Raw genomic sequence first — 72089 nt, 5'->3', positions numbered from 1 at the left:
ACAATTTGATGAGATGTTCGTCAATTTGCGGACTTGCGGAACTTGAAATTCGTTTAGTTGGCCTGGCACTAATATGTTTTGCAAAAGTTATTTCGGTCACTGCTTCAGACTAGGGCATGTCGAACTAATGTATTTAATGCCTGAAAATATGCAGTAGGATTGGTGGTATGGAGTAAATTAGACACATTAAGCGCATAAAAATAACAAATTACCCATACAACTGATCCTGAAAGACTACCGTTGTTTTGTGATTGGGCCAAAATAAGAAAGTGGTTGTGATTGGTCGGCTTGATTTGTCACAATAGGCATCTAGGTATTAAAGTTGACAAAATGACAGAACTGGGTCTGAAACTAGAACTAGAACTTATTCACAAATAACATTGTTTCATAGCGGTTATTTGTTGGAATATTGTTTTCTTTTTTCTTCCTATTTTATGCTTGTTCTCAACGTTTATTTACATTGTAAAAGAGTTTAACTGTAGAATTTCGCTGTAATAATGACGTCATTTCTTCGAAAAAATGACGTTATTTCGCAGTAAAACAGTGAAAATTATCGATAATTTTCACTGTTATTTCTCACTCTTTGAAACAGTGAAATAATTTTTATTCACTGATATTTCTCTATAAACCACTGGGAAGCGTAAAATAAAGATTAGTAATTATTCATTACGTAAGTAATGTATTTTGAAAGTGTAATAGGTACTCATTACTTCCATAACCAATCGAAATTAAGCTGAACAATAAACATGTGTCAAAATTTGCCCTATAAATCTGCATCCCATGTCCCGACACACCGTGCTGGTCTGTGTATTATTTTAACTGTGGACTTAGTCCCGATCTTTTCCTTACTATAAAGAGGTGAAGGCATCCACCAAATCTCCTACCGTAATACCGGTTCGTTTATTGATTATCAACAATCGGAAAAATAATCAATAATGTAAATAAATGTGTTAATAATGTATTACCAACAAAGCGTTCAACTTACATATTAATCAAAAGTCTTCGTTGGGAAGTGTTAGCGCGCTTGCTTTGTTTATTAGACGACCCATATCGAACCTCAGGTCAAATATGTTATCTGCGTTTTCTTGGTATTATAATTATTCTTAACTATTCCAAATATTACATTTTGTTTATAAATTCATTTTATGAATTTAAAAATCACGAACGAAATTCTGTAAACAATTCCTTTATAATAACCACGTAAGGTTCACAAAAAAGGTTGTTGATTACATAAAATCTTGTTATCATTATCAGTCAGCACAGACAAAGAGGGGTTTATAATTGAATCATGTTAGCCTCTGACCTTTAGCCTACATGTTAAGGACATAACTCGAAATCTATCATAGGAATCAAAATGAAACTTTATAGGTGATACATTTAATAGATCAATAACAAAGATTTTCAGTGTACAAGAGCGATAACTAATGATATCATAATTGCATGGTTATTGCGCTTTTTTTTCAAATTAAACTGCTGAATTCAGCTTAAATAGTCCTTTGGGCTCATATACGATATGATTCACACGTTTCACTGTACATCACAATAAGCAAGCACTACTAGCAGTGATATATTGGGAGGGTTAAAACTATTACACTCGTATCACGGCGGTTAGTGTTAACATGCTCAAGCTTTTTTTAAACTTCAGCAGGTTTACATGTATTACGTGCTAATAGTTACTCTATTAACTGACAAATGCCCTTTTTGAATCAAAGGTTAGGGCAACGTGGCAATACAGAATTTCAAGACTAATTCCCACCATTGCTATTTGGACGTATCACGAATCTTGTCACACTCCTTTGAATTGTAGTCCAGAGATCTTCCAAGGTACATCATTCACGGCGCATTTCTGTCTCAGGTATATCTGCTTAACGAAATACTGGAAAGAAAGTACCCAAAAAATGAAACCAACATTTTAGTTTCAATAAAACTTACCGAGTTATAAGGAAATTAACGTGTTATATTTTTCAGAGTAAAATAATAATAGAGATGAAGTACACCTAAGTGAGATACATCGAAATACCCAACGTACATGTAAGTTACGACGGCTCTTAGTCTATATTGATTTACGTGACAAGGTATTCAACAAAAACAAACAAAACGAAAACAAACGTTATTTATGTACGGTATAACGAAAGATTTCGGACAAAACCTATTAAGTAAGATATTTGATAACATAGCAGTCACAATAAATTTAACGTTTATAACCGTTTGGCACTATTAAACAAGTTATAACAATATCTATTATTATACAGTATTATATTCGTAACAAGCAGTACTTTTTCGAACTTTTCTTCTAAGTAGTCGGTGACAATAAAGCAGTTCTATGCCACCATAAACTTGATATTTATTTTTCTCAACGTTCATGAATCAGTACATATTATAAGCCTATATTTTATTCATTTTTTAATTGAACATATATTAAATTATATTGTATTAACATATTTTATTTTAAAGCCGTATAAAGAATCGCGTGGTTAATTTAACATATTTTAATACGTACTAAACCATGTTGTTAACACCGCATGAACAAATAAATTGGTGCCGCCGAAGTACGGACTACGGGGGATAATCGAAGTGAATCGTTGTGCTTACAGAGTTGTCGCTCGTCTAGAATTTGCGCTGGCCTGGTTCAGGTTTATAACTTCGTGATGCTAAATGTTAATAGGGGTAAATACTTATGGACAAATGCACTTAAAATAATGACTTTTGCATTCGTCAATGTTGAATGAGTGGGTGTAAAAGTAGATTTGAAATGAAAAAAAAAAACATTCTAACTATGAAACGTTGCTGCACGATTTCAATAAATGAAAATTGAAAATTTGATAGGCGGTATTGTGCAAATGAAAAACATAAGGCACACTCACATGACAAAGTAAAATCATCATTGGTCGCTCCAAACAAATGTGATTTTACGTACCGGTCCCAGGATACTCGCTTAGGTTGATTTGATAAGGTTGTAGCTTAAGATTGTTGACGATATGCATCAACTTATTAAAGCTAACGGAATGTCCGAACTGGTTCAAAAACTATATACTCCGTTCTTCGTTTATCCTCCATGAGCGAAACTTTACACTACACATTGACCCAAGTCATGGGCAGTTTCTAATGTTTATTAACACAGTTCAATGACAAACACTTGGTGAGATAATTGTATTGAGAGAATATCATATTCAGTATAAACAGCTATTTTGGTGCGATAATTATTAGAACAAAGGATACATTTGTTGTTTTTTTTTGCATGATCGGTGTTTAGAGATAGGCCCACGGACCTTCAAATAATATCATCATTCATAAGACAAGGCTAACAGAAATAACTATCCCGTAAAGGTCAGATATCGTTTCAGGGGAACATTGGAGTAGAGAAAATGTTGTTGTTTTTTAAACAAATTGATCTTCATTATCAAAGAATGTAATATATAGCATATCATTGGCGGTTTGAGTATTTTTTAATGTTCAGAATCAGTTGATACATAAAATAGATTGCGATTATGGCATACATATTGAATGTTAATTTTATGAGTATGCTGTTAAACGGATATTATAAAACAATCTGCCGTTTTTATCGATATGTATTGCAAATAAATTTCAAAATATATGCACGCTATTATCATGTAAATGTGCGTTCGAATGTCAGTTTGAGTATTTGCATTCATATAAGTAAAAATTGTAATTCATATTTCCATATGTCCCTCTTATAACACAATATAGTCTTGCGATTTTTAAATATCAAACATTATTTTTAAATCTTGTTATTTTGTTGTTTCATACATCAAAATTGTTTTATGTAGAAAAGCGGACATTAAATACAGCTTGATTCGGCTAAATCAAGTTTTTCAAATTCATGAATGATATGCCAGCGGAACGGGTGTAGTTAATAGTCTGTCATTCTAAGACACGTGTTTGGTGAAAGCGTGAAAACTTACCCTATCACCGGGCATGCGACCGTTTTTAACCAGGTTTTCCGAAGGAAAAAACTGGTTATCAGATTGGGGAATGTCGGCGGGCGGGCGGGCGGGTGGGCGGGCGGGTGGGCCGGCGGGCGGTCTGGCGGGCGGGCGGAACAGGCTTGTCCGGGCCATAATTTTGTCGTTCATGGTGAGAGTTTGACACATTTGTTCACCATCATTAAACGGTGTGTCACGCGAAAGAATTACGTCGATATCTGCAAGGTAAAGGTCACACTTTGAGTTCAAAGGTCAAAAATGGCCATAAATGAGCTTGTCCGGGCCATAACTATGTTTTTATAATCATTTGGCACATTTGTTCACCATCATTAGACGGTGTGTCGCGCGAAAGAATTACGTCAATATCTACAAGGGCAAGGTCGCCACGACTAAAAATATATTTATTTTGAAACAAAATGGATTAATTATAAACAATCAGTTCAGTTTGAGTTGTCTCTCTTTATCAGACTTTTTTCAAATTAAAAACCTGGTTTTGTGACAATTTTGTCCCTTGTCTATGATATGATTGGTTGATTTGCAAAGGGGGATTATACGCGGCATTGATCGTCAAGTGATTGATATTCATTTATTCGGTTCAGAAAGTGTAAGTGTCCGAAATTGTGTTCATTTAGACTTCGAATTATAATCTTAATGTTTTTTGTATTGTAATATATCCGATAATAAGCAAGTACCCTTATCTCCTACAATAAAGGTATATCATAAGTTGAAATATTGTCCTATATTATTCTTAACTTCTTCTAAAAATTGAAATCCTCATTGCGTAAGACTTTAAAATGGGATTGTGGAATATAAGAACAGCATATTTAAACATTCAAATGTTGACATTGTACCATCTAATTTTAGCCATTTTATTCCAACCTCATTTACTTTGACATTGACACTTTTTCTTTTAATGAAGTTTAATAATCAAATGAAATACTGGCTCAAGTTTTGTATACTCGAATTTAGTTTTTTTATTGGTTTATGTTTCACGAGACATTGATTAATGTATACCAGACATTCAATTTTTATCTCACGAAAGCTGCCGCTTGTCCTTTCACCAGAAACTCCGTACGAGTTCACGGTCCTTGTTATGGTGGATTTTCGCTACGGTCGGTCTTGTTTTCTCGGGTTTCCCTTTTTTATCCTATGGACTCTATCAAGTGTGATGTTGTTTTCAATGTCTATGACAATTAAATAATAGTTGTAATGTTTTTCTCACATTTGTTTCATTTAGCGATTCTTTGATTCCATTGAATAACATGATTTTTCTTGTGAAATTCTAATGTCATTCGCTTCTTCTTTCTGAACCTGCGTTGTTTGGTAGCCTTGCAAGGTGTTTTCAAACAGGTGATACTGTTCATTGAACATTTTGATTGGATCATCTGGTTATTAAAGTATTTCTTTTGTTTCTTCGAAATGTTCATTTATGAAATTGCAGCAGGTTTCGATTGATGTCACTTGTACTTCACCTGTATTTTTTGTGTGTTATTTAATTGACGTATTTTTAAATTTGATATTTAATGTTGGATACTTGTAGTTTGGTGTTTCTGATTTATTCTATGAGTCCCGAGGCCCAAGGTGGAAGGTGTCATGTTGCTTTGGCTTACTTAATTACGGACTACAAATTGATTAAACGTCGGAGAGGCGAACCCGAGCTAATTGCCAAAATGTGGACTTGAGATTTATAATGGCGTCTGAAACAAAATAATTGTACACAGTGAAAATATTCGGTACGTGGACAAGTTTATATTTTTTACATCGTTAACACCATCTGTACTAAGGACATTATTACAGCATATGACGAAGCTCGAGAAAATCAGGCTATACAATTTAGTTCAAATCCACTTCTTTTATAACATAGCACAAACTTTAAGCATTACATGATCAAACCAGGCATCACCACATTAGAACTTTCAATTCAAATATTTGCGGCTTCCACCGGTTTGAGGACTAGCCGCACCTCAAACTTACTCCAGAATTAATGACCAAACATGCGTCTAAAACTATCTAAGTCATTAACTTGCGCACCAGAAAATGAATTCCTACACGTAAGAATCGGCGATCTATTAAACAGATTTTGGGATACGTTTTAAAGTAATTAGTACATACAATTATATTTTCCGTCAATTGAAGATATTAAACTATCAAGTGTGAAATGTATCTAAACCTCTTTTTTTAACAAACTAGATGTGTTAGATCGTAAATATTATTCATTTACATTACACCATTTAGCTCTTTAATTTAATTTTCAATGACTGCAATTTTATTTATGATTTAGACATAGAATTTGATTTTAATCCGACTGATAATTCAATTCGGTTTATGGATTTTTCGGGAAATGTGCTTAAGTCGTTTACTGGATCTTATCGTCATCTTCCCAGAATAGAAATTTTTAATATGTCCCGATGTTCTATCAGAACAATCGGTGTATATTCTTTTAATTACACAACATTGAAAGTTTTAAGACTCTCCCATAATGAATTAGGTTCCCGATTGGCGGATCCAAATCGATCAAATATCTTTGGTATGCTGCCATCCTTTCAGGACTTGGATCTCTCGACTAATGGGATTACAATATTATTTACTTCGACCTTCGAAGCGTTAGTTAATTTGGTACATTTAGACTTGAGCAACAACGATATTGAACTTTTTGAAATAAGAATTAACATGTTATATAATTTATTGTCATTGAATGTGTCTGTTAACTCGATACATACGCTTTCTACTAACATACAGCACCAGCTTGAATCCAATGAAAAAATGAACACTGCGTTTTTATTGGACTTACAAAATAATTCATTAACATATGACTGCAATAATCAAGAATTCCTAAATTGGTTGTTGAAACGCAAAAATAATATGTTCGGATTCGAAAACTACAAATTCGTTACATCTGACAATAACGTTTTGAATGCCAAAGAGTTTTGCGACGACATTGGAAACCTTGCCTCAAGGTGTAAATCATACACGGCTGTCATTGTTATATGTTGCATAGCCTTGGCGACATTCATTTCACTAGTTACTGGAGGAGTAATACACAAAAATCGATGGAAACTTCGTTACATTTTGTACATGTCAAAGAAGAGATCCTTTGGATATAGAAGGCTACCGGATTATACTGTCATTGAGAACTATAAATATGATGCATTTATTTCCTACTCTGAAGACAATATACGTTTCATTCGAGACGAGTTCCTACCACGAGTGGAGACAGAACACGTGTCACTTTGCATTCACCAGCGGGACTTTCTTGCTGGTAACGCCATCTCAGACAACATCATACAGGCTATCGATAGCAGCAGAAAAACGGTAGTTATATTGTCGAATTCGTTTCTGAAGAGCAAGTGGTGCATGTACGAGTTCAACATGGCGCGAATTGAGAGGATATATTCTAGAGGCAATGACGTTTCTCTTGTTATAGTTATGCTAGAACAAATGTCTCATAGCGCTATGCCGTTGGATATGGTTCGTTGGATACAGGACAATAATTACATAGAATACACAACGAACCAAGAGGGCAACGTACTTTTTTGGGACAAACTTAATAGTTTTATACGATCAATTTAAAAATTACTTTTGGTTTACTTATTAAAAAATTGAAACAAGGTCTTAATCTGGTTAAAGTAATATATCCACATCTAGACATGTTTAATTTGTACGGTGCCGATAGTCACTAGTACGCGTTAATGTTTCTGTAAACATTTTTAGAATCATTTTTAACATTTTAACTGTTTTTATTGATTGAAACTATATAGATAACTGTGTTATTGTTAATGTTATCGCGGCTAAATGGAATATGCAAATGTTGTTATAAACATGTATTAAAGTTATAAACACAATCAAGGAACGATTTATGTTGCAAGTTGTTATGACGGGACCATCACATCATCATTTACCTCACTGTATTGCTATCTGATCATGTCAATTTCGGATGTGAATGGGAATTTGAGTTAATATATTATTAATATAAATGACCATTTTTGCGTATACATGACTAAGTCTTCCGTAAATATTACATAAGTATTCTAAATTTCAGATCCATTACTTGTTGCTAACATATTATTGTGTATATATTTTAATTGTATTATCAATAATGACATGTGTATGTGTACATCAGTTAATGCAAATAAAGATGGTTGCAACTCCATACTTTTAAGTCTACACTTTTAAAAGTAGAGTGTTTATTGTATTTGTGTAAATCACAAATTCCAAACAATATTTCTTATCACTATGGCCAAATAAACAGATAAGATGTTAGTCGGATTTGCCGCTACTTAACATTTTAAAATGACATAAAAATACCTTTTGTTTTATTGCGCCAGCTTGGTCCAATGTGTTCTTTACCCGATTGTATTTATCCACTAGTTTCTTTTAATCAGCCTTAAGCATTTTTTCAGATTTAGTACGCGGTTTTGCTTGAAATATTGCCAAACTAGGAAATATTGCCAAAATAATTTCAATGTATGAACTTACACTTATATGTATCATGAATATTGCTGGGCCAAGTGTGAGGTTGAGCGCTCTTAAGCCGGTTTAAACCCCCCGGTGCTTTGCATTGAACGTGCCAAGGCGTGACCTCAGCTTTATTCTAGTATGTGTGTATGTTGTTCCGTATTGTGCTGTTTCGTACTGTTTTGACAATTGGTTACTTGCCTTAAATAAAGGACCACACAATTGTGTATAATAAGAATGCAATACTGCTCCAGCTGCTGGACTTTCACTTCTTTATAATGATTTTTTTTAAATGTGATTTTACGTAACGGCTCCTGGATACTCGCTTCGGTTGATCTGTTAAGGTTTTTTTCCGAATATTATTGACGACATGCTTCCAGTTATTCAAGCTAAAATAATGTCAAAAACTATAAACCTTTGCCATCTTTTATTTCGCTCGAGCGACTATTGAAACTGCACATTGACACACGTTGTGGGTAGTTTTTAACATTTATAAAAAAAATTCAAGGTCAAACACTGGGTGAGATTATTGTATTGAGAGGATACTATTATTCAGTATAAACAGCTTTTTCGGAGCAATAATAAGTAGAACAAATGATATATTTGTTTTTGCATCGGTCTTCAGAGAAAGGTCTTGAGACCTTAAAATACAATAACCATTTATAAGACGATGCTAACAGGAACAACTATCCCTGAGAGGTCAGATATATTTTCAGTCGTACATTAGAGTAGATATTTAAAAAAACACTATCGGAATTATTAAATAATGTAATAGAAAGCATATAACTGGTGTTTGTTAATGTCCAGAATATGTTTATACCTAAAACAGACTACGATTTCGGCATTCATACTACATGTTCAATTCATGAGTATGCCGTTAAACGTACCGTTAAACGTACCTATTTAAAATATTGAAACCCGACAACAATTTCAGAATATATCTTTACAAAAATGAATCAGTAAAAAACATAGTTTCTTCTTTTGTGTTTTTATTTATTAGGTCGTAAAAGGACAGCGCATGATTCAGTTGTTTTTTTTGTGTGTACAGAAAAATCTGAAAGAATGATGTAACAAATGTAGTTTACTGTGTAAGTTTTCTAGCTTCTGACAATGTCTGTAAAAAACATCTGTTTTTTCTGATTGGTTGTCAATAAGTGGGCGGAAAACCACAAATGTACATTTCAGCAAATTCTCTAGCAGGGGGCATTTAGTTTGATGTGATAACAATGTTTAAACAGCGAATAATTTACCATTCATAATACTTTATGTGTTTCAAATCGATTAAAGTATTCCGCAATGCGATATATAACGCGTCGCTGCATAGACCTTAAACATAAGTTTAATCTGAAAAATCATTTCTTATAAGGTAGTTTTATTGCTTATTTATTAGCAATTGGATTTATTTTTTATATTACTTTAAATGATTAATTGCTTTTAAAATGATTTCGGTATTCAACGGCGTTAAGTTGTATATTTTACAAAAATAAAAAAGATATTTCGTTAAAAAACACACTAAAGGCCATAGCAATTTAATGAGATGGTCGTCGAATTTGAGGCATCTGCAAAAGTGTAAGGTGTAATAAACATATTTTATTTTTAATTTAAACGAAGTGTCGATTTTACCTCGAACCCTTTTTTTAAATTAAGATCTATTGTTCTATTTATTTGGTTTAATCTACATGTTATCGACACATTATGTTTATTTTTGGAAATTAACCAATTTTGTGATGTACTAACCAACAAGGTCACTTTTCCTCTCACGGCTCTGAATTGACATGTTATAATTGTTGTTGTGTTTTTGCAAATCTATTTCGGCAACTTTTTCAAACATTGAATTGTAGAACATTTTTTATGTATGAAAATAAGCAATAGCATTTTTGGCATTGAAATGAAATGATATAACTGGTTCATAAACTCTATACTAAGCTACAACTATGAAGGTTGTTCTCTTGCTCTGGATTCATCATTTGAGTCAATAAATTCCATAACTCAGAGCAATATTTGCTTACTCGAATTCAACGGCGTTAAGATGTATATCCGACGTCACGTGACTCGTTAAACTGACCAGCACATCGCTGATGAAGACTATGTGATATAGTCGAAATATTCGAGTAAGCAAATATTCCTCTGAGTTATGGAATTTATTGACTCAAATCTATACAAAGCTCTTTTTTTCATCCATTGTATTCATGTATTTTTTTAACCTCAAAAGATGACGTCAACTTTATACTAAGCTCTTTCTTTGTCATCCATTGCATTCTTTATTCTTTCAACCTCAAATGATGATGTCAACTTTAGAAGTCAAAAATTTTGGCCATAAAATAGCTTTGTATTTGACATGAAGTACAATTTGATTTTAATTATTATGAATTATAATCAAATTATAATAATTATATAATAAAATTAATGTTTAATGTGTGTTACAATGCTATGAGTTTAGATTTTATTTACACTTATATGTATCATGAATATTTCTAAAGCCAAGTGTGAGGTTGAGCGCTCTAAAATCGGTTTAAACCCCCAATGCTTTGCATTGACCGTTCCAAGGCGGTGACCCCAGCTTTATTCTTGTGTGTTTATGTTGTTTTGTATTGTGCCGTTTTGTACTGTTTTGGCAATTGGTCACTTGCCTTAACTAAAGGACCAACTAATTGTATATAATGAGAATGCAATACTGCTCCAGCAGCTGGAGTTTCACTTCTTTATAATTCGAGGAATTTAGATACAAAAGTGAAATATGGTGGCATAAATGCCTTATTGCCACATGTCTTGTTTTATGCAAAATATTTTGAGTATATTTGTAAATTCAAGTTAGGTGAGTTTTTTTTTTTTTGAAGTTTTTTCTACATTGTTGGGGGGTATCTTACTAGAAACTAGTATTTAAAATACATACAGTCGCTTTCTGTTATAATGTCATTTTCATAATCCGCTTAGAGATTCTAATGACGGAACGCACAATATCGATTAATTCACTGTGTGCCTGTGTGAGTATTATCGCTTAAAGACACCTGTTATTTCGCTATTGCATTAAGCCCGGGAATCGAGCACGCTACCTCTAACTATAAGCGAGTGCTCTGTAAAGTAACTTAAACAGAGCGCGTACATAGCATATCACATATCCCGATTAAGTTGTAACATTACTATTTCCTCTACCAAGTTTGAATTCAAATTTGACCTCAAGTAACATTGAACAGCGTAAACCTGATCCCGATGACCCCATTGGTTGGTTGAATGTTCCACGGTCTCACGTTGGCAGCATTGTCGAATGGTGGAAAAAGATGAAGCCAGTCTGGAACTTCAACATTGGAGTGTTCTTCTTGGCTTAAACTGGATACTGCCAACTCATCTTGAATTTCGATACACCAATGTTGTAGATCAGTGGTCTTAATTGACTGATTGCCTAAATATAATAATTGTTATGAGCACGACGGAAGGACGACGTAGTTTTCTTGAGCTGCCCGAAGCCAATCTCGCATTCGCTCTTAAATGTTCGGATATCTTCGCGGGAAATTTACATGGAATATATTGTCACATCAAAAATAAAAACGAGCATTTTGTATATCGTTAAATATGATTATGTTACCAGACCACATCTAGCGTCGAAATTTCGGCTATTGTCATAGAAACACTGATTTTTTTATGGATTAATTTCATTTAACGAAATATGTTACGAAATTGGTTTTGTGTGTTGATGTGGCTTTTGTTGTAGTCTAGACGTGTTGTAACTACAACGCAAGGCGTATGTCGCTAAATGTTTATTCAACAATGTCCAAGCTACAAGTGTTCAACAAACTATATAGCATATTCATATATACAGACAACTCTTACGGATATAATTAAGTATAATACAGTGATGTCCCTTTAACTATACATTAAATTATGAAACAGCTTTAAATATTCACGATGAATTACATACAGACAGTTAACTAGGAATTAACTTCTTAAGTAATGCATTTACGACATCACATTGCCTTTTGATTCTGGAAGCTGTAATAGGTGTGATTTACTTCCATAACTCAATTGAACTCGAGCCGCATGTGCCCTAAAAGTCTGCAACCAACCATTTGATATAATGTATATAATTCTAATCGTGGACGTACTCTGGTACCCAATCTTTACTTAACTATATAATTGGAAAGACTATAACCGGATCTACAACGGTAACACCGGTTTAACACTGTTTTTTACTTAAATTAACACAACTACATTCCGGACCAGCTTTTTAACGGGTAGATTGAGCTTGGATGTAGGGAGAAAGGTGTTACTTTCGACACGTCGTCTCATGATATTGAACATTTTGAAAAATTTCTACATAGCATGATGACTGACACATTTAGAGTCCAGACAAGCTAGGACGCAAGCATACACATTTCATATACACTCGACTGTTTTCAATCTTTATGAAACTTGGTTTTGATCAAATGGAGTTTGTATTGTGATTTTTATTATTGACAACAATTTCACTAACTTTGTATTTAATATTTACGGATATAATCTAAGTATTGAACTTTATTATGTCTTTGTCATTAAAGTTTTGTCAACTGTCGTCAGTATGAATCTTTGTTGTGAAATGTTAAAAACAATTCGCCAATACCTATTATTTGTCAATGTTTAAAAGGTAGATCATCGTATCAATATACAAGGTAGATCATTGCAAATATGTATTTATAGCATCGAATCGTGCATATTTCCACTTTTCATAACTATATAATATTTTTTGTTGACATTCAAAAGCATTTTACTCGCGAAAGGTATTCCGTTTATCTGTATTTGAAATTGTATAAAAGTCCCGTCGAACACCATTTTAAAGTCTCATTTCCGCTGTTGGGCGATTATTACATGTGATAAGATTGTTCAAAAGATTTCCATAAATATAGTCATTATGAAGATATTAACATAACACGTATCAAACCGAAACCTTAATAAGAGAGTAATTGAATTTAAGCAAAGAATAGCATTAAATAATCCATACCAACTGAATTAAATGCCCTTAAGGTGGTGCTGCTTAGGGTAGGTTGACTTAAACTTTGTATTCAAAACGTCTTTAAGGGATCACAATTTGAATATATGTATTTATCATATTAATTTACATAAATCACTTCCTTTGCAAACAGTGTGAAAGCATTTCTTGTTACAGGATAAACGATAGGATGGACAAGATAGGGTTTTGTTTTGGGTTGAACGGTTATGTTTGTTTTCCATAAATGTTGAAGATTGCCATCGTTCTCACAAATGACACCCAAACATTCATGCACATCAGTGGATGACAGTTTTAAAACATATATTTTTTATTTTGGCATTGCATATATTTGATATATAAAGTTTATCCATCATATGTTTTATTAAAACTTTATTTACGAGTACCATATGATTATACCAAGATAGTAATACAAACGAATTACGAGTAGACGGAATTCCTTTAGATTAATTTAAAAAGTATTTTAAAGTATTATTTTAAACTCAATTATATCTAAACCCTTAATATTTCCGAGACACTCTGAATTCAGTTTCCTGGGTAGAAGCAGTAGTAGTTGTTTAGCGATGGTGGCTTAAGAGAAGACATAAAGAATATACCATGAATTTTACATGTTTTAAAAGTTGTATGCCCTTATAGTCATTCATATTGATAGTTAACTGTTGCAGTGTTTGGTATAATGCATGCAAAGATAAACGCACTTGACACATGATTTCCTTTTTCGGCGTTAGCTGTATACGCCAGCTTTTCACCTTAGCCTGACCTTTGTTAGCGTCCAATAGAATTCAAATAAAACTTCCCGCGGCCAAGTACAGATGAACACACTTCATTAACTGCATTGGCTGATTTTAGAATACGACCAGAACATTGGAAACATGTCCGCGTCTTTGTAACACTGTTTTACTGCGTGTTCACAATGAAACAATTTTATATCTAATGAAAAGGCTTAATAGATAGAACAGTTTTGCACTCAATCTCGACATCAATACAGTTTGTGCGTCCACGTTTTATTTTCAGAAGATTTTCAGCGCGAGAACGTTTGCATTTAAAGGCTATGTTCTCATATTTAGTACTAACTTCCATATTCCTGTCAACATGTTAACATGTTAAAGTATAGAGAGCAGTGGAAGCGAAGACTCACTTTAATGCATTGCATTTCAACTCGCGAGGTATATCGGGTCAATTTGCGGCCACTGTTTGTGAATGTCAGAGTTTACATACAGGTCATCGATGCGTCTACCCTATGTGCTGTTCGGAGTTCGCGGCCAGGAAAATAATCGTTACATAATAAAGACGCTATAGCGTGAACTAGGTGAATTGGAATTTTCTTTAGACCAGACAGATGTTAAATGAAGATATCCAGCGATATCATATGGTATGTAAATAATAATTTCTTAATGTGTTTTACAACAATACCATGATAAATATTATTTTTAATTAATTTAACAAGAAGTATGCCATCATATTGACTAATGAATTAAGCATGAGCGCAATGATTCTCGATACTGTTAATAATCGAATCAAATAGCAACGCCAGACAAACCACTAAAACAGGTTTGTTCGAAGAACGCGCGTATAAATATTCAAAATATGTACGGATACTTCGCGTGTGGCCGGTTGACTCATATGTTTTAATTTCAATTCCATTCTTCTTTTGGTTTTCTGTTTTGTATCTATACGTTTATGACCAGCAATATGTAATAATGTAAAATAAGCCGCGAAAACTCCGCGTATCATCCCGTACTGCGTTTGCTGCAGCTTAGAACTGCACAGAAAAAGATATTCGCTATCTTTGATTTCATTCATTGAAGTCTTTACCTTTCATTAACTGCAACCACAATCAACGCCGTATATCTTTTTTAAAGATATTTCTTGTTTAATTTATACGTGGTATAGAACACCGATAAAATCTTAGTCATTTTATAAAATTCTTATCAACCACCTCCAGTGTTATTCTTATTATGGCTTCTCACGTGAATATTGTGGTTTACACGGCTGTCACTTTCTTAAAAATTTAACGGGATACTTAAAAATGTGTTGTAGAATACTATTAGTAATTCTTTGTGTCATTAAAATAAACAGAATTGACTGTAAAGAAAATATGTACCTATGTGGACCGAGACAATCAACTGTGAGGGCAAGGGTGACATGAGGCTTTCGGAGATATGCTCTGACATTTCCAGCAAGGGATATGCATCCGTGGTTCTAAGGGCTGGCAGAAACAACTTAGGAAACTTGAAATCTTTGGATCTTAAAGGATGTGAAAATCTTACAGAATTATACTTAAATTATAACCAAATATCTATCGTTGAAAGATACACATTTCAGGATTTCTATCAATTATTCAAATTAGATATATCCCGAAATCTGTTACCGGTGTACAGCGGAAACTTGAATGCATCTTTTCTACCGAACACTTTGAAGACGCTCAAACTTCATGGATGTCAAAACATATTTTTACTATATGCTTCATTACCTGACTTTGACGATCTGAAAAACTTAAGCAGTATCACAATTGATGGCTACCCAAATGTTTCGTTTAACTTTTCAAAAATAAAACAACTTTCTTTTTCGGGATTGAACTTCCAATCCTACTGTAACCTCTCCCGAATAGACAACAACACGTTCTCGCATTTGAGATCGCTCCAAGTTCTCAACATATCCGCATGTGGAATCCATAGCATCACAGCAGGGGCATTCGAACATATTCACGGTCTTAAGGTTCTAGACATTTCTTACAACCGGCAGCTGGGGATAAAATCATTCGCGAACATAACGTATGGCTTGCAGTTTTCGAGGATCGGCTTCTTGAACATATCCTTCGTTTATAACACATTTGGAATAGGCATCAAAGTTACTGTGTCGGATCTGTGCTACATCTGGAACACAACAGTTGAAGATTTAGACATATCGGGAAATAGAATTGAGATAATTGAAACAAATGCGCTTATACTTATTCCTACATCATTGAAAACAATACGTATGGATATGAACAAATTCACGTTTGGACCATATTTACTGCAACTCAGTTGCATGAGAAACGTTCAGACAGCGATTGGTTCATATCTAAATTATGCATTCAATCCCATGATATACACCGCTGAGCACGTTAAGGATTTTCATACACCCCCAATTGACATGGGTCAGAACTCGTGTCCTTATTGCAATGACTCGTTTTTGAAAAAAAGGGCAAAGTCTTCAGAAGAATGCCGCTACTTTGAACCTGATTTTAACAACATATATGATGGTGTTCGGTTTCCATTTAGATTGGAAAACAATTTTTAATGACGGCAAATTTGTTCATAATTTAGACAGACAATATAATTTCGAGCCAACTAATAATTCAATCCGGTTCATTGATCTTTCGGGAAATGTGTTTAAGTCGTATACTGGATATTATGGTCATCTTCATAACATGGAAATTTTCAACATATCTCGGTGTTCTATTAAAACAATCGTCCCCAATACTTTAAATTTCACATCATTGAAAGTTTTAAGACTCTTCCATAATGAATTAGGTTCTCAAATGGCGGATCCATATCGATCAAATATCTTTGATAAGCTGCAATTCCTTCAGGATTTAGATCTTTCGTCCAATGGGATAACAGTATTGTTTTCTCCGACCTTTGCAATGTTGTATAATTTGGTACATGTAGACTTGAGTAACAATAATATTGAACGTTTCGAAATAAGAATTAACATGTTATCTAATCTTTTGTCATTGAATTTTTCTGTTAACTCGATACATACGCTTTCTGCTAGCGTGCAGCATTAGCTTGAATCCAATGAAAAACTAAATTCTACGTTTTCTGTGGACTTAAAAAAAATTCATTAACATATGACTGCAATAATCAAGAATTTCTACACTGGTTGTTGAAACATAAAGAGAACATGTTTGGATTCGAAAACTACAAGTTCATTACATCTGCCAATAATGCGTTGAATTCCAAAGAATTTTGCGAAGACATTGGAAACCTTTCCTCCAGGTGTAAATCATACACGGTTGTCATTGTTATATGTTGCATAGCCTTGGCGACATTCATTTCACTAGTTACTGGATGATTTATATACAAATATCGATGGAAACGTCGTAACTTTATGTACATGTCAAGAAGAGATATTTCGGATATAGAAGGCTACCGGATTATATTGTCATTGAGAACTATACATATGATGCATTTATTTCCTACTCTGAAGACAATATACGTTTCATTCGGGACGAGTTAATACCACGAGTGGAGACAGAACACGTGTCGCTTTGCCTTCACCAGAGAGAATTCCTTGCTGGTAGCGCCATCTCAGACAACATCATACAGGCAATCGACAGCAGCAGAAAAACGGTAGTTATATTGTCGAATTCGTGTCTGAATAGCAAGTGGTGCATGTATGAGTTCAACATGGCGCGAATGGAGAGCATTTATTCTCTAGCCGATAAAGTTTCACTTACAGTTATGATAGAACAAGTGGCCCATAGCGCTATGCCGTTGGACTTGGTTCTATGGATACAGGACAATAATTACATCGAATACACAACAGACCACGAGGGCAATGCACTTTTTTGGGACAAACTTAATAATGTTATAAGCTCTGTGTAAAACTTATTTTTGGTTAACATGTTCCTACAATTGGGTCATGGTCTTTAACTGTTTAAGTCATATGTTCATATCTAGACAGGTTTTGTACCGATAGTCACTTGTGTTCGTGCATGTTTCTGTAGGCATTAATTTAAATCCTTTTAAAATGTTTTTATATTGGCTGAAGCATTGAAAATATGTGTATATAACTTTGTTATTGATAGTGTGTATCGCTAATAGATGTAATATGTCATTTGTGCTTTAAATGTGTAATGGAGCATTGCACACGCAAAGGAACGCTGCATTTTTCAAGATATTTTGTCGGTACTATCAAATCACTATATATCTCCCTTTATGTCAATCACATCATTTCAATTATAGAATAATTATTGCGTACATATTACGTTAGTATTCCAAATTACAAAATCATTACACGTAAATAACATATTATCGCGTATATATTTTACTAGTATTTGCAATAACGACATGTGTATGTGTACAAGGTTAAAACTAATATAACTAAAGTGTTAATTATATGTTTGTAAATTACAAATAACGTTCAATATCTGATCGCTAAGGCAAAAAAAACAACTGATTACATGTTAGTCGGATTAACCGTTACTTACCATTTTTATAATGACATAAACTATGTTTTGTTTTATCGTGTCCACTGGATCCATTTTCCCCGCATTCAATGTCATTTTTATTGTAATTATTCTGAATAAGTCTGTTACAAATATTTTTTTGAAATATGTTACACTGAGCGGCCTTTGCCTCTGACTATGGAATGTCGCCCGAATGATTTCAATGTATAAAAATGGGTCATTCTATTGGTGGAATAGTGCAAATAACAAGCATGAACCGCAAAACAAATGACAAAGTAAAAACATTTTGGTCCTTAAATGTGCCTTTTCACGTTGTGGTAAATTGACAGAATTATAAAATAAATTCAGATTCGCACATTTTCGTTGTAGTTATGATATTTGTGAGGAAACAGTAATACTAAACATTAACCATGCTTTAAAATATCATTATATACATCTTTTTTACTATTTACAAATTTGAAAATTATAAAGCGTTGCAACGCAAAACGACTAAATTTGGGGAGTTCTGTTGTTGTCGTTATATTTTGTAATGCCACGAGGATTGCTTATACAATGTATAAAATAATCGCTGATTGTATGAGCACGGATGGCCGAGTGTTCTAAGCGATAGACTTTTACTGCATGGGCCAGTTTAGGGTTACCGTTTTCTTTCTTTAATTTTATTCTTGTTTTTGTACTTGAGCTTTTTAGATTAAATGTTAACATTTATCAATATAAAGCATTTAATGGCAAACTTCAATATATGACAAAATCTGTGGAAAAGCCCCTTTAAAAACTACTGTGATTTTAGATAATATTCCGAGGATACTCGCTATGGTTGATCTGCTAAACTTGTTGCCTAAGGTTGCTGACAAGTAGGCCTCCAGCGATTAAAGCTAAAAGAGTGTCAAAACTGGTTCAAAAGCTATATACTCTGCCATTCGTTTATCATCTATGAGCGACATTTGAAACTACACATTGACACAAGTCGTGGGTTGTTTTTAACATTCATTAACAAAGTTAAAGGATAAACACTTGGTCAGATGATTGTATTGAGAGGATATTATTTTGAGTATATATAGCTATTTTTGGCGGGGATTCGTCCTACAAGTTATCAATGAGTCTTTGCAATTTTGGTGTCCAGAGACAGGTCTAAACACTTTTAATAATACAGTCGAAACTGACCTAATGGCTACCTGAATTTACCGGTCACCTGCAGACAACGGTCAGTCTGGAATCCCCCCGACGAAAAACACTCTAGATTACACCTGAATTTAACGGCCACCTGTTCATAACGGTAAACGGCCACTATATTCAACTCCGAAATTCATGTTTTAACTGAAATCAACGGTCACGCGTCAGTCGTCTCGAGTCGCGAAAATTAAAAACACTGCACATCATTTGTCCGTCTATTTTGCGGTTTAAGCGTTTGATAGCGGTAATTGCCTTTGATATTATAAAAGCGGCTCGCTGCGAGTAAACAAATAATAAGGTGTTGAGAAGGTTTGTTTTCCGGGGAAAATTGTGGGGGTTTCTTCAACAGAAAATATGTCAGAGTTTTTGACACGTTTAAAGTAATAATCGCTAATTAAATGACCGCTAATTAGTACATTGTACTTACAACATTGAGTATCGATTTTAAAATAACATTTTCGGATCATTCTTTAAAAGAGCTTTCTAGCGTTCACAACACTTCTAAAAGCAATCGGAATAATAAATCACGGAATAACAATGAGTGGTAAACGTAAGTTCCTAACATAAGAGGAGCGAGTCAAGTGTTTGAAACTATTTGAATCTGGAAAAAGTTCGCGTGTAATAGCAAGTGAGCTCTGTGTTGGACGTACGCAAATGCAGAGTGTTCTTAAGCGTAAGCGAGACTTGATGGAGGAGTATGATTCGAATGCAAATGTGAGTTTGAAGCGTTGTATTTTTTATGAGGTTGTTGAATTAAAATGCTTTTTGTGTGATGTTTGCGTACGAATAAATTTAAACAAACTTGTTGCGTCTTTTTCTTTGAATCAGAACGGTACAATATCACCGTCACTTTGGTCATTTCCCTTGACTGACCGCTGAATTCAGGTTTGACTGTATACTAATTCACAAGACAATTCTTACAGGCGTAACTGATATAATTACCATCCCGGAAGTATTTGATATCTTTTAAGGGGAGCATTGGTAGTAAAGATTGATCGTTTAAAATCACAATCTTTATTATTTAAGAATGTTTTTTATTTAAAGGTAGCATATAATGGGCGGTTTACCTACATTAAATGGGTCATTTTTTATGAGTATTCCGTGAAACGTATCCATTTTTAATATTGACACATGAAAACAATTTTCGAATTCATCTCGACAAAAGTTAAAAAATAAAATAAACATAACGTCTTTATCTTCGTGTTTATTTATCTGGTCGCAAGTTGTTATGTGTAAACAGAAAAATCAGAATGCAGTTAAGTATTAAAGTTTTCGAGCTTCTGACAAAGTCTGTAAAATCAAACTTCTTTGAAATGTTTTAATGTTGTTTTCTTATCGGCGGCCAATAAGTGGTCGTTATACTTCATATTGCTTTCGTCTATGAATCAAACAATTGTACAACAAAATATCTCGAAACCAAGGGCAAAACGCTTTTTGTGTCAACTCTTTTCAAAACGCGGATGATAATTCTATTCACCATGCTTTATGTGTTTCAATTAAACTTCATAAAAGTCACATGAATCTTTAGAACAGGCAGCTCATGTATTCGCACTAATTTGTTTTTTAGAAACTTCCTTATAAAATCGATATGGGATCATATTATATTAGTATTTAAAAGCGTGATTAGGCATACTTTACAAGATCAAATAGATTTCTTGAAAGAGAAAAGACACATACAGCTACTGCAATTTGATGAGATGTTCGTCAAATTTGCGGATTTGCGGAACTTGAAATTCGTTTAGTTGGTCTGACACTATTTATTTTTTTTTGCAAAAGTAATTTCGGTTACTGCTTCAGAATAGGGCATGTCAAACTAATGTATTTAATGCATGAAAATATGCAAAAGGATTGGTGGTAGTGAGTAAATTAGATAGCATAAAAATGACATAATAACAATACAACTGATGAAAGACTACCGTTGTTTGGTGATTGGGCCAAATTAAGACAGTGGTTGTGATTGGTCGGCTTGATTTGTCACAATTGGCATCCAGTTATTCAAGTTAACAAAATTACAAAACTTGGTCTGAAACTATAACCTTTGCACTTACTTTGTGATCAATGATTGAAAGGCGAAATTACAAATGGATTACATATCATGGTATAATTTAACAATCACAAAATTTCAGGACAGCCACTGGAGCAGACAGTTGTATTGAGAGCAGATTGATGGAAATATTTAAAGCTTGAAATGAGTTTTGCAGTAATCGTCATCAAATTGTTATAGTTCTGTTACATCTTTGTGATTACGATCTTACAAATCAGGGTGCATAATCAAAGGGGTTTTCAGAGGTTTACACACGGGCTGGACAGAATATAAACACACCGTTTAGAACTTTTTTTTCAAATATCTCAAGTTATTGAACTATATTTGCACAAATCTTAAGTGCATAAAAGGCAGTTTTTCTTGAAGTTATTCTTAAGAATAAATCATTGGAAACGTCTGAAATCGGTGACAAAATGTCTACGTTGCGTGCAGTACACACAATTGCGAATTTCAATGTTAAGGGTGTTACCCCTAGATTTGTGATATTTCCTTAAATAAGTTTTTGTCAATACAAATTTCGGAAGTTGCTTGTAACATACCTTTGCTCATTATTGCCAAATATCATACCAATAGAAGATTGTAAACTTTGCCATTTCGTTATTGTTACAACTGGAACGTTTTAAAAGTCTCTCAGTGTATATAGAGTATATGTCACAGACAGGCTGTTGTATGGTATAATATTTGACATTTGACCTCTGAATGTGACCTTGCTGTTTGAGGTAGGGAGAGGGGGGATACAGAAAACTCCCTGTCCACATGGTGGTCATTAGTGGTAAGTTATTTTAATTATTCACAATAAACATGGTTTCAGATAAGTAATTATTCACTACGTAAGTAATGCATTTTGAAAGTGTAATAGGTACTCATTACTTCCATAACCAAATCGAAATTAACAAATTACGAAATTACAAAATAAACATGTGTAAAAATCTGCCCTATAAATCTGCATTCAACTTTCCGAGACACCGTGCCTGTCTGTGTATTATTTAACTGTGATATTAGTCCCGATCTTTTCTTTACTATAAAGAGGTAAAAGCATCCATCGTATCTCTTACCGTAACACCGGTTCGTTAATTGATTATCATCAATCGGAAAAATAATCAATAATGTTAATAAATGTGTTAATACTGTATCATCAACAAAGCGTTCAACTAACATCAATCAAAAGTATTCGTTTGGAAGTGGTAGCGCGCTCTCTTTGTTTTTTATACGTCCCCGTATCGAACCTCAAGTCAGGAAAAATTGTTATCTGCGTTTTCTTGGTATTATAATTATTCAAAACTTCCAAATATCATATTCTTCTTTTAATAAATTATTCAAAACTTCCAAATATCATATTCTTCTTTTAATAAATTCATTTTATGAATTTAAAAATCACACACGAAATTCTGTAAACGATTCCGTAATAATAACCACGTAAGGTTCACAAAATAGGTTGTTGACTGCATAAAATCTTGTTACCATTATTAGCCAGCACAGACAAAGAGGGGTTTATAATGGAATCATGTTATCCATCTGACCTTCGGCCTTCTTGTCAAGGACATAACTCGAAATCTATCAGAGGCATTAACATGAAACTTCACAGGTGATACATTTAATAGATGGAAAATATTTTCAGTGTTCAAGAGCGAAAACTAATGATATCATAATTGCCTGGTTATTGCGCTTTCTTTCAAATTTAACTTCTGTCTTCGGCTTTAGTACTTTGGACACATACACGATATGATTCACACGTTTCACTGTACAATGTGCAGGCACTACTAGCAGTGATGTATTGGGATACTAGCAGTGATGTATTTGGATACTAGCAGTGATGTATTGGGATACTAGCAGTGATGTATTGGGATATAGCAGTGATGTATTTGTATACTAGCAGTGATGTATTCGGATACTAGCAGCGATGTATTGGGATACTAGCAGTGATGCATTGGGATACTAGCAGTGAAGTATTGGATACTACCAGTGATGTTTTGGGATACTAGCAGTGATGTATCGGGATACAAGCAGTGATGTTTTGGGATTCTAGCAGTGATGTATCGGGATACTAGCAGTGATGTATTGGGAGGGTTAAAACTATTACACTCGTATCACGACGGTTAGTGTTAACATGCTCAAGCCTTTTTTAAATTTCAGCAGGTTTTCATGTATTAAGTGCTAATACTTACTCTATTAACTGACAAATGCCCTTTTTGAATCAAAGATAAGGGCAAAGTGGCAGTAAGAATTGCAAGACTAATTCCCACCATTGCTATTTGGACGTATCACGAGTCTTGTCACACTCCTTTGATACAGCATTCACGGCGCTTTTCTGTCTCAGGTTTATCTGCTTAACGAACCACCTGACTAAAAGTATTCCACAATGACACCAAGATTTTAGTTTCACTTAAAACTATCAGAGTTATAAGGAAATTACACGTGTTATATTTTGCATAGTAAATTAATAATAGAGATAATGTACACATCAGTGAGATACATCGAAATACCCACCGTGCATAAGTTGAGAAGGCTCTTAGTATATATTGATTTACTTGAAAAGGTATTCAACACAAAAAAAGATTTGGGATACAAATTATTGAGCAAGATATTTGATAACGTAGCAGTCACAATAAATGTAACGTTCATATTGTTCGGCACTCTTTTGTGATAGATTATTAAACAAGTAATAACAATAACTATTATTATACAGTATTATATTCGTAACAAGTAGTACTTTTTTCGAACTTTTCTTCTCAGTAGTTGGTGACCTTAAGGTAGTTCTATTCCACCGTACACTTGATATTTATTTTTCTCAACGTTGAGGAATCGGTACATATTATAAGCTTTATTTTATTCATTTTCTAATTGAACATATTGTAAATTATATTATATTAAAATATTTTATTTGAAAGCCGTACACAATATCGCGAGGTAAATTGAACATATTTTAATACGTAATAAACCATGTTGTTAACTCCCTAGTGTCATTCACAAATGAATTGGTGCCGTCGGACTAGGGACTACGAGGGATGATCGAAGTGAATCGTTGTGCTTACAGAGTTGTCGCTCGTCTATAATTTGCGCTGGACTGGTTCAGGTTTATAACTTCGTGATGCTAAATGTTAATAGGGGGAAATACTAATGGACAAATGCACTTAAAATAATGACTTTTGCATTCGTCAATGTTGAATGAGTGGGTGTAAAAGTAAATTTGAAATGCAGAAAAAAAAACATTCTAACTATGAAACGTTGCTACACGATTTCAATATATGAAAATTGAAAATTTGATAGGCGGTATTGTGCAAATGAAAAACATAAAACGCACTCATGTGACAAAGTAAAAACAATATTGGTCGTTCCAAATAAATGTGATTTAACGTAACGGTTCCAGGGTACTCGCTTTGGTTGATTTGATAAGGTTGTAGCTTAAGATTGTTGACGATATGCATCAAATTATTAAAGCTAACGGAATGTTCGAACTGGTTCAATCAAAGCGCTGAAGGCACTAAATGTGTTCGCTGTTGTATAATCTAAGACGCAACTCAGTTTTCAAAATTATGTTATAGCTTTTTATATCGCAAGTTTAAAATGACCACAGCCAATTCAAATGTATAAAGAGTGTGTCTAAAAGCACAGGTCGAGATGTGTTGTTTTTTTCAAATCCTTGATACAGCTAATCAGTGTGCACATGCTAATCTTATTTGATATGCATTCAGCCCCGTTTCCCCTGAAAGGAGCCAATATGTACAGATTTCAATGATACACACAAGACTGGCCATTGATGTCTTACAAGCTGTTAAATACTTTTGAATACATACACACTATGTAGTGTACCAGTGGGAACTATAAACAGGCAGATGCGGTGGTTAGGGCAGACGCTTTTAGCATCCGTCGTCTCTTAATTTTACTGCAGTTATCCACACAGGCAGTCACGGGTTAAGGTTCCTAGCGTAGTTAAGCCCATACTGATTTGCAAAATTGCCTCTACATTATTTGTTTGAGCTAACGCTCACAAATAAAAACTATATACTCTTTTCTTCGTTTATCCTCCATGAGCGAAACTTGACACTACACATTGACCCATGGCATGGGTAGTTTCTAATGTTTATTAACACAGTTCAATGACACACACTTGGTGTGATGATTGTATTGAGAGAATATCATATCCAGTATAAACAGCTATTTTGGTGCGATAATTATTAGAACAAAGGATACATTTGTTTTTTTTGCATGGTCGGTGTTTAGAGATAGGCCCACGGACCTTCAAATAATATCAATATTCATAAGACAATGCTTACAGAAATAACTATCCCGTAAAGATCAGATATCTTTTCAGGGGAACATTGGAGTAGAGAAAAGGTTAATTATTTTAAAAACAATGTGATCTTAATTATCAAAGAATGTAATAGATAGCATATCATTGGCGGTTTACGTATTTTTTAATGTTCAGAATCAGTTGATACATAAAATAGATTGCGATTATGGCATACATATTGAATGTTCATTTTATGAGTATGCTGTTAAACGGATATTATAAAAAAATCTGGCATTTTTATCGATATGTATTGCAAATAAATTTCGAAATATCTGCACGCTATTATCATGTAAATGTGCGTTCGAATGTCAGTTTGAATATTTGCATTCAAATAAGTAAAAATTGTAATTCATATTTCTATATGTCCCTCTTATAACACAATATAGTCTTGCGATTTTTAAATATCATATTATTTTTAATTCTTGTTATTTTGTTGTTTCATACATCAAAATTGTTTTATGTAAAAAAGCGGACATTAAATACAGCTTGATTCGGTTAAATCAAGTATTTCAAATTCATGAATGATATGCCAGCGGAACGGGTCGTGGTGTAATTAATAGTCTGTCATGCTAAGACACGTGTTGGGTGAAAGCGTGAAAACCCACCCTATCACCGGGCATGCGACCGTTTTTAACCAGGTTTTCCGATGGAAAAAACTGGTTATTAGATTGGCGGGTGGGCGGGTGGTCGGGCTGGCGGGCGGGCGGAACAAGCTTGTCCGGGCCATAACTTTGTTGTTCATGGTGAGATTTTAAAATCATTTGGCACATTTGTTCACCATCATTAGACGGTGTGTCACGCGAAAGAATTACGTCGATATCTACAAGGTCAAGGTAACACTTTGAGTTCAAAGGTAAAAAATGGCCATAAATGAGCTTGTCCGGGCCATACCTATGTCATTCGTTGTGAGATTTTAAAATCATTTGACACATTTGTTCACCATCATTGGACGGTGAGTCGCACGAAAGAATTACGTCAATATCTCCAAGGTCAAGGTCGCCACGACTAAAAAAAGATTTATTTTGAAACAAAGGGGGGTAATTATAAACAATCAGTTCAGTTTGAGTTCTCTCCCTTTATCAGACTTTTTTTCAAATTGAAAACCTGGTTTGTGACAATTTTGCCCCTTGTCTATGATATGATTGGTTGATTTGCAAAGGGAGATTAATACGCGGCATTGATCGTCAAGTGGTTGATATTCATTTATTCGGTTCAGAAAGTGTTAGTGTCCAAAATTGTGTTCATTTAGACTTGGAATAATAATCTAAATGTTTGTGGTATTATAATATATCCGATAATAAGCAACTACCCTAATCTCCTACAATAAAGGTATATCATAAGTTGATATATTGTCCTATATTATTCTTAACTTCTTCTAAAAAATTGAAATCCTCATCGCGTAAGACTTTTAAATTGGATTGTGGAATATAAGAACAGCGTATTTTAACATCTTTGTCAATCGTTGTTATTGTACCATCTAAGTTTAGCCATTTTATTCCAACCTCATTTACTTTGACATTGACACTTTTTATTTTAATGAAGTTTAATAATCAACTGAAATACTGGCTCAAGTTTTGTACACTCGAATTTAGATTTTTTTATTGGTATATGTTTCACGAGACATTGATTAATGTATACCAGACATTCAATATCATTTAATTTTCGCACAAGTCCATTAATCATTCTATGATGTTATTTTTAACTTCCCACTGTTCTTATTTTTATCTCACGAAAGCTGCCGCTTGTCCTTTCACCAGAAACTCCGTACGAGTTCACGGTCCTTGTTATGGTGGATTTTCGCTACGGTCGGTTTCGTTTTCTCGGGTTTCCCTTCTTTTTATCCTATGGACTCTATCACGTGTGATGTTGTTTTCAATGTCTATGACAACTTAATAATAGTTGTAATGTTTTTCTTACATTTGTTTCATTTAACGATTCTTTGATTTTTGAATAACATGATTTTTCTTGTGAAATTCTAATGTCATTCGCTTCTTATTTCTGAACCTGCGTTGTTTGGTAGCCTTTCAAGGTGTTTTCAAACAGGTGCTATTGTTCATTGAACATTTTGATTGGATCATCTGGTTATTAAAGTATTTTTTTTGTTTCTTCGTAATGTTCATTTATGAAATTGCAGCAGGTTTCGATTGATGTCACTTGTACTTCACCTGTATTGTTTTGTGTGTTATTTAATTGACGTATTTTTAAATTTGATATTTAATGTTGGATACTTGTAGTTTGGTGTTTCTGATTTATTCTATGAGTCCCGAGGCCCAAGGTGAAAGGTGTTATGTTGTTTGGCTTACTTAATTACGGACTACAAATTGATTAAACGTCGGAGAGTCGAACCCGAGCTAATTGCCAAAATGTGGACTTGAGATTTATAATGGCGTCTGAAACAAAATAATTGTACACATTGAAAACATTCGGTACGTGGACAAGTTTATATTTTTTACATCGTTAACACCATCTGCACTAAGGACATTATTACAACATATGACGAAGCTCGAGAAAATCAGGCTATAAAATCTAGTTCAAATCCACTTCTTTTATAACATAGCACAAACTTTAAGCATTACATGATTAAACCAGGCATCACCACATTAGAACTTTCAATTCAAAGATTTGCGGCTTCCACCGGTTTGAGGACCAGCCGAACCTCAAACTTACCCCAGAATTAATGACCAAACATGCGTCTTAAACTATTTAAGTCATTAACTTGCGCGACAGAAAATGAATGCCTACACGTAAGAATCGGCGATCTATTAACAGATTATGTGATACGTTTTAAAGTAATAAGTACATACAATAATATTTTCCGTCAATTGCAGATATTAAACTATCAAGTGTGAAACGTATCTAAACCTCTTTTTTAACAAACTAGATGTGTTAGATCTTAAATATTATTCATTTACATGACATCATTTAGCTCTACTGGTTATAACCTCCGAACCCTTAAATATCGTAATATTTAAGCTATGTACGTGGATATGTTCAACTGCATCCACACAGCACCAAACTGTTGTAGTATTGAACACAGCAAACGATTACAATCGAGAAATACTATCAGAAGATATTTTGTTTTTCTTTTCCACTAGTTGTATAACTGACCATAAACTTCAGACATAAAGTGATGAAAACATTGATCGGTTTTGGAACGGTTAATTCAAAGGATTGGGGATTTAAACCGGTTTTAGTGCAAGCCGAACGTTACACTTACCCAAATAATAAATACAAACCAAGCGCTTTTTTAACCATCTCAATGTATATCGATGCAGACAGAAAATTTAAACATGAATGCTACATACACACTTTAAGTGAACAAGATTCGTAAGTATCGGTAATCTATTAAAACGAGGTATATGTTTAAAAGCATACAAAGATAACATCTATAAAGGATGACATCTATAAAAGATACCATCAATAAAGGATGACAAACTTTCAAGTTTGCGATGTATCTCCATAAAATTGTCAAACAAACAAAATAGGAGTGATAAAGGTCGTAAATATGTTTCATACACACGAAAATGTAGCTATACTGTCTACAGCCTTTAAAGATTGTATTATTTAACCATTCAAAACATTTACTGCTCAAATGATCCGTGTGAAATTTTGCTGATAACATTTATGTCATTTTATATGGTACTGAGTGTAAACTTCAGAGTGTAAACATGAATTAAAGCCATTGGGAAGTTCGGGTAGTTCAGCGGTGACTGTCTTTTAACGTGAACAGTGTGCTTTTAGTGGGGCTTAAAACTTTCTTGAGCATTTAACAGGATATAAAAAAATGAGTTATGATAAACTGATAGTTATAGTTTGTGCAATTACAATAAACATAATTGACTGTAAAAGGAATATTTATCTATGTGGGCCGATGCATAAATGTGCATGTGAAAACAACACTAACACCGGAATGACAATGGACTGTGAGGGAAGGGGTGACCTGAGGCTGTCAGAGATGTGTTTTGACATTTCCAGCAAGGGATATGCATCCGTGGTTCTAAGGGCTGGCAGAAACAATTTAGGAAACTTGAAAGCTTTGGATCTAAAAGGATGTGAAAAACTAACCGAATTATACTTAAATTTTAACCAAATATCTACCATTGAACAAGACACGTTCCATAATTTCTATCAATTATTCACATTAGATATATCCCGAAATCTGTTACCGGTGTACAGCGGAAACTGGAATGCATCTTTTCTACCGAACACTTTGAAGACGCTCAAGCTTCATGGATGTCAAAACATATTTTTACTTAATGTTTCATTGCCTGACTTTGTTGATCAGAAGAACTTAAGCAGTCTCACAATGGATGGGTATTCAAATGTTTCGTTCAACTTTTCAAAAATAACACACGTGTCTTTTTCGGGATTGAACTTCCAATCTTACTGTAATCTCTCACGAATAGACAACAACACATTCTCGCATTTGAGATCGCTCCAAGTTCTCAACATATCCGCGTGTGGAATCATAAGCATCACAGCAAGAGCATTCGAGCATCTTCACAGTCTTGAGGTACTAGACCTTTCTTACACCCGACAGCTGGGGATGAAGGCATTCGCGAACATAACGTATGGCTTGCAGTTTTCGAGTATCAGCTTCTTGAACGAATCCTTTGTTTTAAACACATTTGGAATAGGCATCAAAGTTACTGTGTCCGATCTGTGCTACTTCTGGAACACAACGGTTAAAGATTTAGACATATCGGGAAATAGAATCGAGATAATTGAAACAAATGCTCTTATACTTGTTCCGCAATCGTTGAAAACAATACGTATGGATCTAAATAAATTCACGTTTGGACCATATTTACTGCAACTCGGTTGCATGAAAAACGTTCAGACAATGGTTGGTTCATTTTTAAATAACGCATTCAATCCAATTATATATACCGCTGAGCAGATTAAGGATTTTCATACGCACACAACTGACATAGGAGAAATCTCGTGTCCTTATTGCAATGGCTCGTTTTTAAAGGAAATGGCAAACTCTTCCAAAGAATGTCTCTACTTTGAACCTGATTTTCAGAACGTGTATATTGACCCACAGATTCCCGTTAGTCTTGAAAACTTAATTTTCAATGACTGCAATTTTATTTATGATTTAGACATAGAATTTGATTTTAATCCGACTGATAATTCAATCCGGTTTATGGATTTTTCGGGAAATGTGCTTCAGTCGTTTACTGGATCTTATCGTCATCTTCCCAGAATAGAAATTTTGAATATGTCCCGATGTTCTATCAGAACAATCGGTGTATATTCTTTAAATTACACAACATTGAAAGTTTTAAGACTCTCCCATAATGAATTAGGATCCCAATTGGCGGATCCAAATCGATCAAATATCTTTGGTATGCTGCCATCCCTTCAGGACTTGGATCTCTCGACTAATGGGATTACAATATTATTTACTTCGACCTTCGAAGCATTAGTTAATTTGGTACATTTAGACTTGAGCAACAACGATATTGAACTTTTTGAAATAAAAATTAACATGTTATATAATTTATTGTCATTGAATGTGTCTGTTAACTCGATACATACGCTTTCTACTGACATACAGCACCAGCTTGAATCCAATGAAAAAATGAACACTACGTTTTTATTGGACTTACAAAATAATTCATTAACATATGACTGCAATAATCAAGAATTCCTAAATTGGTTGTTGAAACGCAAACATAATATGTTCGGATTCGAAAACTACAAATTCGTTACATCTGACAATAAAGTTTTGAATGCCAAAGAGTTTTGCGACGACATTGGAAACCTTGCCTCAAGGTGTAAATCATACACGGCTGTCATTGTAATATGTTGCATAGCCTTGGCGACATTCATTTCACTAGTTACTGGAGGAGTAATATACAAAAATCGATGGGAACTTCGTTACATTATGTACATGTCAAAGAAGAGATACTTTGGATATAGAAGGCTACCGGATTATACTGTCATTGAGAACTATAAATATGATGCATGTATTTCCTACTCTGAAGACAATATACGTTTCATTCGAGACGAGTTCCTACCACGAGTGGAGACAGAACACGTGTCACTTTGCATTCACCAGCGGGACTTTCTTGCTGGTAACGCCATCTCAGACAACATCATACAAGCTATCGATAGCAGCAGAAAAACGGTAGTTATATTGTCGAATTCGTTTCTGAAGAGCAAGTGGTGCATGTACGAGTTCAACATGGCGCGAATGGAGAGCATATATTCTAGAGAGGATGACGTTTCTCTTGTTATAGTTATGCTTGAACAAATGTCTCATAGCGCCATGCCGTTGGAAATGGTTCGTTGGATACAGGACAATAATTTCATAGAATACACAGCGGACCAAGAGGGCAACGTACTTTTTTGGGACAAACTTAATAGTGTTATAAGATCAATTTAAAAATTACTTTTGGTTTTCTTATTTAAAAATTGAAACAAGGTCTTAATCTGGTTAAAGTAATATATCCACATCTAAACATGTTTAATTTGTAAGGTGCCGATAGTCGCTTGTACGCGTAAATGTTTCTGTAAACATTTTTAGAATCATTTTAAACATTTTTAACTGTTTTTATTGATTGAACATATATATAAATAACTGTGTTATTGTTAATGTTATCGCTGTTAAATGTAATATGCAAATGCTTTTATAAACATGTATTTAAGTTATAAACACAATCAAGGAACGATTCATGTTGCAAGTTGTTATGACGGGACCATCAAATCATCATTTACCTCACTGTATTGCTATCTGATCATGTCAATTTCGGATATGAACGGGAATTTAAGTTAATATATTATTAATATAAATGACCATTTTTGCGAGTACATGACTAAGTCTTCCGTAAATATTACATAAGTAATTTCAGATCCATTACATGTTGCTAACATATTAGTGTGTATATATTTCAATTGTATTGTCAATAATGACATGTGTATGTGTACAACAGTTAATGCAAATAAAGATGGTTGCAACTCCATACTTTTAAGTCTACACTTTTAAAAGTAGAGTGTTTATTGTATTTGTGTAAATCACAAATTCCAAACAATATTTCTAATCAAATAAACAGATAAGATGTTAGTCGGATTTGCCGCTACTTAACATTTTAAAATGACATAAAAATACATTTTGTTTTATTGCGCCAGCTTGGTCCAATGTGTTCTTCACCCAATTGTATTTATCCACTAGTTTCTTTTAATCAGCCTTTAGCATTTTTTCAGATTTAGTACGCTGTTTTGCTTCTAACTATGAACTATTGCCAAAAAATTAAATGTATGAACTTACACTTATATGTATCATGAATATTGCTGGACCAAGTGTGAGGTTGAGCGCTCTTAAGCCGGTTTAAACCCCCAATGCGTTATTCTACTATGTGTGTATGTTGTTTCGTATTGTGCTGTTTCGTACTATTTTGATAATTGGCTACTTGCCTTAAATAAAGGACCACACAATTGTGTATAATAAGAATGCAATGCTGCTCCAGCAGCTGGACTTTCACTTCTTTTTAATTAAAAAAATGTTTTGAAATGTGATTTTACGTAACGGTGCAAGGATACTCGCTTTGGTTGATCTATTAAGTTTTTCCGAATATTATTGACGATATGCTTCCAGTTATTCAAGCTAAAAGAATGTCAAAAACTATATACCTTTGCCATCGTTTATCTCGCTCGAGCGACTATTGGAACTGCACATTGACACACGTTGTGGGTATTGTTTAACATTTATAAACAAAATTCAAAGTCAACCACTGGGTGAGATTATTGTATTGAGATGATATTATTATTATTCAGTATAAACAGCTTTTTCGGAGCGATACTTAGTACAACACATGATATATTTGTTTTTGCATCGGTCTTCAGAGAAAGGTCTTGAGACCTTAAAATACAATAGCCATTCATAAGACGATGCTAACAGGAACAACTTTCCCTGAGAGGTCAGATATATTTTCAGTCGTACATTGGAGTAGATATTTTAAAAACACTATCGAAAGTATTAAATAATGTAATATAATACATATATCTGGTGTTTTTTATATCCAGAATATGTTTACCTAAAACAGACTACGATTTCGGCATTCATACTACATGTTCAATGCATGAGTATGACATTAAAGTACCGTTAAACGTACCTTTTTAAAATATTGGAACCCGACAACAATTTCAGAATATATCTTTACTAAAATGAATAAGTAAAAAACATAGTTTCTTCTTTTGCGTTTTTATTTATAAGGTCGTAAAAGGACAGCGCATGATTCAGTTGTTGTTGTTTTGTGTATACAGAAAAATCAGAAAGACTGATGTAACAAATGGAGTTAACTGTGTAAGTTTTCTAGCTTCTGACAATGTCTGTAAAAACATCTGTTTTTTCTGATTGGTTGTCAATAAGTGGGCGGAAAACCACAAATGTACATTTCAGCAAATTCTCTAGCAGGGGGCATTTAGTTTGATGTGATAACAATGTTTAAACAACGAATAATTTACCATTCATAATACTTTGTGTGTTTCAAATCGATTTAAGTATTCCGCAATGCGATATATAACGCTTCGCTGCATAGACCTTAAACATAAGTTTAATCTGAATAATCATCTCTTATAAGGTAGTTTTATTGCTTATTTATTAGCAATTGGATTTATTTCTATATTACTTTAAATGATTATTTGCTTTTAAAATGATTTCGGTATTCAACGGCGTTAAGTTGTATATTTTGCAAAGATAAAAAAAGATATTTCGTTAAAAAAACATACTATAGGCCATAGCAATTTGATGAGATGGTCGTCGACTTTGAGGCATCTGCAAAAGTGTAAGGTGTAATAAACATATTTTATTTTTAATTTAAACGAAGTGTCGATTTTACCTTGAACCCCTTTTTTATTAAGATCTATTGTTCTATTTATTTGGTTTAATCTACATGCTATCGACACATTATGTTTAGTTTTGAAGAATTAACCAATTTTGTGATGTACTAAACAACAAGGTCACTTTTCCTCTCACGGCTCTGAATTGACATGTTATAATTGTTGTTGTGTTTTTGCAAATCTATTATGGCAACTTTTTCAAACATTGAATTGTAGAACATTTTTTTATGAATGAAAATAAGCAATAGCATTTTGGCATTGAAATGAAATGATATAACTGGTTCATAAACTCTATACTAAGCTACTGCTATGAAGGTTGTTCTCTTGCTCTGGATTCATCATTTGAGTCAATAAGTTCCATAACTCAGAGCAACATTTGCTTACTTTAATTCAACGGCGTTAAGATGTATATCCTACGTCACGTGACTGACTCGTTCAACTGACCAGCACATCGCTGATGAAGACTATGTGATGTAGTCGAAATATTCGAGTAAGCAAATATTGCTCTGAGTTATGGAGGTTATGGAATTTATTGACTCAAATCTATTCTAAGCTCTTTCTTTGTCATCCATTGTATTCATGTATTTTTTTAACCTCAAAACATGATGTCAACTTTATACTAAGCTCTTTCTTTGTCACCATATGTATTCTTTATTCTTTCAACCTCAAAAGATGATGTCAACTTTAGAAGTAAAACAGTTTGGCCATAAAATAGCTTTGTATTTGACCTAAAGTATAATTTGATTTTAATTTTGATGAATTACATGTTTAATCAAATTATAATAAAATTAATGTTTAATTTGAGTTACCATGCTATAATGAGAGTGCAATACTGATCCAGCAGCTGGAGTTTCACTTTTTTATAATGAGAGGAATTTAGAAACAAGAGTGAAATATGGTGGCATAAATCCTTATTGCCACATATCTTGTGTTATGCAAAATAGTTTGACTATACATGTATTTGTAAATTCAAGGTGATTTTTTTTGTTGAAGCTTTTTTTACATTGTTGAGATGTATCTTACCAGCAACTAGTATTTAAAATACATACAGTCGCTTTCTGTTATAAGGTTATTTTCATAGCAGAAATCTCCGCTTAGAGATTCGGATGACGGAGCGCACAATATCGAATAATTCACTGTGTGCCTGTGTGAGTATTATTGCTTGACATCTGTTATTCGCTATTGCAGCAAGCCCGGGAATCGAGCACGCTACCTCTAACTATAAGCGAGTGCTCTGTAAAGTTACTTAAACAGAGCGCTTACATAGCATATTATATATCCCGATTAAGTTCTGTAACCTTTCTATTTCCGCTTCTAAGTTTGATTTCAAATTTGACCTCAAGTAACATTGAACAGCGTAAACCTGATCCCGATGATCCCACTGTTTGGTTGAATGTGCCACGGTCTCACGTTGGCAGCATTGTCGTATAATGGGTGAAGCCAGTCTGGAACTTCAACATTGGAGTGTTCTTCTTAGCTTAAACTGGATATTGCCAACACATCTTGAATTTCGCTACACCAAAGTTGTATATCAGTGGTCTTAATTGACTCATTGCCTATATATAATAAGTGTTATTAGCACGACGTAGCTCTCATGAGCTGCCCGAAGCCAATTTCTCGTTCGCTCTTAAATGTTCGGATATCGTCACGGGAAATTCACATGGAATATATTGTCACATACAAAATAAAAACGAGCATGTTGTATATCGTAAAATCTATGTTACCAGACAACTTCTAGCGTCGAAATTTCTTCTATTACCATAAGAAACACTTATTTTGTTTTATGGATTTATTTCATTTTACGATATATGTTACGAAATATTCGTTGGTTGTGAGTATTTATGTGGCTTTTGTTGTAGTCTAGCCGGTGTAGTAAATACACAAGGCGTTTGTAGCTACATGTTTATTCAATAATGTCCAAGCTACAAGTGTTCAGCAAACTATATAGCATATATTCATATATAAAGACAACTGTTGCGGATATAATTAAGTACAGTACAGTGATGTCCTTTTAACTATAATTTAGAGTAAGGAACATTTTTAAGTATTCACGATGAATTACATACAGACAGTTAACTAGGAATTAATTTCTTAAGTAATGCATTAATTGCAACCAATCATTTGATATAATGCATATAATTTTAATCGTTGACGAAATCTGTGGGAAAGACTATTACCCGATCTTTGACGGTAACATCGGTTTAACACTGTTTTTGACTTTAATTAACACAATTACATTCCGGACCAGCTTTTTAACGGGTAGATTGAGCTTGGATGTAGGGAGACAGGTTTTTGTTTCGATACGTCGTCTCATGATATTGAACATTTTGAGATTTATACATAGCATGATGACTGACACATTTAGAGCCCAGACAAGCGAGGACGCAAGCACACACATTTCATATACACTCGATTGTTCTCAATCTTTATCAAACTTGGTTTTGTTCAAATGAAGTTTTTATTGTGATTTTTAATATTGACAACAATTTCACTAACTTTGTATTTAATATTTACGGATATAATCTAAGTATTGAACTTAATTACGTCTTTGTCAATAAAGTTTTGTCAACTGTCGTCAGTATGAATGTTTGTTGTGAAATGTAAAAAACAACTCGCCAATACCTATTATTTGTTAATGTTTAAAAGGTAGATCATCGTATCCATATACAAGGTAGAGCATTGCAACATATCTATGTATTAAAGGCATCGACTCCTGCATATTTCCACTTTTCATTACTATATAACATATTTTTTGACATTTAAAAGCATTTTGCTCGCGAAAGGTATTCAGTTTACCTGTATTTGAAATTTTATAAAAGCCCCGTCGAACACCATTTTAAAGTCTCATTTCCGCCGTTTAGCGATTATTACATGTGATAAGACTGTTGCTCTTAGTTTATACAATGGAGGGTTTGGCTTCCTGAATAAGGTTACTACATCACAATTTTAATTGTTTAAAGGATTTCCATAAAAGTAGTAATTATGAAGATAATTAACATGACACATATCAAACCGAAACCTTAATATGAGAGTAATTGAATTTCAGCAACGAATAGAATTAAATAATCCATACCATTTGAACTGAATGCCATTTAGTTGGTGCTGCTTACGGTAGGTTGACTTAAACTTTTTTATTCAAAACGTCTTTAAGGGATCACAATTTGAATATATGTATTTATCATATCAATTTTAATAAATCATTTCCTTTGCAAATAGTGTGAAAGCATTTCATGTAACAGGCACAAAGATAGGATGGAAAATATAGGGTTTTGTTTTGTGTTTAACGTTTATTTTTGTTTTCCATAAATGTTAAGTAGAGGCAGTAGTAGTTGTTTAGCTATGGTGGCTAAAGAGAAGACATAAAGAATATACCATGAATTTTACATGTTTTAAAAGTTGTATGCCCTCGTAGTCATTCATATTGATAGTTAACTGTGGCAGTGTTTGGTATAATGCATGCAAAGATAAACGCACTTGACACAGGATTTCCTTTTTAAATGTATACGTGATATAAAACACAGATAAAGTCTTAGTCATTTTATAACATGCTTATCAACCACCTCCAGTGTTAATCGACTTCCTCGACGGAAATGCAAACAACATAAGATAACGGCAACATATTTTTCCGTTTGCAGGTTATATTGTGTAAAACTGAATTCAGCCCATTTGACTAAACATATTTCAAATGCTGTTCAGAGGCGAATGGCTTCTCACGTGAATATTGTGGTTTACACGGCTATCACTTTCTTAAAAATTTAACGGGATACTTAAAAATGTGTTATAGAATACTATTAGTAAGTCTTTGTGTCATTAAAATAAACATAGTTGACTGTAAACGAAATTTTTACCCATGTGGGCCACGGCATGCATGTTCATGTGAAAACAACACTGACACCGAAATGACAATGGACTGTGAGGGCAGGGGTAACCTGAGGCTTTCGGAGATATGCTCTAAAATTGCCACCAAGGAGTATGCATCCGTGATTCTAAGGGCTGGCAGAAACAACTTAGGAAAGTTGATTGCTTTGGACCTTAAAGGATGTGAAAATCTTACAGAATTATACTTAAATTATAACCAAATATATATCGTTGAAAGAGACACATTTCAGGATTTCCATCAATTATTCAAATTAGATATATCCCGAAATCTGCTACCGGTGTACAGCGGTAACTGGAATGCATCTTTTCTACCGAACACTTTGAAGACGCTCAAGCTTCATGGATGTCAAAACGAAGTTTTACTGAATGCTTCAGTACCTGACTTTGTTGATCAGAAGAACTTAAGCAGTCTCACAATTGATGGCTACCCAAATGTTTCGTTCAACTTTTCAACACTAACACACGTGTCTTTTTCGGGATTGAACCTCCAATCCTACTGTAATCTCTCACGAATAGACAACAACACGTTCTCGCATTTGAGATCGCTCAAAGTTCTTAACATATCCGCATGTGGAATCCATAGCATCACAGCAGGGGCATTCGAACATCTTCACGGTCTTGAGGTTCTAGACATTTCTTACAACCGACAGCTGGGGATGAAATTATTCGCGAATATATCGTATGGCTTGCAGTTTTCGAAGATCGGCTTCTTGAACATATCCTTCGTTTTAAACACATTTGGAATAGGCACCAAAGTTACTGTATCGGATCTGTGCTACTTCTGGAACACAACAGTTGAAGATTTAGACATATCGGGAAATAGAATTGAGATAATTGAAACAAATGCGCTTATACTTATTCCTACATCATTGAAAACAATACGCATGGATATGAACAAATTCACGTTTGGACCATATTTACTGCAACTCAGTTGCATGAGAAACGTTCAGACAGCGAAAGGTTCATATCTTAATTATGCATTCAATCCCATGAAATATACCGCTGAGCACGTTAAGGATTTTCATAGACCCCCAATCGACATAGGTCAGAACTCGTGTCCTTATTGCAATGACTCGTTTTTGAAAAAAAGGGCAAAGTCTTCCGAAGAATGCCGCTACTTTGAACCTGATTTTAACAACATATATGATAATGTTCGGTTTCCATTTCGATTGGAAAACATAATTTTTAATGACGGCAATTTTGTTTATAATTTAGACATACAATATAATTTTGAGCCAACTAATAATTCAATCCGGTTCATTGATCTTTCGGGAAATGTATTTAAGTCGTATATTGGATATTATGGTCATCTTCATAACATGGAAATTTTCAACATATCTCGGTGTTCTATTAAAACAATCGGCCTCAATACTTTAAATTTCACATCATTGAAAGTTTTAAGACTCTCTCATAATGACTTAGGTTCTCAAATGGCGGATCCATATCGATCAAATATCTTTGATAAGCTGCAATCCCTTCAGGATTTAGATCTTTCGTCCAATGGGATAACAGTATTGTTTTCTTCGACCTTTGCAATGTTGTATAATTTGGTGCGTTTAGACTTGAGTAACAACAATATTGAACGTTTCGAAATAAGAATAAACATGTTATCTAATCTTTTGTCATTGAATTTTTCTGTTAACTCGATACATACGCTTTCTGCTAGCGTGCAGCATCAGCTTGAATCCAATGAAAAACTGAATTCTACGTTTTGTGTGGATTTAACAAATAATTCATTAACATATGATTGCAATAATCAAGAATTTCTGCACTGGTTGTTAAAACATAAAAAGAACATGTTTGGATTCGAAAACTACAAGTTCATTACATCTGCCAATAATGCTCTGAATTCCAAAGAATTTTGCGAAGACATTGGAAACCTTACCTACAGGTGTAAATCATACACGGCTGTGATTGTTATATGTTGCATAGTTTTTGTGACATTCAGTTCATTAGTTATTGGAGGAGTTATATACAAAAATCGATGGAAACTTCGTTACTTTTTGTTCATGTCGAAGAAGAGGTATTTTGGATATAGAATGCTTCCGGATTATACTGTCATTGAGAACTATAAATATGATGCATTTATCTCCTACTCTGAAGACAATATACGTTTCATTCGAGACGAGTTCCTACCACGAGTGGAGACAGAACACGTGTCGCTTTGCATTCACCAGAGAGATTTTCTCGCTGGTAACGCCGTCTCAGACAACATCATTCAGGCAATCGACAGCAGCAGAAAAACGGTAGTCATATTGTCAAATTCGTTTCTAAAGAGCAAGTGGTGTATGTACGAGTTCAACATGGCGCGAATGGAGAGCATATATTCTAGAGGTAATAGCGTATCTCTTGTTATAGTTATGATAGAACAAGTGTCCCATAGAGCTATGCCGTTGGAAATGGTCCGGTGGATACAGGACAATAATTACATCGAATACTCAACGGATCAAGAGGGAAACACACTTTTTTGGGAAAAACTTCAGAACGTTATAAGATCATTGTAAAAATTATTTTTTTTTAACTTGTTTTTAAAACAAAAGCATATAGCATGGTCTTATTCTTTATAAAGTTATGTGCACGCATGGATATTGCTTTGAATAATTTTGAAGTGTTTTTATTGATTACAACTTTGAGAAATTATATAGCTAGCGTGATATTTATATTGTGTTTCCCTGTTAAAAGGAATATTCGAAGTATATTTTAAACATGTATTTGCATGATGAACACAGGAAATGAATGCTGCATTTGTATAGGTGTTTTGTTTGGAAATCATCCCAAATACTTTTTATTGTAATATGATTTTGTAAATTATTTACGTTGTTTCATTGTGGAAGTGACTAAAAATTAATATTATATTTATGTAAATGACATATTATTGAGTATAAATGACTAATGTTTGATTAAAGGAACATTACTACTCAAAATCAGCGAAATTTTCGTACAATATTTCGTAAAATAAAGCTAAATAAATAAAACTCATTGTTCCTTATGGCAATTGCCGAAATTTCAACGCCAGATGTGGTCTGGTGAAATAGATGTTTGTGGATACAAAATGCTCGTTTTTATCATGGTTTTAACATGGTACCATTTTAGTGTTCGTGTGTCGTATGAATAGATATATTCGCCGGAAATTAGCATGGAATTTATTGTGTCTAAAATAAATAAATACGAGCATTTTGTATCTACAAAAATCTATGTAATCATACCACACCTAGCGTTGAAATTGTGGCTATTGCTATAAGGAACACTGATTGTTTAGGTTTTATTTTTTTTACGAAATACTTTACGAAATTTTCGTTGATTTTGAGCGTTATAGAGACTTTAAGAGTACACTTTAGTTTTTCAAATTACAAATCCATGACATGTACCTTTAATATTCTTGAGTGTATATTTTAATTGAATTAGTAAACAACGACAAGCATATCTGTAACACTGTAAGTAAAAAATATACAGGTGCAACTCCTTATTTTTAGATACACAATTATAAGCAAAATGTTAATAGTATTTGTGTATTTGTATATTACAATATACTTTAAATATTTCTGATCGCTAAGGCCACACCAAATTAATGACATTTTCGTCGGATTTAACGCTTTTTGTATAATGACATACAAATCGTTTTAAATCGTTAAAATGCATATAATGGATATTTAAGATCAGCGTGAATGTTTAGGTTAAATGTCTCATTGCAAATATCATATCCATAACGAAAATGTGCGAATTTGAAACGTTTTTTTCATATATTGATTTTGTCAAATACGCAAAACGCGAAAACGTCCTTTAATGTCCACAATCAGTCTGTACCTAAAACATACTGCGACAATGGTAGTCATGAATATATTTATAATATGCCGTTGAAAGAACCCATTTTAAGAGTTGCCCCGTAAATCATTTCAGAATTTACTAGAAGACGTAATGTCTTCTGTTGCATGTTGTCTATTGAGAAGTACAAGAACATTGCATGATTCTGTTCTTGTTGTTGTTCTTTTGTGTATTCAGAAAAAAAGTATCATGTTTGAAATGCAGTTAACTGTTTAAGTTCCTAGTCTGAATATGTAAATTAAAACGATTTTCAAAGATAAGCTGTTGCTGTTTTTTTTTATATCTGCTCTTAATAAGATGTCGCGCATATTAATACAACATTTTACAAGTCAGAAAATGTCTCCGCAACCTAAGGGTTTCAACTTTACGTGACACAAATTGTCAAAACACGAATACTTTACTATTCATTTTTCTTTAAAAACCAGTAATTAATTATAGATTCTTCATGAGTTTGAACCCGATTTATCTGCTCATAAAACCGCGATGTGAAAAATCACGCTTTGCCACATAGACTTCGAAATATGTATAATTTTACATTTTTAGAACACTCTCTTTTAAGTCAGCTTTATAACTCAACTATTTGCAATGAAAAGTGTTTTTTTTGTATATAACCTTAAAACCTTAACAAAAGGTCGCCGTGGTGTAATGGAGAGGGTGTCCACCTAGCGACCTGGAGGTCATGAGTTCGATCCCCACCGCGGGAGCGTTCTTAAGATCTCTCCCAAAGACACCAAGTACTGGTTTTAGGCCCAGGAAACGAACTCAATAGCGTTTATATAAGCCTCAGGCTTTCGATGCAATCGAGCTAAAACAAATAGGTTTTAACTAAACTAAAATTAATATTTGCTTTCATAATTGAAATGATATTGCTATTTAATGATTATGCTGTGTTACATGTGTGTTAAATATCTGACAAAGATACTAATGTCTGCTTGCAAATCTTTATCACAAGTCTTATTTGTACAGGTCAATTTATATGAAGCTTTGGTCTAAAAAAAATGTTAGGTATTTCTGTTAAATGTGCGGTATCATTTGAATGTTTAATTGTTTAAACTGCTTGTGTGTGCGTGAATGTACATGTATTGAAGAAAATTTAAGTAACTCTCAACTATAAGTTCAATGTAAACGATTAATTCTTGCGTATTGATTACACTCGTAATACCTCGATATGTGGTTAAAGAAAGCTATATTTTCGGGATCATTTTGTTACAGAAATTCTCAGTTGCATGAAAGGGCCATGATAGCCTCAAAACGTTCAGTTGAGATCAAGGCAAATCCAAGTGTAGAAGTCTTGGCCTGGTAACCGAGTTTTTAAACCACTGTCCTTGCATTCAACATGTCTAGAAACGATCGTAAAGATAAACATTCTTACCAAGTTTCATCAAGATGTTGTCATAAACTCTTATAACCGAGTATGTGGACAACAATTGTGTAAATACTAAGTTAGAAAGATATAATGAGGATTAACATTCTGATGAAGTGTCACTCTGCAAAATGAGTCAAATATGCGGCTCCTAAAGTGGTTACTTTCTCAAATGTGTTCTAATGACCGAGCATTTTGACTAACGTTGATCATATTCAGACTTGGCCTAGATGATATTAAAAAGTAATTTTCACAAAATGTCCTCACGCTCGAGTAATATAAACACTTTTAAAGATGTTTTTCCCCCTAATAGTTCACTTGGTGATCAAGATTTTAGACTTGTGATTCAGATTCGAAATTAGCCTATATATAATCCGTACAAAAGCTTTGTCCGAATGTTATGGTTGAGCCACAAAATAAGGACTCTTGAGTAATTATGAGCTAAAAAACGACAATAACAATTTTGTTAACGATTTTACCTAGTGAAAATCGTGTTAACCCCATAAAGCATACATCCGAACTTGGCCCAAATGTTGTCAATGTAAAAGTTCGGACCAAGTTTCATTAAAATTGAAACGTGTATTGTTTATGTGTTAACATGGTAACCGCCTGAGAAATTAAAACAATATTTAGTTGAAATGAGCTAAACATCGTCCCAGATATTGTCAAGATAAACACTTTGGCCGAATTCCTTGAAGAGTGAGCCAATGTAGCCCATGGTGTTTACGCAAACTACAAGGTATCAATGTGTGCAACGGATGAAACAAGTGGCCTAAAACTTTACCCGTCTTCAGCTTTGAAACATCTTTGACATTACCCAAACTTCAACTGGGACTATGGATTGCCAAAAAAACATTCTGAATCAAGACTGAGCGAAAAATGTGGAAAGGAGTTTCCGATAACAATATTTTTTTTTTTTTTTCAAAAACTTGATCTGGTAACCTTGTTATCATGTCCAAGATTCACACTTATCCTTTAAAGATAAACATTCTGGCTAAGTTTCATTAATGTTATGTTATAATATCATGTGTTGTCTCTAGAGGGGTATAAGAGATTTTAATATAAAAAAGGCCTTGGTTCCTTGTTATGACCCCAATTTACCTACATTCGAATCTTATTAAGATCGTGTTAATGTAAACATTCTAGTTTATAGTTCTTACAAAGACAAGTGGCTTCTAGAATGTTATGGCGCTAAAACTAGACAATGCACACAGCACAAAGACAGACGCTGGTTAAATGTTATTAGATGTTGAGAAACTCATGCAGGCAAATGTGTGCATAAGGACGAACGCCCGTGATGATTCATGCAATTATAAAACTTCTGTGAAAAACATTTGACATATTGACAGATGCCATGTTCAATTTATTTCAATTACAACCGTAATTCATACAAAGGAGTATTATAAGAAAGTTCGTAACGGCGTGCGGTGTTGTTTGATAAAGTATGCCCCCCCCCCAAACGATCAAAGTAAAGTCGATTCATTTGATGTTTCACACTTAACTAGATCAAAATCACCTATTTAAACTACTTTTTTTTTTCATCGCACACATCATTACTCACTAATCACAGATAATCGCTAAATGTTTTAACTTTAGATTCTCTGGCGCTCAGTTTTTCAAGTCGAACTTTGCGATTCTGCTGTATCCCTCTTTTAGCACATTGATTCTCTTTTCGCTGCATTTTATGTCAACAAAGATGGATGCGCCAACGCCAAAACGAGGGAAAATGCGGACGACTTTGACAAGCTTTTATCCCAAAGCTGTGGGAAGACGGTAAAACTTGCCATTTTTAAACTCCCACTTATCTGAAGAAATCACCATTACCCCTTGTTATCATGAATCGCCTGTCAATAGTTTTAACGCACGCTCGATAAGGTCATTCCGCGCGTTCATATATTAGTTAACATCATTATCAGACTACAGCCGGCGTGGCGCCGTGGTATAATCCTGAGAATCGGGTTCGAAATCCGGCCGGGCCCCTTTTTAATATTGTTCCCCCATTTATTTACGGCATTCTTATATTTTCTTTTCTTTATGCTCTCCCCCTCCCTGCTGTATTCGCCACAAGCCTGATGACCGTTAGCGTGTTCTTCTTATTTAGCATTTCTCCCGGCTCTATCCATCCGTATTGCGTATAAACTATGCACTTTTTTGGCATTATAAGAAGGTACTTTGATGAAAGTACATAAGGCGTGACATGGTCGAGAATTGGTTGTCAAAGCATTCTAAATCACTAAAATCGTGGAGCTTCCGGGGGGGGGGGGGCTTCGCCTCCCTGGATCCCCTAGCAGGGCTGTGCCCTACACCCGCAAAGGGCCCTAGCGGCCCTCAGGACACCAGGCAAATCTTTCAATATAACGCCCCCCCCCCTAACTAGAAATCCTGCAACCGCCCCTGCATATACCTCTTGTAAAAACATCTCAATTAATATGTGTGTATGCCCAGCCAATTGCGAACATGTTTGAATCATCCGCCCCTGTATATACCTCTTGTAAAAACATCTCAATTAATATGTGTGTATGCCCAGCCAATTGCGAACATGTTTGAGTCGTCCGTGCTTTAAGAATATAGTTTTCGAACAAGTGTTCATAAGAACTATTAACATGACTTAGGAGCAACTTCGCATAGAATACGAAATAGTCAAATTCCTTTCTGAAATGTTCAGACAAATTTGTTGAATTTGAAAGTTCTTTTTTAATTATTCAGAGCGCTGGAATACATATCTGATTCAAGAAATGTACTAATTAAGTAACGATACATTTACATAACCCGGAAAAGTGTCAGTGGGCTTACGGATCGCAGGTGATACAGTATCGGTTAAGTGGCGTTATATTATGGTGTACGGACCGGTTTAAAGGCCTGAATCGTATCACAGGTTTAACATGATACGCTTTAAAGCGTACGATACGCTTTTAAGACTTTTGGACCGTTTCGTACGTTAAACCGTATGATACGAATCGTATCAGACGGTTTATGACGGGTATTATTTATAGGTTATTCAGTGTAAACCGTATGAAACGAATCGTACACCGTATGATACGAATCGTCTCATACTGTTTCGCGTCAAACAGTTAAACGTACAATCGGTCCAAAAGTCAGAACGATTGTATCAGACGGTTTATGGTCGCAAAGCCGTATGATACGGTTCTTGCTAAACTTAGACTTTTGGACCGGTTCGTACAACATATTGAATACACCGTAAAATCAACCGTGAATCAAAATTATGATGGTTGGATGTACAACAATTAAGTTAAATATTTGTCAAAATACAAATGTATTGTGAACAACTTTAGGGGCATTATCATTGTTGTAATATATTACACGTTCATGCAAATTTGTTATATAAAAATAGGAGTGTGGTCAATAACTGTGTCGAGCCCGCATGTGGACAGCTCGATATAGCAGTTATTATGGTCGAGTGCAGTTGAGCGCGCCCGTCCGACCTTTCTGAAGCTTTGTTATGGAGCATGCAATTTATTAATTAATTTCCGAATATGTTCTCCTCCATGGAGACGACATTTCGCTTGAAGCATCCGTCTCTCCTTAAAGGTCAAGGTTACACATAAAGGTAAACAGTTAAACCAGGACATATAAAGCTTTTCCGTATTATAACTTTGTCATGTATTATGTGGATTAGAAATTAATTAGAACAAATAGCTACCATCATTACTCTTTTACCTTGAATGTTAAGTTCACACATGTGGTCAAAGTCGAATATTGGCAATTAATTAGCTTGCCTTGACTTTTATTGACTTTACACCAAAGCTCAAGGTGACACTTAAAGGTTAAATGCTCAAATATTCAATAACTGTCGTGACAGTTATATGATCATTCATAATGCAATTTTAAAATATTTTTCCACCAATGTTTACCTTGTGCAGACGGCATGTTAAGTTCCCGCTACAGTTATCCTTGATCTAAGAATAATGTCAGCCCTTAAAATTGGCAAAAACAGCGTGTCACCAATATCAACCACAAATGTTCACCATGTAGAAACGGCTTGTCAAAAGTAACAACCGCTTCCCTAGCTTTAAGGTAAAAGTCACAATAAGTGGTCATAAAACAGGTCAAAATTTAAACTCCATAAGAAATGCAATTTTAAAATAACTTACAAAACATGTTAAACATAAGGAGACATCGTTTCTCGCCTGTAATACTAAACTTCCTAGCTCCAAGTCCAAGATCACTCGAGAGCTAAAAGGTTCAACTGAAGCCTACCAGATAAATCAGCATACACTTCTAAAACTCATTAGCACACATCTTCTAAGTATTCCGAAACTTAGGGCAGTAAAGGTTATTTTTTAAAAACTGGCGAATGCGAATATTCGAAAAACCGACTTTTTCGATTAAATCCTTACCATATGTACAGTGAAATAAAATTGCCGAATGTATTAAACAATAAAGAATACACATGGGTACCAAAATGAAAGGTATCAGTCAAGCGAATATGAAACAAGCTTTATTTCTGGCCATTCGGATGTAGGTTCGAATTCGGTGCTTCATTTTTTTACTTCAATTAATATGACTTGATCCAAAATATCGGTTTGGTTGAATATGTCGTGTTTTGTTTAACTTGTAGTGACGTTGATCTTACTAGATCTATTAAACATTTATTTCATAAACATTCAAATATGAAAGCATGTATCATTTAATTAGAATCCATATTTAAAAACAGGCAATAGTTTAGCACTTACTTTAATTGTTTTGGAAGAAAAGTACGCATCATCGCCGCACATGCTGCCGTATTCGTTTGTACCAGGCATTAATAAACATGGATCGAAGTCACGACATTATATTAACTACTGTTTTACCTTTCCCACATTACAGCCTGAATGTTCACAATTGTAACACAAATCGTTAACTTGTGTGAGTCTCACATTTTACAGTATGTACATTCACATACTAAGAAAAAGAAAATATATTTTAATTTTTTAGCGGAATGCCTGTGAAAAGAGTTCGAATTCCTTCCGTTAAATATTATTGCAGACGATTAAAATATTGAAAGTGCATTAACATGCCGAGGTAAGAATATCCTCTATTTTATTTTGATACAACATATACATGCCAACCTGTCGAAACGATAATAGTAACGATTATCCCGCGATTATCAATTGTCATGGTTAATTGGGTTTCGAAGCTTCATCTTGTCATATATACTGTTGAAAGTATGTTGTTTTAGTCTATGGCTTTTATTTATACTAATATGTGTAACTACAAATTTCCAGTTGCTCAGGCATGTTGTTTATATCAGTATGATTTTAGTCAAAGCAACATCTTTATGTAGAAGAGTGCCCGGAGTAAATTGGAGCGAGATTGGGCGATTGAATTTATACATTAACTAAATTGTATTTAAAGATTGCCTGCTTTTCCATAACACGGTGCCTTATTAGTATTAACATATTTTGCAACTGAAGGTCTGCTTTTCAATACAAAAATGTTTTATTTTTATTAACAATGCGAGTGCTCTCCCGACTGAGCTAACCGGGCCGCCAAGAACTATTTCCAGCCCCCAGTGAGGATCGAACTCACGACCCCTAGTTTACAAGACTAGTGCTCTGCCACTGAGCTATGGAGGCGTATTAACTGATCAGATTTAGTTCTTCATTAATCGATTTAACTGATTCGATTCATTACTTCATATAATGATTTGATTGAGAACCTAAATTGAAATGCATCAAACCTTATTCCATACGATTTTTTCACGATTCTTACATACCTTTAAGCCGTATAAATACTCACTGAATTGTAATACGTTAACTTTATTTTACGAAATATTTTAGGAAATATTCGTTGATTTTTGAGTATTTATGTGGCTTTAAACATTTTAGTCCCTAAATACAATGTTCAGTAACTTTCATTATTCTTATATTTCATTAAATTTTGACTTACTCTCGAGTAAAGTATACATAAAATTATGTACCTTATACAGAAGGTTGACAATAACACATTGCACTACTTGTTACAACATCAATATCAGGCCAAATATCGTTGTAATCGATGCACTTTCTAAAGTCAGGTCATTTGGAAGTTAAATCTAATTAAATGTGGAAGACCAGAATTAATTGATTGAATAAGTCATTAACAGGCAGTGGCGTGTTTTCATTCATGACATTAATGACATTCATTCATGACATCAATGTTTATTGGTCTGTGTTCGTCATTTTCTTGAGAAATCCAAATAAAACTTAAAAGTAAATTATTAATGAATTAATGGTTGCTTTAAATCGATGTTTTATTTGCAAAGCCTCGCCAATATAACTTAAGAGGTGTAGATGAGCAACTATAATTTCCTCATATTGGCCATTACGTTCATTGAGTATACACGGTTTGTGGTGTTTTTATTACAAGTTCGTGAACTAACTTTCATTGACTCAAAGATTTTGAAATTATTTCTGTAAAAAAGATCTTATTTGTTAAAGGTTCATAAAAATGTTTTGATTGCAAACGTCTGAATTTATTTTAGTAAAACGAACATTAGCTTGCTATGGCAGATTCCGTCAGTTTGATGATGATACTGATGTAATTCGAAATCTAGTGATTTTGGATATAATTGTTTCTTGAATACTTTTCTGGTTCTGACATGTCTGGTACTCCGCTCTTTGTCATTTATCGCTGAATCTTCTTCCTCAGTTCATGACGGTAGGGCTTTGATACAATGGTCATTTTATCGAGACTTCCAATAGTCGATATACATAACACATTACCTCCGTTTAACACCCTAATGTTTGTAATCGTGGCTTTTCATTATTCCATAAAAGGCCTTTTAGGATACATGTATATCGCTGTCTTCAATTATGGCTGGATCTATTTTGGTAACTGTTTTTAATAAGTTCTTTATAAACATATCGAATCGCTGATAAATCACTTACTCTTACATTACAAAATTGTTTAAAACCGTCTATACTGTTTAAAAATGCTGCAACCAAAAACCATCTCTGGCCACATGCCAAGCGCGCGAAATAAATCATCATTCCTTGTTAAGTTTCTCAATACCTTTCATTACACTAACTAGCAACACGTCTCGAAAGAATCTTAACTATAGAATTGTGGCTTTTATTGACTATTGGCACAATAGGCGTAAACTGAGTACCTGTAAGTACGCTTATCCGCAATGCCTTGACAACTTTTCGAATACTTAAAAAAAGTATTTGACTTTATAAAAATGAATCAAACACTTAAAAGCCCATACCCTCTCAAAATCAACGAATATATCGTACACTATTTCGAAAAATAAAGTTAACAGATAAACAATCAATTTTCCTTGTAGCATTAGCCACAACGTCAACGCTAGATGTGGCCTTTTAACAAGATACTTAATGCTTTTTTTTTAATTATGCGGGAATATATATTGATCACGTGTTCATGTACCAAGTTAATGTTCGAGATTCGTATGAATAGATGCGGGAAATAAAAATGGAATATATTGTGCAAAAAAAAACACAAAAAAACATAATAGTATGCTGAATCTCTTAATATCGATGTTACCATAACACATCGTGCGTTGAAATTTTGGCTATTGCTATAAGGGACACTGACTTTTTATGTGGTAACTTTATTTTACGAAATATTTTGCAAAATATTCGTTGATTTTGAGTATTTATGTTACTTTATGGTTGAATATTGGCAAATAATTCGTGCTTATCCAGTATGCTTAATATAAAGAATGTTTATAACATAGCACTTGTTCGTGTCTAACCCAAGAATATATTAATCGAAATAAATGTCCAATTGCACTTGGTTTATAGTGCTATCGGAATAGTTTACTGTCTGTGCCTGAATATGAACAACCCGCCAATATTATCCAATAGAAAAAAATGAGCCGCACCAGTTTTAAATATGCATTAACCACATTATTCGTGTTTTCTAAATGACAGGTTTATAGTCATCAGGATTTATCCATAAATGGAACTCGGGGAATGCCAAAACTTGGGTTTTAGTCAGCAGGCAATGGCTTCAGTGTTCCCTTATTTAGAACTCCATAATCGGTAATAAAGCGTCTTCGTATCCGCACGTATTCTTACAAAACCTCTTAATGCCTGTTAGATTTCAAATTACTATTCAATACGATTCTTGCAAATAGAATTAATTTGCAAAGTGATACAGGATAAAAAGATCTTGTGAGTAAAAAAATATCCAAAAGAAGGGGAAAACATTAAATGTAAATGCCTTATATAAGAAACAATTGCTTACGATTTGTGACGAGTACATATTTTTGTTCCAATAAAGGATCTTTGCAAATAAATTGAAGGTTTAATAAACTTGGGATTTCTTGACGCGACCAAGAACCGTATCACTAGATCCAATTGAATATCAAAAACAGTAAATCAATCAAACATATGTTTTCTTAATAATTGCGCAAATACAAATAAATTGGCTGAGACGATGAGGATTGCAAGACGGACGAAGAAATATACGCCGTTATGCCGAATGCTCGTTGTCACAAATATGAGCTTTAGTTGATTATTGTTAAACTGCAATAGAATGTGAATTAATATTATAATATTGTACAAACTGTACGAATGGGATACTTTCGCTTTCCTGAGCAAAAATATTAAGTTTATTAGAAATTCAAATGATTTAATATAAATGTACACACAAATCAATAAATAAACATGTATTTATATTAATTAATCTAATGTTTGGATGTATTTCAAGCATTTATTTTCCAGTGATACTATAATGTTTATGCCATACAAACGTTTCGCTTAGGAAGAACGCAATATGCTCTTACTTAGTATTTTGTTAGGACTACATGTAAAATAATATAGTAATACTTTGTACTAAACTCGACTTTCGTTCCATGAGTCAAATGCATATAATATTTAGTTCTGAGTTAAATAGTGGACTTTTATTTTATAGCTGTAAAACAATGGAATACAATTCCTATAATATATCTGTAATGTCGTAGAAGTATTTAGGAATTTATGTATAAGTTGGTTCCTACTGTTTTTACAGGGGTTTTACAGTAATTTGTCGCGTCTTATGTCATATCTAATACCCCAGTGTAAATATAATTAAATACCAAACTATATTGCTTAGAAAAACAATTGGATATTACAAATGCCCGAATTTTGTTTTTGTTAGTACAGTTATGACCAAATACAGACGTCTTGAGTTGAGAACCTAATTGTTAAAACAAGGGTCTTTTGCGCTAATAATGTGTTTAACTTTATAGTTTAAATATGTATATGCATACACCGTTTTATTTAAACAAATATTGTAAACACTATTCCTATAAGATCTCATAAGTAATCAAAAATTAATTGTGATATTAAATTTTGAATGTGACGGGTTTTTTCTTTTCTAATTGCAATGTGCCTTTAAATGCTGACAGGTGAGTGAACAAAAATAAGCCGTCTAAAATATTCATGGAAAACGATTAAGCGGCATCAGATGTAATTGTCACATTAAGCAGCCTGTGGAAGCTTTTAAATGGCACTGTGTAGGAAACCAGATTGCTTACCGTCAACTGCTCCATAAAGGCGGATCATCAAATGTCAGCATGGAATTGATTTCCAGCAGACCAACGCTGAGACTGTTACTGAATTACTTCTGAATAATCTTCTGTTAATCGTCTTCCTATACCATGTATTCGTTTTGAACCACTAAAAGAAGTCGATAACTCAAGCAAAAGGACAAATAAGGGCGTTTAACACAACATTGAAGAGCCTGACGGTGGTACCTGATGCAAGGTACGCTACTTGTGGAAGAATAAGTTCTGTTACTTTACAAAAATAGACACTGGAGACAATGAGACTGCGAACTTTGAATTTAAGTGATGTATTGTGCGTTGCATTGAAAATTTTCAAACTTGGCTATTTCGACACAATACAGCTTATGCTCATAAAATTATGTCAATGACCAAGAACTCGTTATTTTATACACACTTTCAAGGTCAGTGGTTTTAAAATGAAGGATAACACATATGCATGGCATTCTCAACTTTTTACTCTGATAACGTTACATGCATTCTATGCTTTTTTTGTTTTACAAAATAACCGTTTTGTTATGTAATAAACTTGTTAATTAAAAACATATTAAGCTTTTAAAACAATTTTTAGGACTTACAAGTTCATATGGCTTAAAATAACATGCGCAATCAAGCTATGTAGTTGGCCATTTTACAACCACAATTATGTCTTTTTGCTGAAAATTCATGACGATGATATCAATATGTAACTATAACAATACATGTGTCCAATGCATATTAACACATGGCCAAATGCAGTTGATATTTATGTTCGTTTCATTTCAACATGCATCATGGCATAAGAACGACTTTATTAGCATAATAATGTGCAAAACATTTTACGTTAGCACCTACTTTTTGACGATGCTGGAACATCATCGTCCAAGGTATGATAACAATCAAAAAATTCTTCACAATGGCGACCTATGTAAAAGACCTAGCCAGTCCGATTGAGATAACTCGATTTTTCAGTTACTTCCCTTTTGCATTCGCCACTGCGTAGGAGATTGCCCGTCATTGATAACATTCTCCTAGCAGTGTTGTCGTTCGTGTTTCAACATTCAACAATGGCCGCCCCCATGAGAGTCTCGATTCAAAACGTTCTTACTGCATAAATTGGCTTGTTTCGCTATTTAGAAGCTGTCATTTATGATATATGAATTATTTATTCACTAAATCTCCGCTAATGACAACAATGGATGGAATTCGAAGGATATGTTCGATGTGAATGGATCACTTTCTACAACAATGGCTTCGCCCATGAGAGACTTGATAACACTCGTGTCAAAACATTCTTACAGCTTAAATTGGCTTGTTTCGCTATTTAGTAATGCAACAATAAATGGAATTCGAAGGATATATTCAATGTGAAATAAAGCACTTTCTGGATCTTGACAGATTGACGAGGCAAAACTGGCATACTGATGATACTGGTATTTTTAGTTATCAATCTAAGTCACATTTTGCTTTATAAATTTTGTTCGAGCATTTTGCGACTTATTGAATGGCTATGATACCCGATATCAACAGCTCATATGGGATTCGCATATCACCAAGCTGTCCTGAAATACAACATTGATTACAAACTCTTTACTCAAATTACTGGTTTGTATGAATTCTTTCTTCTTTCTATTTAAGTAGTTGATATCATAGTCCAAATAATAAGACGTAATTTACCGTTTAGTCCATGTATATATCGACCTCATATTTATAGGAGTAGATATTATGTTAAAGGGGCCTTTTCACAGATTTTAACATGTTTTGAAGTTAGTCATTAAATGCTTAATATTGATAAATGTAAACATTGGATCTTAAAAGCTCCAGTTAAAAATCCAGAATAAAATTCTTTAAAAAAAAAGTAGTCCGCCGCAGGGCTTGAACCAGTCACCCCCTTAGTCCTGGAGTAAAAACGCATTAGCCTGCTCAACTTTTCTGCCAAGTATAAATGGTTGACGTATTTTATACCTAATATAAGCAATCTTCGTAGTTTCACACAATTAAACAACAACAACATAACTCTCCAAATTATTCAATCGTTTCGCGTTGCAACGCTTTATAATTTTAAATCGTTAAAAGATGCATATAATGGCTATATTAGACCATGGTAAATGTCCAGTAATACTGTTTCCTAAAAATAACATCACTTAAAAAAAAAATTGCGAATCCGATACAATTTTTTTCAATTTTTGTCAATTTACCAAAACGTGAAAAGTTATTTTTAAAGTTAAATGAACTGTATCTTAGTAAAAGAGACATTAAGGCGATTGTGGCCAGTTTAGATCCAGTTCAGCCTGCAGTTGCTTGAAAGCTGTTTGCTTAAGAGCGGTTTTCTGACAATGACAAATAGTTTAATTGGATACTGATTAGACTGCCCTTTTCATGTGACCTGGCTAATTAAATTCAGAAGCCTGGTAACAGTTTAACGTTAATGTTACCAATGTGTCAGACCAGGGCCTGGATTTTGAAATCTAGGACATGCATGGTCAGAAGATGTCATTTTAGATTATACATTTTTTCAAACATATACAAATGCATACACATATAAATGGTAAAATGCACTAAGTCAGAAGGCATTTGACTTCGGCTGGTGCCTCGGCACACCAGGTGTTTCGGTTGCAATAGTTTGATGGACTCACTACTTGGATGTGTAGTTATATTATTTTCAGTATATCAAACAGTATTTAGCATGAACCAATGATTATTTCAAACATAAATAATTATTGATGTCAAATGCTTGAAGAAATAATATTTAAGGTTTAAGAAGGCATTTTTTTTGTTTTAAATGATATCTTTGAAAATTATATTTTTTATGAATTTTTTGGCAACAAGGGGTAACGCATTTTTAAAAAATGTAATTACTTTTCGACAAAAAACTGGTACCATGAGTAGCATGAAACAATGTTTTTTAAACATTTGTAATTGATGAAAAATGATTGCAAAAAATGATATCTAGGGTCTAATAAAGCATTTTTGATTTTATTTTAATAGGTTACTCTGAAAATTCTATTTTTCATGATTTTTTTTTGCAACAAGGGGTTATGAAATTTAAAAAATGTTACTAGATTTTTAGACCAAAACTGGTACTATGATAATACTAAAATGCACTTCGCCAAAACATTTATAATTATATTGGTTATTCTTGAAAATGTATTTCCCCTATTCACTATAAATAACTGATCAGAAAATTCATATATAATGATGTTTACTTTTATTTTCAAGAAGCATAATGCCTCTTTTTAGTTGTATTCAGCCACAAGTTCTTGTCAGCCACTTAAGGGTTATATGTTGCCTTTCTTTTACTAAATGCAAAATAATTCTACGCTTTGAGACATTCATTAAATATTTTATTTCTTTACAACACCGACAGGCTAATAAATTTATATATCAAGTACTTCGATACTAACAGGACCATTCTAGGCGGGCAACCTAGCAACCTTGATGTGTTCATATCTTCCTATCAATCTGTTATATGTGTTATGAATCATTTGTTCGGAGAACATTTAATGTTTGTTATAACTTTTAAATAATTCAATGTTCAAAGTGATATTGTTATTGACCGATAAACCAACATACTGATTAAACGGGAATATTTTATTAATTGTTTGCATTTTATCTTACATGAGAAATATTTGCCTAAATGTTTTTCAAACTATAGAGAAATCTATATACAATTAATAATTGACGACGTTTATCAAAAAAACATTTATGAAATGGAAGTTTAAAGATAAAAATAAATAATGCAAGTTTTTGTCAGATATTCGTAATAATTTCCATTATAATTGAGTGTCTGAGCAATGTGGATGAATGAATATATCGGATAAAACGAACACTTGTCTACACTTGAATTATGCTTTATTTTTCAATATTGTATGCACTTAAGTTTAGCCTTTATGCTTTTTTTAGCATTTATAGACAGTTTATATATTTATATACATATATATCCCCAAAATCAAGGAATTACTACTTGTCATTCATTTGTGTAATGGTATACAATAATGTTGTGGTAGAATATTTGAGAAAAACATTAGAAACGAAACTTGTCAGTGATGAAATTTTCCATTTGGTTATGGCAATTACCGATCGTCGGTTTCTGAAAAACAATACGTAACGGTTTCCAAAAATATGATGGTTGTGCCCAAAGATTTTGGTGTTATTGAACATTACTGGTTTATATTTTAATAATTTCGATTCTCATTTGATTAATAGGTAATTTCAAGGCTGATAAACTTGAAATATGCAAGCTATTCTTTCGTTTTGCATATGTCTGTCGATACATCTGTACAATCGGTAATTTCCGAAACCATTCGTTAAATTGTAGCAGACACAAGTTTAAAAGAAAAAAATATGTTTTACACTAATATTCTACCTCTTTCTTGCTAAAAACTAATGCATGAATGATTTAAAAGTAATATTGCATCATTTTCAGCCAGGAACACTGTCTATGACCGCGAAAAAAAACATAACAAACTTTTTGATTTACGATATTTACTTTATAAATAGCTTGCATGCGGCATGGCATTGCATGTTCCGCAAGATAAATATCTCGACTTTATTCATTGGATGATTTCGGACTGTTTCATCCAATCAGAAAATAGCTTTTAAACGTAATTTAGACCCATGTTTAGCGAGATAATTAAGTACCACTTTTTATACACTGCCAAATAGTGACATAACAAGTTGCCTCCCTTGTTGGTTCATTCTACTGTATTATTATGCCCCCCTTCGAAGAAGAGAGGGTATATTGTTTTGCACATGTCGGTCCGTATGTCCGTCAACCAGATGGTTTCCGGATGATAACTCAAGAATGCTGGATGCCACGTTTATATTCCAATCTTCATAAAATTTGGCCAGAATATAAGTCTCAATGATATATTGGATCAGTTCGAAAATGGTTACAATTGGTTGAAAAACATGGCTGCCAGGGGGTGGGGCATTTTTCCTTATATTGCTATAGTAAAACATTGTTAACACCAAAGAGGTCACATTTATTTTCCGATCTTCAAGAATTTTGGTCACAATATTTGTCCCAATAATATGTTGTTATCTCAGGTGAACGACTTTGGGCCTTTCAGGCCCTCTTGTTTGTTCATCTTACCATTTGAAGAAAAGATATCATTGCACAGATGTCTTTTACTTTTAGAATGTGTTATGCTGCATTTCTTATGTGTTCGGGGTATATTGTTTAGCACATGTCGCTAAGTCCGTCAGTTGGTCCGTCCACCAGATGGTTTCCGGATGATAGCTCAAGAACGCTTAGGCCTAGGATCATGAAACTTCATAGGTACATTGATCATGACTGGCAGATGAACCCTATTGATTTTCAGGCCATAAGATAAAAGGGTAAGGTCACAGTGACTATAATGCTAAGGCCTAGGATCATGAAACTACATAGGTACATTGATCATGACTGGCATATGACCCCTATTGATGTTCAGGTCACTAGGTCAAAGGTCAAGGTCACAGTGAGTCAAAACAGTTTAATGATTTCCGGATGATAACTCAAGAATGCTTACGTCGAGGATCATGAAACTTCATAGGTACATTGATCATGACTGGCAGATAAACCCTGTTGATTTTCAGGTCACTAGATAAAAGGGTAAGGTCACAGTGACTAGAATGCTTAGACCTAGGATCATGAAACTACATAGGTACATTGATCATGACTGGCATATGACCCCTATTGATGTTCAGGTCATTAGGTCAAAGGTCAAGGTCAAAGTGACTCAAAACAGTAAAATAGTATCCGGATGATAACTCAAAAATGCTTACGCCTAGGACCATTAAACTTCATAGGTACATTAATAATGACTGGTATATAACCCTTATGGATTTTCAGGTCACTTGGTCAAAGGTCAAGGTCACAGTGATTCATAACAGTAAAAAAGTTTCCTGATGATAACTCAAGAATAGTAATGCCTAGGATCATGAAACTTCATAGGTAAATTGATCATGACTGGCAGATGATCCCTATTGATTTTCAGGTCACTAGGTGAAAGGTCAAGGTCACAGTTACAACAAATATATTCACACAATGGCTACCACTACAACTGACAGCCCATATGGGGGGCGTGCATGTTTTACAAACAGCCCTTGTTTGTCTTATGTTGGTTAATATTCATCTCGGTCAATTCTAGGTTAAGTTTGAAAGTAGGTCATATGTGGTTCAAACTAGGTCAACAAACCAAATCACAGAAAAGGTTAGTAGTACAGTCCCTGGGCACTTCCAGTGTGCAAAAAAGAGTGGAAGCTGATTTATATATCATTTTTTAGGTAAATGTCTGAAGTGTCAGAAAATTTTGGGTGGACATACCGCGTGATGATAGGTTTTTTGTAATCCAAGATGGCGTCCAAGATGGCCGCGTCAAATGATAAAAAAACCAGTTATCTGTTTTTCAGTCTGAACTTTCTGAATTTGAATAAGATTCTTATTTTTTCTTGAATAATCATTGGAAAACATGTTTTTGTCGCAAAATATGTCCTTTTCGGCCATATCTTTCGACAAATATTTAAAAAAAAATGACAAAAAAGTATTTAAAAAATGCGAAAAAAGGCATAAAAATTGAAAGTGAGTGCAAACTTTCAATTCTGTTGCTTGTAATTTTATAAATTATTTCAATTTTATAGCTGTGTAGTGTACGGGCATCAATACTCTTTACATTGATGCTTTTTTTATCTAAAACGGACACGGTATTGTTGACTTATTTTAATTTAAAAGTGGGTGGGGTAAATCAGAATTCAACACAAAATTACATAACTGCCCTATACGAAATACTTAAAAGTGACTTTGCGTTGTATTTAATAAAAACATCTGTACTATGTGATAAATTCATTGGTTTTGGTACAATAAATATACCTGAAAAGTAAATGAACAACCCATTTCTTTATTGGGATCAATTCATAGAGCTTGTCAGACTTTTGAGAAATCATGTTCGGGCAGATCGAGAAGGGGATTGGATTCTACATCTTTATACAGTCCAATCAATTTTGCCTTTCTTTGCAATTTTTGACTGTACGAATTATTTGAGGTGGTGCTCTCTTTATCTGGAAGATATGAGACGGCTTCAAGACACTGCTGCAGATGTATACTCAAATTTCATGAAAGGAATGTTTATTGTCAAACGAACATCAGGAAATTTTAGAGCTGTTGCGGCAGACCAGAGTTTAGAGCAAACTATAAACAAGACACAGAAGAGCAGCGGTGGCATCATTGGAAGTTCTAGAAAGAAGGATGTTGTCTGAGTGGGAAATGATATATCATGAGATGATATCGGTCAGCACTCTTCATAGAGAATTTGGCAGAGCAAAGCCTTTTCTTCATGAGCTAACAGTACATCATGAATTTTCAGTTTCAGAAACAAAGGCAAGAGAGAAAAATGTAACAGACATGATGGAATACATTAAGCTGTATGAAAACCCTTTCAAGGTCAACTGCAATACTGATCCAAACCTACACAATATTATTACACAGGAGGTCATGACCGATGACATTCGTGAGCACATGACAAACGTCAAAGAAAAAGGCAAAGAGCTGTACACTGAATTTCGCAGAGAGAGATTAGTTTTGAAAGATAAGGCCCTTTCTGACACCATTCACAGAAACATCATCAAGACATTCAATTCAATCAGTTCACAGTCACCTTCAGGAGTCTTGTCCAAGAAGAAGCAAAAAGATAAAGATGTGGCTTTGGGACACAGAAGTATTGAAATATGTCAAGCAAGAGGCCATTGTACAAAGGAAATTTTCAAATATAATCTCGTGCAATCAAATTGCATGTTTGATAAAGAGGGTTTCATAACGAAGCCGCAGAAAAGTACCCTCGTTCATGAGCTCGAAAAATTTATAGCCGAAACGGAAAGCACATCACACTCAGTATGGCAAGAGATTCCAACAGTTTATTTAATAGATGTAATGGCTAATGTGAGAAAAGTCTCCCTCAAAAATATACGTACATTTGGTGACCTCTACGAATCCTTCATCAAGATGACCCTATGCATATGCAGTAAACCTGACAGAATCGATTTCGTATTTGACACATACAAGGAAATGTCAATTAAAGATTCAGAGAGAACCAGACGAGGTAATACAAAACCGATTGAAATAAGTACAGTTATGAAGGACACCCCATTACCAGTACGCATGGAAACATTTTGGCCATCAGGAAAGAACAAGACAAGGCTTCAATACCTATTAAGAGCTGCGATTCTTGGATATCAGTGGCAACACAATATACACATTGTTGTTAGCAGAACAGATCAACCAGAACATGAAACACCATGTGTATCTGTTGTAAATAAAACATTGAACCCCTTGCCTGAGCTGGATCTTTCAATGGAAGAAGCCGATGTGCGAATGATTCCCCATGCCGTCAATGCAACTGCCGAAGGATCAAGACGATGTGTTATCATTTCTGGTGATACAGATGTCGTAGTGTTAGCACTTCACTTCTTCAGCATCCTTCAATTACGTGGACTGCATGAAGTTTGGATCCGTGCAGGAATAGGAAACTCCACTCGATATATCCCATTGCACAAGATTGCACAAAAGAAGCCTGCTTTGTGAAAAGTTTTAATAGCTGCTCATATTTTAACTGGGTGTGATATGACGAGCAAGGTGGGAACAAAATTGTCGGCGTTGAAATTATGCCCGGAACAGTATTTAGAGGACTTTTGGAAAAGCCTTGACAAACATGAGCAAGACCTAGCGATTTCAAAAGCAGAAAACTACCTGGTTAAAGTGACAAAGCCCGGTACGCCTTGTACAACAATGGATGAGTTAAGATATACGTTGTATCACCAGCGTAAAGCAATGGACTTGTCTGAACTTCCGCCGACAAGCGCAGCCATACGTTTGCACATACTAAGATGTATATATGTTTGCTATATGCAAATGCATTGTCTTATTGAAGTCACAGCAAATCCCAAAGACTTTGGGTCTGAAAAGAAAGATGGACTTTTACTACAGTCAAATCCAAAAGTGTTTGTTCCAAAGAATCTTGTGTTGGTTTGTTCCTGCACAAAGTGTTCTACAAAGCGTTGTGTATGCAGGAAAGCTGGTGTACCTTGTTGTATTTACTGTCAGTGTAAAAGTGGGAAATCAGATGGCTGCTGCAAGAACCCACATGTTCTTCTTTCAGTACCAATGGTATTGTAAACTCAACAGCATCCAACAATAGTGATTATTCGGGGTTGCACTATATAAATTGAATGTATCGCAAATGATCTTTTGACAGAACTTGTTGTCAAAATTAAGATTCATGTACTACACTTCATAGTGCATATTTGACATATAGTTCATTAAGTTATGACGTTAAAGTATTTGAAATGAACATAATGTCAAACATATCAAAGGTCATGGTTTTGTTCATGTATAGTTTAGTTTGTTTAAACATGCAATCTTTACAAGAATTATCACGGTAACTGACTCCTTTTTTGCGTAAGTTATACATTATGATGATGAATGAACTGTTTTTTTTCTTTTTGTTTATTGTGATTATACAATCAAATACTTGCTACAAATTTTACAAAATTATCACCTGTTGCAATGTGGGAAAAATATTTAAATGCATATTAATATTGCATTAGTTATAATGATAAAGGTATAGTTCTTACAAGAAAGGTGTGTTTCGCTAGATATACAAAACCTGATAAATTTATGTCTTATTACTTATTGTGATTGATATTTTTGTCTCATTACTTATTGTGATTACATTGTGATAATTATACAGTCATATACATATATCTGTCCTCTGTTGCAATCTTAATATACATAGTTAATTATGTAAACATTACATTATTTATAAAGATTAAGGTATAGTCTAAAATAATGACGACCGACTGTTGGTGACTCAAGTTATATTTCTTCTTTGTATTTTGATTATTTAGAATGTAAAAAATATAATGCTATATATTATATATTTGACTGACTCTGTTACAGATTTCCTCATGTTATTCACATATTCAATGCAAATTTGTAGTACAAAAACAAAAACAAAAAACACGTCTTAATGCCGAGCTAAGCCTTTATTTGTCAGTCAGCATTCCGCTGAAACATGACTGGCATGTATGTGCCCCGACCCGGGATCGAACCCGAGACCTCTGGATTTCAGCAAGCGCCTTATCCACTGAGCTATGGAGGCATGCACATTTGTTGATATGTAAATTTTACATTGATTATACCTTGAAAGCAAGATATTTGTATTGTATCTAGCTTGTGGTGTAAAGTGTTATGCGTGTACATGGCTCTTCGTCGAATTCGATAACAGCACAGTTATGTACACAAGCTATGGTTTGCGTTAATCGAACCGTTGATAAATGAAGTATTTTATTTTTCCATTGTTTGTATATTGTAATTATAAGGTGATCGTTATACAATCTTTATACAGATTTACAATTTATCTGTTACAGATTTACACACGTTTGTTATAAATTATGCAATTACTCAATGTGATATCCATTAATAAACTCCATTGATTCTATGTCAATCGTATATTTGAAACCTTATTTATGATAAAAGTGTGTCTCCTATATCGAAAACCAATGCAATATTCAACAGTCATTTGAATGCTATCCCAATTTCAATATATTCGAATACTAGTACAGTTTACCGAACATCGTAAATCGTGTGTGTGTGATCTCATTTGAAATATTTTTCTGCGATAAAGTAATTAAATAGCATAACACTATAAAAAAAGCGATTATTGGAAACTTTTAGCACTTAAACTGGAAATAGAAGTATTTCGAAACTGTTACCATGGCAACCAAACACAATAAATTACATAATGAGAAAAAGAAGAACTCATGTCATCTAAAAATGTTTTAAGAAAAAAACATAAAATCATGCGTTATGTTCTGAATTAAAATTGTTGTAACAAAGGTAAAAAATTGTAGTTTTGCAAACATAATTGACTAAACCTTATAATTACCCCACCCACCTTTAAATTGGAATAAGTCAACAATGCCATGTCCGTTTTAGATGAAAACAGCATCTGTGTAAAGAGTATTGATGCCCGTACACTAAACAGGTATAAAATTGAAATAATTTATAAAATTACAAGCAACAGAATTGAAAGTTTGCACTCACTTTCAATTTTTATGCCTTTTTTCGCATTTTTTTGATACTTTTTTGTCATTTTTTTTTAAATATTTGTCGAAAGATATGGCCGAAAAGGACATATTTTGCGACAAAAACATGTTTTCGAATGATTATTCAAGAAAAAATAAGATTCTTATTCAAATTCAGAAAATTCAGACTGAAAAACTGATAACTGGATTTTTTATCATTTTTGGCGGCCATCTTGGACGCCATCTATGATAACAAAAAACCTACCATCACGCGGCATGTCCACCCAAAATTTTCTGACACTTCAGACATTTACCTAAAAAATGATATATAAATCAGCTTTCACTCTTTTTTGCACACTGGAGGTGCCCAGGGACTGTACTATAGTGACACTCCAGAGGTCACATTTTCTTCCAGATCATCATGAAAATTAGACAAAATGCTATCTCGATGAAATAAAGTTTCAGTTTGAAAGTTGGTAGTTTGTCGAAAACTAGGTCATTAGGTCAAAATATAGAAAACTTCCTTTAACTTCCTACAGGTCACATTTTCTTCCTGATTTTCTTGAAAATTGCCTACAATGTCCATCTTAATCAAATCAAAAGCTGAATTTGCAAGTTGGTCATGTGCAGTCTAATTACAACTTAGTCAAATCATACACAAGTTTTTGACACTATAGAAGGAGTTTTGGGCGAGCGATACAGGGCTATCTTGTTTAAGAATAGCCTGTAGTAAGGAAGGGAAGGTATTGTATTTGTTTTAAAAGTAACATTTTATTGTTATTGGAAGTAACTGAGCAATTATATGATGTCATAGTTTTGGTTATTTCGCTCACTTGTTATGATGTGACAAGGTGAGCTTTTGTTTTCACTCTTTGTCTGTTGTATTTTATCCAAAGTTTATTGTGAACACATAAGATATCATTTTACAATGTTTAAATTTGAGTGTCACCTCTTTGCCAGATTCTTATTAAACTAGTCACTTCTATGTCATTTTGGGTTTCATATTCTATCAACAATTAGGGCACTAGGTCAAATATAAGAAAAGGTCTGTTAATACTTCAGTGGTCACATTCTGTCTCTGATCCACTTGTAAATTGGTTAGAACATTATTTTAAATGATTTCAATGTCAAGCTTGAAAGTAACATATTCAACATTTAGGTCACAAGGTCTAGTCTCAGTGATTAACAGGTCACGTTCCAAAGTGGTTCATGTGCTTCCAAGCATTTGATCAATAACTAAAATCATTAAAATCTATGTTAACACTTACATTTTTTACCTGATCTTCATGGCAGTTGATCAGAATGTTCAAATAAATAAAAGTAAAAACTCGGTAACAAGGCTCAACTAGACCGGATAGACGCAAATAGTTTGTTCATACTCACAATGCCTTTTTTTCTAGATCTTCATGAAAAATTAGTTAACACCACTAGGAAACAATCAGCTTCAGGTAAGCCACATTGTGCTGTTAAAGCTATTTATATATAGTATAGATTGTTACAAAACCTTGTTTATCAATAAAAAAAAAGAAAAAAAAAGGGCTTTCTAAATGTTGTAGTCTTGGATGATATATTCCTCAACTTATAATCTACGAAAATCTTTTGAGAAGAAAAACAAAATTTGACTATTATTATAACCCAACATACTGGGATTGGGGGCTAGCACAGGAATTCTCAATTATATTCCTCGAAAAATAATGGTTTAGCATATTGTTGCTGTTTTATCCAGTTGTCTGTACCATTACTCCCTAAAGAATTGTAAGTTCAAATATGAGATATTTAGGTAAATAAATCTCATTGAAGGGAGTGCAGTGTCCAAGAACGGAAACGATTGCACCACAACCATTAACTATTGACCTGCTGATAAATGACAAGCAATAAAAATTACACAATTGCGGTGATGTAGATAAACTTAAATGGATGCTTATTTATTTTATGCTTTCCGGTGATTTATACAGAAATATCAGTGAAATAAACTGGTATTTCACTGTTTTAAACAGTGAAAAATAACAGTGAAAATATCGATATTTTTCGCTGTTTTTCTGGGAAAATCGATATTCCGTCGAATCCAACAAATATCCTCTATATATCCATCCTCTTCAAAAGCATCGTCAAACCAGTACTTTCAGTGCTTTGATTAACTTATTATAACCGTTTGTAATTGCTTGCCAGAGTAGCCCAACATGCACTATGAGTGAAAGCGTGTGAGTTATTTTTACCTGTATTACTGTGCAGTTCATCAATATAACCTTTAAACAAACACTCAAATAGAAAAAAATGGAATAAAATCAAGACTTAATTTTATTTCAAATAATTCATGGCCAAATTAGCACATTAGTCAATGACAGCGAACGGTACACAAACATTTAGAAACAAATAAAATAAGACTATTGTCAAGCAATGTAAGTCCCCTACAGGCTCCACCATTGTCAGAAATTCCAGATTTTGTATATATATATTTGTTGCCATAGCAACCAAATTTTTTTATTTATGAACAAAATGAAATGACGTGCATAATGTCCATATTGCCATCTATCCATGTTTCAAGTTTCATGAAAAAATATTTAAGAACTTTAAACGTTATCGCAGGATCCAGAAAACCACCATTTTCAGCAGTATGTCTAGTCTATTTGTGGCCATAGCAACCATATTTTTTTACGCCGGAACGAACTGAAATGACGTGCATAATGTCCATATTTCCATGTATCCATGTTTCAATTTTCATGAAAAAATATTAAAAACTTTAAAAGTTATCGCAGGATCCAGAAAAACCACCATTTTCAGCAGTATTTCGAGTCTATTTGTTGCCATAGCAACCATAATTTTTGACGTAGGAACAAAATGAAATGACGTGCATAATGTCCATATTGCCATCTATCCATGTTCCAAGTTTCATGAAAAAATATTAATAACTTTTAAACTTATCGCAGGATCCATAAAAGTGTGACGGACGGACGGAGACAAAACCATAAGTCCCCTCCGGTGAAACCGGTAGGGGACTAAAAATATCGTGCCCGTGATATTCAGTATAGTTCAATTTACACTGATCCTCTGTACAGTCATGGTGCTATGTTACCTACCTGCCACTGTTTAATGTATCCATTTTTTGTGCATAAAGATTGTCATTGACTGGCGAAATATATTGACGGCAAGGTCAAACCAATTCACAATGTATGCTGAGTGTCTTGTTTATGTGATAAACAATTTGTAATTCTGTCTATTTCTTGGCTTACCGTCTGGAAAACTTACTTACTTAAAAATTAGGAGACTGATTCCTGTTGCGTGTATGGTGTCTCAATTATTTGCACCTCTTGCACTAATGTATAAGTTAAAATCAGATATTGTTGTACAATGTTGTGAATCTCAATTTTGTTCTTATATTTCTTTGTATCGTTATGCTTACAACATCCGTTATTCTTAATTATGTTTTGTATCTAAAGCGAAGTTACCATTTTATGTAGAGCATGAATTTCAAAAATTGGTAATGCGGACAATTACACAAATAGCAAATGTTTCGTCTCGTATGATTCCCCTCTTCACATGATAACTGGGAATTATTATACTGTTTTATCTTTGGTCGGCACTGCTATAAAAACACGGAATTAAATGTGACGATTTTTAAAGCATTGATTATTATTGTCGATCACGATGGTCCCCAATGCATACAGTTAAAAAATACGGAGAACATTATTTGAATTGTGAGTACTTAAAAATAATATTAAAGCTACAAAAGCAAAAAAAGGGTTAATACAGTTAGTTTGTATTTAACTATTGTTAGAAAGAGGGATTTTTTTCAGCAATAAATTCACTATATATAGAGAATATTTGTTGGATTCGGTGGATTATCGATTTAAATTCACGAGTGATCATAGAAAATAATATTTTCACGAGTGGCGCAGCCACGAGTGAAAACATATATTTTCTATGATCACGAGTGAATTAAAATCGATAATCCACCAAACCCAACAAATTTTCTTTTTATTTAATGCTTTTTTTCACAGTTTATATACATTGTTAAAGAGTTTAACTAAAAAATTTCGCTGGGAAAATGACGTCATTTCGTAAAAAAAGGACGCAATTTAACATAAACAGTGAAAATTATCGATAATTTTCACTGATAATTTTCATTGTTTGAAACAGTGAAATTATCAGTTTTAATTCATTGATATTTCTCTATAAACCACCGGAAAGCATAAAATGAAAAAAGTTTATTTGGCTCAAACGTGTTGTTAAAAAATTATGTTGACACTTTTCCGCTGTTTATTGTTTGTAAAGCTGCTGCATTTACATTTCTATTCCCTCCGGGTAATCAAATCCTAGTTCCTTGTCTTATTTTGAATCTAAGAATCCGTAATGCCGCAATCACCATTCTTCTAAGAGGCTTCTCTGGCGTTAGTGTTGTCGTTAAAACCCTTATTTTATTTCATTTCACGAAGTCAGTCCCATTTAAATTTGACATTATCCAAGCAACATCAGATAGAGTTTCTGAGAAATAGATTAACCAGGATTTTCTCCTGAGACTCGTCTTAAAAAAAAACAGCCCGAGCTTTAATTAATATGCAGTGGGTATTCCCAAAATAATAAAGATGATAACATAAGTAACGGACATTCTAGAACCCTGTACTAAGTTCGCTAATTTTCACAAGTATTGCAATTACTGTATTCTAAATAGGAAAAACGAAAAAGTCTTGCATAAATATATGAATCAATGTATTAGGAGCCTTCTTATTTTCATATTTTTCTGCCAAAATGATGTAAAATAACTTTTCTCATTAAAACAATTAAATGGAGATGTTTATGGAAATATTCAAGTATAACCAATGTGATTTAAATGCAACCACAATTCCCATGTAAATGAATATTACAAATAAGATTCTTAAATGTGAACTCCCCTAATAGTAACATTCTTGCTTTTAAAATTATTTGTTAGTTCATTTAACCCTGGGTAGTGCTGCTTTTATAATGTTGTGTTCGCTCATTGAACAAAAAAAAATAGAATAACGTAACAGCTGTTTTAATGATTAATTAGTTGATGGGATTCATTTTATTTCAAGCGTGCACACACGAGTGAATGAAGCAATACAAATGTAAATTTAAGTTCAATCGATTTTTCAATTAGTTTTTATTTTCGCTTATTTATTTAGAAGTATACATACTTTTAGTCGTTTTAGTAGTTGTATTTGGCTAACGACGTATAAGTAAAACATTTTATACAAAAATAATGTTTAGTTATATCAGTGAACAACTCAAAATTACTGATAGATTTGCGCTTAATGTTCCATCAGCATGGATTATTGCATGCCTTCTGTGCCGCAAATTTAAATGGCAATTACTCAAACCTAAAATTCGCGTTCAGAAGTTGAATATGCGGACTTACAAACAGATGCTGTGTAAGTCAAACGCAGTTCGTTTAATGCCGAGAAAAACTCTCAAAGGCACTTACTTATTTTATCTATTTAAAATGATTACATTTAATTTGCTAATCATTTCTCGTCTCAGGATCGTATAATAAATTCACACAATTATTCGATTTTAATAATAAACTCAGCGATTATAGAATCTAATGTAGAACTAAGATACTTGATTATCAAAACACCAAGAGAAATAATATTTCAAATTGTAGAAACAGCCATGACCTATAATGGAAAACTCTTAAACATAAGAATAAAAAACCCGCTACTATATTATATGAGACATATCCGACGATACATTACAAACTTTTTCAGTACATTGTTGTTTGATGATATATATCTTCAAATATACATTTTTCGAGTAATAATTTGTCTTATTACGCAACCGCTAAAGTTCTTAATACTCAAATATCATTTGATGATATTCTCGCAATGCTTAAATAAATTATACAAATAGCGGAAATGACGATACACCTTAAGAATTTTAAAAATATACGGCTGACGATATAGCTCCATATTTTTGCTCGTTTACACTATATTTGAATATGATATATTCCCACAAACATGGGACACTAGTGTCATATGCCCCATATATCTGGCTCGATTAACAATCCCGAAAATTACCGAAGTATCTCAATTACAAACACCATGTATATGATATTTTCTAGTTTAATTAACAAACGCCTCTAAAAATTGCCGAACGCTTACAATAAAATTAATGAATCGCAGGTTTCGTCATGGATCTTCAGCAGTTGAAAATATTTTGTATGCAAGCAATTATTAAAAAATATCTATAGAAAAATGGCCGTATTTATTGTTTATACGTTAATTTAAAAAAAGGCTTTTGGCCAAATAAATCACATTCAATGATTTCAAGGTCAAAGAAATAAAGGAAAGGCTTCATTTTAAAATCAATGTATAATAAATTACCGTCATGTGTAAAGATTAACCTCTCAGGAACAGGGATGTCTTCTTATTATTATACAGCAGAGTTTTTTCCCCTGCAACATTGGTAGCAGACAATATTATTCAACTATATCTTGACACGAAAAACGAAATCATCATATATGCGTATAAATTTGTGTTATCATTTTAGGATTTGTGTAATATATAGAGGATATTAGTTCATGTCAGTGCAAGAGCGATTGTTATTTCACGACTGATCATAGAAAATATATTTTCACGAGCGGCGAAGCCCCGAATGAATATATTATTTGTCCATGATCACGAGTGAAATAAAAAACGATATTACACTGACATAAACAAATTTTATTTTCTTTCATGCCCCTTTTTCAAGAAAATAATTAACAGCTGTTTCCCATTCGCTGAAAAGTTATCCTTTCTCCCGTGGCGTGCTTTAATAAATTTCAATACACAAAATAACGTCATTATACCAGCGAAATTAGCCGGTTGAACTCTTTTACAATGTAAATAGACGGTGAAAAAAGCATAAAACAAAAAGAAAATGTGTTGGATTCGATAGAATATCGTTTTTTCCTCTCTTGATCATAATATATATATAAGTTAATCTTGATAAGATAACATAAAAAAAGAAAAAGTTTTTTTTCCGAAAATGTGTTATTTTCACCGGTGAAAATAACGATTTTTTTATTTTCACTGCTGCTATTTCACTGCAGAAATGTCGTAATTTTTATAAGGTCAAAAAGAAAAGTATTTGTGGTATTGATATTGTTTTGATATTATTTTCAATTTCATTGTGTTATAATTTTGTGGATATGATATTTGCTTCAACTATTTTATTCCGGGCTGTAGGCATCCATTTTTATAGATACTATTGTGATTCATTGTATTAATAAGGAAAAATAAGCTTCTGTAATAAAGAAAGCCGTAACACGCTGAAATATATTGTAGCGATCCGATTGGTAACTGTGGTTTTTCTCTAATAGCGGGAAAGTATTTACTCAATATTTAAAATAGTGCTATGATTTCTATTAATCACAATGCTTTATAATGAGAACGTGTTTACACAAGGTCAAATTAATTTTAAAAAAACAAACTCAACCATTATATAAACAAAAAATTACGCTAGCATACAATCATACAATCATAGATCAAGTATACGTATTTTCACAAATTCCTTAAACAGTAATAAAATATCTCATATCAGTCAATTTCATTAAAAAAAAATGAAATGTTATTTCAATTTATACTTTAAGTT

General features: G+C 33.6%; 3 protein-coding genes, 1 non-coding gene and 1 pseudogene across 4 annotated transcripts; 4 read left to right on the top strand and 1 right to left on the bottom strand.

Annotated features, from left to right (window-relative positions):
* The first annotated feature begins 6405 nt into the window (after positions 1-6405).
* Positions 6406-7514, top strand: LOC127846091 (toll-like receptor 4). The gene has a single exon (XM_052377268.1). It carries the CDS (start codon positions 6474-6476, stop codon positions 7512-7514), a length of 1041 nt encoding a protein of 346 aa, XP_052233228.1. The 5' UTR covers positions 6406-6473.
* A 7969-nt stretch (positions 7515-15483) lies between these two features.
* Positions 15484-17969, top strand: LOC127846090 (toll-like receptor 4; annotated as a pseudogene).
* An 11486-nt stretch (positions 17970-29455) lies between these two features.
* On the top strand, positions 29456-33529 carry LOC127845372 (toll-like receptor 4). The gene has a single exon (XM_052376248.1). It carries the CDS (start codon positions 29846-29848, stop codon positions 32453-32455), a length of 2610 nt encoding a protein of 869 aa, XP_052232208.1. The 5' UTR covers positions 29456-29845; the 3' UTR covers positions 32456-33529.
* A 5027-nt stretch (positions 33530-38556) lies between these two features.
* On the top strand, positions 38557-42869 carry LOC127845373 (toll-like receptor 4). Its single transcript, XM_052376249.1, has one exon. It carries the CDS (start codon positions 38682-38684, stop codon positions 41289-41291), a length of 2610 nt encoding a protein of 869 aa, XP_052232209.1. The 5' UTR covers positions 38557-38681; the 3' UTR covers positions 41292-42869.
* A 6607-nt stretch (positions 42870-49476) lies between these two features.
* On the bottom strand, positions 49477-49548 carry Trnat-ugu (transfer RNA threonine (anticodon UGU)). The gene has a single exon. It is a non-coding gene; the product is annotated as a tRNA-Thr (tRNA).
* Between the last annotated feature and the right edge of the window lie 22541 nt (positions 49549-72089).

Source organism: Dreissena polymorpha, chromosome 9 (assembly GCF_020536995.1).
Source record: "Dreissena polymorpha isolate Duluth1 chromosome 9, UMN_Dpol_1.0, whole genome shotgun sequence".
Classification (NCBI taxonomy): Eukaryota; Metazoa; Mollusca; class Bivalvia; order Myida; family Dreissenidae; genus Dreissena; species Dreissena polymorpha.
Note: the sequence above shows the minus strand (reverse complement) of the source record. Positions and strands in the feature narration are given on the sequence as shown.

Bases quoted from the DNA above. Each gene is read 5' to 3' on its own strand.
- LOC127846091 (XM_052377268.1), top strand. From the start codon at position 6,474: ATGCTGCCATCCTTTCAGGACTTGGATCTCTCGACTAATGGGATTACA.
- LOC127845372 (XM_052376248.1), top strand. From the start codon at position 29,846: ATGAGTTATGATAAACTGATAGTTATAGTTTGTGCAATTACAATAAAC.
- LOC127845373 (XM_052376249.1), top strand. From the start codon at position 38,682: ATGTGTTATAGAATACTATTAGTAAGTCTTTGTGTCATTAAAATAAAC.